Raw genomic sequence first — 71229 nt, forward strand, 5'->3', positions numbered from 1 at the left:
TGACTCTGAGCGTGGTGCTGTTGGCCTTCTGTTCACCTCTGATTTCAGAGTCTTCTGCCACTAAGTTCCTGACTCAGAATGACAAAGTCATGTCTGTCAGTGTTGGAGGGACTGTGAACATCAGAGCCACAGGGAGTTCAGATATTGATGATGATCTCAGTTGGTATCTTCAGAAACCTGGACAAGCTCCAAAGCTTCTTATATACTATACTTCAACTCTCGAGTCTGGAACTCCATCTCGATTCAGAGGCAGCAGATCTGGTTCTGACTATACTTTAACCATCAGTGGAGTTCAGGCTGAAGATGCTGGAGATTATTACTGTCTCGGTGAACATACCGGTTCCACGTCCACACAGTGATTTATGGTCGTATAAAAACCTCCCTCAGTTTGACTGCAGTGATGCTGCAGCTGCTGTGGTGAAGAGAACTGGTCCAGTAAACACAAGAGTCATCAAGCACAAACACAGTCAATCTCAATACAAAGTGAAATAGACCTCATTCCATATAAACCTTCAAACACGTGAAGGTTTATAAACTGACCTTTGAACTAAAGGTGAATGAAATGAAATGAAAGGTTTTGCTTAAAAATCTGGTCAAATTCTTGTGTCTCATTGTTTCATATTTCCTTCACTAAATGAAATGACAACGACGAACCTACATTTCTTTATTTATATTATTGTTTTATTGTTTGTGCCTCATTAACATATGGACACATGAATAAATAAATAAATACATTAATAAATAAATGTAGGTGAACAGAAATGTAGAAATAAATATAAAGCATTTATTCCTTTGTTTATGTTTTCCTGTATTTATGTATTTATTCCTGTATTTATTTACGCATTTATTTATTCATGTATTTATTTATCCCTGTGTTTATTTATTTATGCACTTATTTATTTATGTATTCCTGTATTTATTTATACATGCATTTATTTATGCATTTAGTTATTTATTTATTCCTGTATTTATTTATGCATTTATTTATTTATTTATTTATTAATTCCTGTATTTATTTATTTATTCATGTGTTTATTTATTCCTGTATTTATTTATTTAAGCATTTATTTATTTATTTATTCATTCATTTATTTATTTATTCATGTGTTTATTTATTTATGCATTTATTTAATTATGCATTTATTTATTTATTTATGTATGCATTTATTTATTTGTTTATTGCTGTATTTATTTATCTATTTATGCATTTAGTTATAAATGTATTCCTGTGTTTATTTATTTATTATTACATCAGCTTTGGTCCTCCATATGTTCTTAGGTCTATGAGGTCACACTTGTGTTTTATTTATTAATCTCTGATGTACAGCACATTGTTGCAGCTGCTGTTGTTTTTTAAAGGGCTTTAGAATTTTAGATTTATTTATTCAAATTAAATGTGTGAGAATGGAAACACAGACGCACAAAGACAGTGACTTGTTGCAAAGACGCCGTTTATTTTTTTTATTTTATTTTACAATCAAAATCATTTGAACGTGAGTTAAAAATGAAAGAAAACAGAATGTGCAGCTCCGCCGTGACCTCTGACCTCCCCAGTGCTGCTGAAGCTCTTAGTCTTGGCAGAGGTCGGGGTCCAGGCTCTGAGTGACAGGACTCTGTCCACTCAGACTGGCCTCACAGGTCACTGAGCTGCTCTTCCTCCACTGGTCTGGGGTCAGTCTCAGGGCGCTGCTCCAGCTGTAGAGGCCGCCGCCGCCCTGCGTACGGCCCTGTGTCTCCGCAGAGTAGCTGCTGCTGCTGCTGCCGCCGCCCCCCACCCTCCAGCCCAGGCTCCAGGACGAAGGGAAGCCCCCGCTGGCCACGCACAGCAGCGTGGCACGGCCCTGCTCCAGCTCTTCACTGGAGGGCCGGAGGACGCTCACTGTGGGCCGCACCACGCCCACTGCAGGGGGGGGGAAGGAAAAACACATCATCGTCAGCATCATCATCATCATCATCATCATCATCGTCATCATCATGTGACGACTGCTTTGATATAGTTTCAAAAATATAGAAAGAAACTCAAACAATGTGTGTCACGTTTAAAGCTAATGTGGCTAAGTGTCACATGACAGGACTGACAATAAAAACGCATTATTTACGTTTAATGTGTAACTTAACGTTTAAAGTTTTCACACACACTCACACACACACACACACACACACACACACACACACACACACACACACACACACACACACACACACACACACACACACACACACACACACACACACACACACACTAAATAAATAAATACATACATACATACATAAATAAGTAAGTAAATAAATACATAAATAAGTAAGTAAGTAAATAAATACATACATACATAAATAAGTAAGTAAGTAAATAAATACATAAATAAGTAAGTAAGTAAATAAATACATACATACATAAATAAGTAAGTAAGTAAATAAATACATAAATAAGTAAGTAAATAAATAAGTACATACATACATACATAAATAAGTAAGTAAATAAATACATACATACATAAATAAGTAAGTAAGTAAATAAATAAATAAATAAATACATACATACATACATACATAAGTAAGTAAATAAATAAATAAGTAAATAATTATCCCTTTAAGGTACGACTCATTGTCATGATGGTTATTATAAGGAAAAAAAATGAAATGATAGAAAATGCAAAGAAATAATTTTCCTTTGCTTTTTTCTTGATGTGTACCTTAAAGGGTTAAATAAGTAAATAAATAAATAAGTAAATACATAAATAAATACATACATAAATAAATAAATCAACTTTTCATAGTGTAAAATATGTAAAATATAAATCGTATAAATGTAAAGTTACTTACAGTCAATGTCCAGTTTGGTTCCTCCACCAAAAGTGAACCACAGTGACTCAAAGTCATGAAGAGCTCATACAAAAACCTGCTGCTCACTCAGCTGTTCACTCTGTTATTCACACACACACACACACACACACACACACACACACACACACACACACACACACACACACACACACACACACACACACACACACACACACTTCACACTGTAGTGACTCAGAATCTCTCAAAACATGACTATCATTTAAATAGTTAACAATAAATGACAGTTAAGTGAGTAACTTGCAGCAAAAACATAAAATAATCCAAATTATAAACGATGAAAATCCTTTAACGTTATATTCTGACACGTTTTCCTGTTCCTAATCCAGTGAACCGTGTGTCTCCTGTTCCAGACCTTCACGATCATTTCCATAGAGGAGGAGGAGGAGGAGGAGGAGGAGGAGGAGGAGGCTCTTCCTCCTCTGGACTGAGGAGCTTTAAAGTGGTCCACAGCCTCTCAGATCAGTCACAGACCACAGACACCATGACTCTAGCCGCCGTCGTGCTCGTGTGGACCCTGACCTGCTGCTGCTGCTTCTTCACAGGTTCCTTCACGCTGTTTTCAACACCGTGTTCTGATCAATGATGATGATGATGATGATGATGATGATGATGTTGTGTGTGTGTGTGTGTCAGGATGCAGAGGTCAGGTGACTGTGACTCAGCCTCCTGTGGTGACCACGACTCCGGGATCCAGCGTCACTCTCACCTGTAAAACCAGCTCTGATGTTGGCACCTACAAAGATGGTAGTCCAGCCTTGTCCTGGTACCAGCAGAAACCTGGACTCACTCCAAAGGTTCTCGTCTACAAAGCATCAACTGTGCACTCAGGAACACCAGCTCGGTTCAGTGGCAGTGGAAGCAAATCTGACTTCTCCCTGAGCATCAGTGGAGTTCAGGCTGAAGACACTGCAGTTTACTACTGTTTCAGTGATCATGGTAATGGAGTCTACACACGGTGATTTATGGTCGTACAAAAACCTCCCTCAGTTTGACTGCAGTGAAAATAACTGGTCCACTGAACACAAGAGTCATCAAGCACAAACACAGTCAATCTGATCAATCAGTCCGATGCTCTCAGGCCTTGTTTTTCACTCTCACTGTGTTTTGTGTCTTAATTAAGATGAGAATAAAAATCATGGTTCAGATTAAATTGAACTCATTTTGAGCCAGAGACAAAAAAAAAAACTCTGTAAAGACACAAACAGAGGAGCTCTAATCTGCTCTTAATCCCACCTCGCCCTCTCTCTCACTTTCACACACACAGAGCAGGTGCATCATCCAAATGTGTGTTTGCATGACTTTTCTGCACGGCTGCTCCAACACTTTAAGTTCTCCTGTCACACACACAGTGAATAATATATGTTTCTGTCATTTTTCAGCTTCTTAAATGTGAATATTTTCGCATTTCTGTCATTTTTCAGCTTCTTAAATGTGAATATTTTCATGTTTCTGTCATTTTTCAGCTTCTTAAATGTGAATATTTTAATGTTTCTTTGATTTTTCAGCTTCTTAAATGTGAATATTTTCGCGTTTCTGTAATTTTTCAGCTTCTTAAATGTGAATATTTTCGTGTTTCTGTCATTTTTCAGCTTCTTAAATGTGAATATTTTCGTGTTTCTCTAATTTTTCAGCTTCTTAAATGTGAATATTTTCACGTTCGTGTCATTTTTCAGATTCTTAAATGTGAATATTTTCACGTTTCTGACATTTTTCAGCTTTTTAAATGTGAATATTTTCACGTTTCTGTCATTTTTCAGCTCCTTAAATGTGAATATTTTCACGTTTCTGTCATTTTTCAGCTTCTTAAATGTGAATATTTTCACGTTTCTGTCATTTTTCAGCTTCTTAAATGTGAATATTTTCTTCTCTGAGCAGGGACTTCCTCTCTCCCATGTCCAGACCTTCACAATCATTTCCATAGAGAGGAGGAGGAGGAGGAGGAGGAGGAGGAGGAGGAGGAGGAGGAGGAGGCTCTTCCTCCTCTGGACTGAGGAGCTTTAAAGTGGTCCACAGCCTCTCAGATCAGTCACAGACCACAGACACCATGACTCTAGCCGCCGTCGTGCTCGTGTGGACCCTGACCTGCTGCTGCTGCTGCTTCTTCACAGGTTCCTTCACGCTGTTTTCAACACTGTGTTCTGCCTCTTCTCTCTGATCAATGATGATGATGATGATGATGATGATGTTGTGTGTGTGTGTCAGGATGCAGAGGTCAGGTGACTGTGACTCAGCCTCCTGTGGTGACCACGACTCCGGGATCCAGCGTCACTCTCACCTGTAAAACCAGCTCTAATGTTGCGACCTGTGGTGGCAGCACTCAGTGCATGTTCTGGTACCAGCAGAAACCTGGACTCACTCCAAAGCTTCTCGTCTACAAAGCGTCAACGCTCCACTCAGGAACACCAGCTCGGTTCAGTGGCAGTGGAAGCAAATCTGACTTCTCCCTGAGCATCAGTGGAGTTCAGGCTGAAGACGCTGCAGTTTACTACTGCAAGAGCATCCACGTTATCAGCGGTGCTGATGTCGACACACAGTGATTTATGGTCGTACAAAAACCTCCCTCAGTTTGACTGCAGTGAAAATAACTGGTCCACTGAACACAAGAGTCATCAAGCACAAACACAGTCAATCTAGAGCGGAAATAAACTCGGAATAATTCACTGTTTTTGACATTTATATTCAGAAAAAAGAGAGAAAACAACACAAGCAGAAATAAAAAAAATAAAATATATATATATATATATATATATATATATATATATATATATATATATATATAATCCTCTGCTGTTAGAACATGTGTCTGATGCTCTCAGGCCTCGTTTTTCACTCTCACTGTGTTTTGTGTCTTAATTACGATGAGAATAAAAATCATATTCAGATTAAATTGAACTCATTTTGAGCCAGAGACAAAAAAAAAACTCTGTAAAGACACAAACAGAGGAGCTCTAATCTGCTCTTAATCCCACCTCGCCCTCTCTCTCACTTTCACACACACAGAGCAGGTGCATCATCCAAATGTGTGTTTGCATGACTTTTCTGCACGGCTGCTCCAACACTTTAAGTTCTCCTGTCACACACAGTGAATAATATATGTTTCTGTCATTTTTCAGCTTCTTAAATGTGAATATTTTCACGTTTCTGTCATTTTTCAGCTTCTTAAATGTGAATATTTTCACGTTTCTGTCATTTTTCAGCTTCTTAAATGTGAATATTTTCACATTTCTGTCATTTTTCAGCTTCTTAAATGTGAATATTTTCACGTTTCTGTCATTTTTCAGCTTCTTAAATGTGAATATTTTCTTCTCTGAGCAGGGACCTCCTCTCTCCCATGTCCAGACCTTCACAATCATTTCCATAGAGAGGAGGAGGAGGAGGAGGAGGCTCTTCCTCCTCTGGACTGAGGAGCTTTAAAGTGGTCCACAGCCTCTCAGATCAGTCACAGACCACAGACACCATGACTCTAGCCGCCGTCGTGCTCGTGTGGACCCTGACCTGCTGCTGCTGCTGCTTCACAGGTTCATTCACGCTGTTTTCAACACCGTGTTCTGATCAATGATGATGATGATGATGATGATGATGATGATGATGATGTTCTGTGTGTGTCAGGATGCAGAGGTCAGGTGACTGTGACTCAGCCTCCTGTTGTGACCACGACTCCGGGATCCAGCGTCACTCTCACCTGTAAAACCAGCTCTGATGTTGGCACCTACAAAGATGGTACTCAAGCCTTGTTCTGGTACCAGCAGAAACCTGGACTCACTCCAAAGGTTCTCGTCTACAAAGCGTCAACGCTCTATTCAGGAACACCAGCTCGGTTCAGTGGCAGCGGAAGCAAATCTGACTTCTCCCTGAGCATCAGTGGAGTTCAGGCTGAAGACGCTGCAGTTTACTACTGTTTCAGTGATCATGGTAATGGAGTCTACACACAGTGATTTATGGTCGTACAAAAACCTCCCTCAGTTTGACTGCAGTGAAAATAACTGGTCCACTGAACACAAGAGTCATCAAGCACAAACACAGTCAATCTAGAGCGGAAATAAACTCGGAATAATTCACTGTTTTTGACATTTATATTCAGAAAAAAAAGAGAGAAAACAACACAAGCAGAAATAAAAAAAAGTCTCCTTTGTGGTGTTGTTCAAATATCTAATCCTCTGCTGTTAGAAAACATGTGTCTGATGCTCTCAGGCCTCGTTTTTCACTCTCACTGTGTTTTGTGTCTTAATTAAGATGAGAATAAAAATCATATTCAGATTAAATTGAACTCATTTTGAGCCAGAGACAAAAAAAAACTCTGTAAAGACACAAACAGAGGAGCTCTAATCTGCTCTTAATCCCACCTCGCCCTCTCTCTCACTTTCACACACACAGAGCAGGTGCATCATCCAAATGTGTGTTTGCATGACTTTTCTGCACGGCTGCTCCAACACTTTAAGTTCTCCTGTCACACACAGTGAATAATATATGTTTCTGTCATTTTTCAGCTTCTTAAATGTGAATATTTTCACGTTTCTGTCATTTTTCAGCTTCTTAAATGTGAATATTTTCACGTTTCTGTCATTTTTCAGCTTCTTAAATGTGAATATTTTCACATTTCTGTCATTTTTCAGCTTCTTAAATGTGAATATTTTCACGTTTCTGTCATTTTTCAGCTTCTTAAATGTGAATATTTTCTTCTCTGAGCAGGGACCTCCTCTCTCCCATGTCCAGACCTTCACAATCATTTCCATAGAGAGGAGGAGGAGGAGGAGGAGGCTCTTCCTCCTCTGGACTGAGGAGCTTTAAAGTGGTCCACAGCCTCTCAGATCAGTCACAGACCACAGACACCATGACTCTAGCCGCCGTCGTGCTCGTGTGGACCCTGACCTGCTGCTGCTGCTGCTTCACAGGTTCATTCACGCTGTTTTCAACACCGTGTTCTGATCAATGATGATGATGATGATGATGATGATGATGATGATGATGTTCTGTGTGTGTCAGGATGCAGAGGTCAGGTGACTGTGACTCAGCCTCCTGTTGTGACCACGACTCCGGGATCCAGCGTCACTCTCACCTGTAAAACCAGCTCTGATGTTGGCACCTACAAAGATGGTACTCAAGCCTTGTTCTGGTACCAGCAGAAACCTGGACTCACTCCAAAGGTTCTCGTCTACAAAGCGTCAACGCTCTATTCAGGAACACCAGCTCGGTTCAGTGGCAGCGGAAGCAAATCTGACTTCTCCCTGAGCATCAGTGGAGTTCAGGCTGAAGACGCTGCAGTTTACTACTGTTTCAGTGATCATGGTAATGGAGTCTACACACAGTGATTTATGGTCGTACAAAAACCTCCCTCAGTTTGACTGCAGTGAAAATAACTGGTCCACTGAACACAAGAGTCATCAAGCACAAACACAGTCAATCTAGAGCGGAAATAAACTCGGAATAATTCACTGTTTTTGACATTTATATTCAGAAAAAAAAGAGAGAAAACAACACAAGCAGAAATAAAAAAAAGTCTCCTTTGTGGTGTTGTTCAAATATCTAATCCTCTGCTGTTAGAAAACATGTGTCTGATGCTCTCAGGCCTCGTTTTTCACTCTCACTGTGTTTTGTGTCTTAATTAAGATGAGAATAAAAATCATATTCAGATTAAATTGAACTCATTTTGAGCCAGAGACAAAAAAAAACTCTGTAAAGACACAAACAGAGGAGCTCTAATCTGCTCTTAATCCCACCTCGCCCTCTCTCTCACTTTCACACACACAGAGCAGGTGCATCATCCAAATGTGTGTTTGCATGACTTTTCTGCACGGCTGCTCCAACACTTTAAGTTCTCCTGTCACACACAGTGAATAATATATGTTTCTGTCATTTTTCAGCTTCTTAAATGTGAATATTTTCACGTTTCTGTCATTTTTCAGCTTCTTAAATGTGAATATTTTCACGTTTCTGTCATTTTTCAGCTTCTTAAATGTGAATATTTTCACATTTCTGTCATTTTTCAGCTTCTTAAATGTGAATATTTTCACGTTTCTGTCATTTTTCTGCCTCTTAAATGTGAATATTTTCATGTTTCTGTCATTTTTCAGCTTCTTAAATGTGAATATTTTCACGTTTCTGTCATTTTTCAGCCTCTTAAATGTGAATATTTTCACATTTCTGTCATTTTTCAGCTTCTTAAATGTGAATATTTTCATGTTTCTGTCATTTTTCAGCTTCTTAAATGTGAATATTTTCATGTTTCTGTCATTTTTCAGCTTCTTAAATGTGAATATTTTCACGTTTCTGTCATTTTTCAGCTTCTTAAATGTGAATATTTTCGTGTTTCTGTCATTTTTCAGCTTCTTAAATGTGAATATTTTCGTGTTTCTGTCATTTTTCAGCTTCTTAAATGTGAATATTTTCACGTTTCTGTCATTTTTCAGCTTCTTAAATGTGAATATTTTCACGTTTCTGTCATTTTTCAGCTTCTTAAATGTGAATATTTTCTTCTCTGAGCAGGGACCTCCTCTCTCCCATGTCCAGACCTTCACAATCATTTCCATAGAGAGGAGGAGGAGGAGGAGGAGGCTCTTCCTCCTCTGGACTGAGGAGCTTTAAAGTGGTCCACAGCCTCTCAGATCAGTCACAGACCACAGACACCATGACTCTAGCCGCCGTCGTGCTCGTGTGGACCCTGACCTGCTGCTGCTGCTGCTTCACAGGTTCATTCACGCTGTTTTCAACACCGTGTTCTGATCAATGATGATGATGATGATGATGATGATGATGATGATGATGATGATGTTCTGTGTGTGTCAGGATGCAGAGGTCAGGTGACTGTGACTCAGCCTCCTGTGGTGACCACGACTCCGGGATCCAGCGTCACTCTCACCTGTAAAACCAGCTCTAATGTTGCGACCTTCAAAGATGGTAGTCCAGCCTTGTCCTGGTACCAGCAGAAACCTGGACTCACTCCAAAGGTTCTCGTCTACAAAGCATCAACGCTCTATTCAGGAACACCAGCTCGGTTCAGTGGCAGCGGAAGCAAATCTGACTTCTCCCTGAGCATCAGTGGAGTTCAGGCTGAAGACGCTGCAGTTTACTACTGTTTCAGTGATCATGGTAATGGAGTACTCACACAGTGATTTATGCTCATACAAAAACCTCCCTCAGTTTGACTGCAGTGACAATAACTGGTCCACTGAACACAAGAGTCATCAAGCACAAACACAGTCAATCTGATCAATCAGTCCGATGCTCTCAGGCCTCGTTTTTCACTCTCACTGTGTTTTGTGTCTTAATTAAGATGAGAATAAAAATCATATTCAGATTAAATTGAACTCATTTTGAGCCAGAGACAAAACAAAAAACTCTGTAAAGACACAAACAGAGGAGCTCTAATCTGCTCTTAATCCCACCTCGCCCTCTCTCTCACTTTCACACACACAGAGCAGGTGCATCATCCAAATGTGTGTTTGCATGACTTTTCTGCACGGCTGCTCCAACACTTTAAGTTCTCCTGTCACACACACAGTGAATAATATATGTTTCTGTCATTTTTCAGCTTCTTAAATGTGAATATTTTCACGTTTCTGTCATTTTTCAGCCCTTACCCTAACCCTAACCCTTAGGGGTTAGGGTAAGGGGTAGGGTCCTATGTTCCCCACTTTGTGGAAGCCTGGGTGTAGAGCTCCAGGGTAAAGGGTTGGGGTTAGGGGTTAGGGGTTAGGGGTTAGGGGTTAGGGTAAGGGTAAGGGGTAGGGTCCTATGTTCCCCGGGTCCTTATGGGTGAACAGCGGGGAACAGAGAACCCTTTTTTAGAGAAAGGGTCCTATGTTCTTGGTTTGTGGAAGCCTGGGTGTAGAGCTCCAGGGTAAAGGGTTAGGGTTAGGGTTAGGGTAGGGTAGGGTAGGGTAGGGTAGGGTAGGGTAGGGTTAGGGGTTAAGGGTTAGGGGTTAGGGGTTAGGGGTTAGGGTAAGCCTGTGGTTAGGGTTAGGGTTAGGGTTAGGGTTAGGGTTAGGGTTAGGGTTAACCCTAACCTAACCCCAAGCCTGTGGATCCAGATCCTTTCCGCCCTCTTTCTCTGCCCACATGTCCAGTGGTCGTCATGCTCTAAGCCGGAGATGATGAGATGAGCGGGGGAATGTAATTGGAAGTGTTGGACCAAGGGTGTCTGGAGCCTGCCCTCCCCGATGTTGTAGAGGTGTTGGGTTAGACGGGTGAGTATAGAATGTTTTGTTTCTCCGATGTAATGTTTCTTGCAGGTTTGACAGGTGATGATATATACTATGTTCGTGAAGTTGTATGAGAAAGTGCCTAGTGTTGGGTATGATGTGTTGGTGTATGAGTTGTGTATGAATTTCCTGTTTATGTAGTGTTGTGTGTGTTTTATGTGTGGTTGGGGTGTATGATCTGAAAAGCGTGACTGTGTGAGTAGACTTTGGAGGTTCCGGTTTTTCCTGTAGGCTGAGATGGGTCGATGGTTCAAAAATGCTGGCTGATGTTGTAAAAGGTGCTTGAAGTTCTGTTTTATGCTGTGATGAAGTCCAAGGGTCTTGTGGGAGAAGGTAGCTATAAACGGGATTAGTCGGGGTGAGTCCGTCAGGGTGTTGTCAGTCCTTGATGTCTGGTCCAGAGGGGTAGGACTGCCTCCAGGTCCTGTGTGGGTAGGGTAAGGATGAGGAAAAGGTAAGGGGGTAGGTTTGGGGAGAGGTGTGGGGGTAGGTTTAGGTAAGAGTGTATGGGTAGGTTTAGGTAAAGGTATAGGGGTAGGCTTAGGAAAGGGTAGGGGGGTAGGTTTAGGGAAGGGTAAGGGGGTAGGATTAGGGGCGGGGTGGGGGAGAGGGTCGGGAACAATACCCCCCTCCCCCACTTCCGTCCCAGGATCCAGGTGAGGGTAAGGGTGGGGGAGGGGGTTGGGAAACAAACCCCCCTCCCCACCCCCGCGCCAGGGTCAGAAGGACCCTGGTCAGCGTGGGGGGTAGGTAGGTTGGGGTCAGGTCGTGTAGGAGGAGGCAGTCCGGGGTGGATGACCTGGGGTGGGTGGATTGAGCGAGCAGGAGCGAGACTGGCCAAGGTAGAGGTCTTGATGGAGTGGAGGAATCGTTTTGAATAACCTCTACGCCGGAGACTGTGAAAGAGTGTACTGGTAGCTTGGTGGAGGTCTGTGGGGTTGGAACAGATGCAGATTATTTGTGATTTGATTATACCTTTAACCCTAACCCTTTAACCCTAACCCTAGCGGGGAACATAGAACCCTTTTTTAGAGAAAGGGTCCTATGTTCCCCACTTTGTGGAAGCCTGGCTGTAGAGCTCCAGGGTAAAGGGTTAGGGTAAGGGTAAGGGTAAGGGTTAGGGGTTAGGGGTTAGGGGTTAGGGTAGGGGTTAGGGGTTAGGGTAGGGGTTAGGGGTTAGGGTAAGGGTTAGGGGTTAGGGGTTAGGGTAAGGGTTAGGGTAAGGGTTAGGGGTTAGGGGTAGGGTTAGGGTAAGGGGTAGGGTCCTATGTTCCCCGTGTCCTTTTTGGTGAACAGCGGAGAACATAGAACCCTTTTTTAGAGAAAGGGTCCTATGTTCCCCGGGTCCTATGTTCACCGATCGGGGAGCATCTGACCTTTTTTTTTTTAAAAAAAGGGTCCTATGTTCCCCACTTTGTGGAACCTGGGTGTAGAGCTCCAGGGTAAAGGGTAAGGGTAAGGGTAAGGGGTAAGGTGTTAGGGGTAGGGTCCTATGTTCCCCGGGTCCTATGTTCCCCGATCGGAGAGCATCGGACCTTTTTTTAAAAAAAAGGGTCCTGTTCCCCACTTTGTGGAACCTGGGTGTAGAGCTCCAGGGCAAAGGGTTAGGGGTTAGGGGTTAGGGGTTAGGGTAAGGGGTAGGGTCCTATGTTCCCCGGGTCGTATGTTCCCCGGGTCCTATGTTCCCCGATCGGGGAGCAACGGACCTTTTTTTAAAAAAAAAAAAAGGGTCCTATATATAGATATATACATATACACATATATATATATATATATATACATACATATATATATATATACATATATACATATGTATATATATATGTATATATATATATGTATATGTATATATGTATATGTATATTAGGGAATAGTTCCTAAAGAAAAAAAAAAGTTTGTATTTTAATGACCACATTAAAAGTGCAGAATTAATTATTTATTTATATATATATAAACTATATAACTATTTCCCTAATCTATTCATTCTGTTTGTTTGGTCCAGAAAATGTTGCTCAGTGTTCCCTAAACTTAGAAAAGCTCATCCTCAAATGTCTTTTGTCCACAAACCAAAATGTATTTTTAAATTTGTCACAAGGAGCAAAAAAACCAGGAAATACACACTTAAGAAGCTGCAAAATAAGACCTTGTTTTAATTCTAAGTGATTTAGGATGCAAAACTCAGAATTGAAGGTGGTGAACTTAAATGTAGTTTATAAATATATTTCAGCACAATCTAATAGTAACAAAATGGACTCTAACTCGTACTACAGAGTGAAGGAGTCTTTATGAGCAGAGGTGGAAAGTAATGAATTACATTTACTCATGTTACTGTAGGTTTTTTGTGTTACTACTGAAGTATTTGTACTGTGCTTTGCTATGTGAAGTTTCATCTGTTACTGAGTAAATTTTTGGCATAAAAATTAAATAATGTACAGTAACAATAAGCTCTCTGAAATGTTACACCGTAGGTTTGTGCTGTGTAAGGCTACATTTAAAGAAACACTAACGCACCATAAGGTTAAATTAAATGTGAATTATTTTTTATTACATTTTTTAAATAAAAAAAAAAATCTCAATCTGGAGTATTGGGGCCACATTGAGGAAAACTTTTTATTTAAAAAAAAAAAAACAGACTGAGAATTTGTCTTAATTTACGAGTCTATAAAGTTCGAAAACTAACCAACAGTAGGCGGCAGCAGTACGCCGTTACGTCTACCTTTTTAAAAACCTCACAAAGAAGAATTCTCTGACGTGCTTGGAACATCCATGGTCACCACCCGGTGCATACTTGGTAAAATGGGCGGAGCGAGAACACTTCCGGGTATGAGAACCGTGCTCGCGTTCTTGAGAATTGGAACAGAACTTGGACTGAGGCTGATGACGTTTTTAACAAGTACGCACAAGCTGGAGGCGCCGTGGACGCTGGAGGCGCCCTGTGGACGCTGGAGGAGGCGCCCTGTGGACGCTGGAGGAGGCGCCCTGTGGACGCTGGAGGCGCGCTGGAGGAGGAGGTGCCCCTGGACGCTGTCTTGCAGTGCCGGACAAAATATTCCTTTCTCACAATGACTTTTGTGCGAAAGCCACAGTGATAATGACTGCTTTGCACACAGCCAAGGTGGCATTTGTAGACACTGTACCCTAAAAGACAAAAGTGATTCAGAAGTTTCAAGAAACAAAACAATCTATACATTTTTTTTAATCTGTCTGAGAGGTTCAAAGAACAATCATTATCACATTAACCCATTAAGGCCTGAAGCGCCTGGAAAAAATGCCTCTAAAACCCAAGGTTCAATGCTGACTGAATGAGTGATTTCTCTGCCTCTGGAGCAGATACAGGAACACATTTCAAAAGCTATTTGAGAACTCACACCTGTGGCTTTCCTGTGAAATCTAGTTTTAGATACAAAAATTTAAAATTAAAGTGAATAACTATTTTCAATTAAAAAAACAGTAAGAAAATAAAGTAATATCAACTTGTGTCAGCGCCTTTATTTAGTCCTGTATTATTACATTACTGTATTTTGCCCTGGGACGACAATACAAGACTTCCATAGATGTTGATCCATTTGAGAGAGGTAAGTTTGATTTGTATTCCAGATGAGCTGTCATGATCCAGTTTACATACTATACATCCATGTCATGTCTGTCTTGACTGCGGATGATGGCGACCTCTGCTGGTGACATCAGATGCTAACTTATTTCGGCAGGGTAAACGTTATCTACAATATCCATTCACACACTCAGCTAAAATAATAATTATAGCCTAAAACAACCAGCTGTTATAGTTTCACCTTTCACAAAAATAAATGTACTACATTACAGTGTATAAAGAGAATGGTTATATAATCTGTATGAAAATAAATTGGCACGCTTTTATTTTGAAGTGTTTACACTTCACTTCCGCTTCCGGTCTGTCAGTCGGTCCAATTGCAGTTGTAAAACACACTTTTTTTTTCAAAACACTACACAATTCTCTGCATTTGGCACACTTTTCATGAAGAAAATAAAGGAAAACACTGTCGTTCCACATTCTAAAGTTAATTTCCCTACTGTGCAATGTGACTCATCACATGGGAAAACACCTGTCACACAGGTTTACAATCTGCAATCACTGTAATCCCTCTTATTCTTCTCTTTCTTTATTTCCGTCTCTCTTTCTTCACCTGGTCACGCGCCAAACGCCTCACGGACGCGTTTCCGCGTTCTTTTCTCTGTTTTGCAATTGCGGAAAAAGCAGCATCGACTCGCACTGCGGCAGTGTTGACGTTTATAGATTATATTTGAAGGGGGAAAAAGTTCAAACTCTGAACTCTGCGTCTGTCTGTCTGTGCGCGTGAGCGTGTTTCTGACAGCGCCTCGCGCACATCTCTGTGCTCGCGCGACAATGAGCGACCAGAGGAGGAGAAACGCGCGCAAAACCGCGCTGCAGATGTTCAGTCAGCTGCTGTGGGTGAGTGACACTTCATCATCATCATCATCATCATCATAGTCTATAAACGATCATTATTTAAAAAACTGTCTATTTTACATGTTTGTGCCAAACGTCACGCAACAATAATGTAAACACAGATTATTATTATAATATACAGGTATTAGATAGTTTTATGTTATTATATTATTCTACAGGTTACATGTTTATGACGGATTTAAAGTCATATGACCTCCATGGCGCAACTGTGCACGTGAGCGCACTTTGCTTTTTAACAGGAAGTGAAGTTGTCGAGCCATGAGTCATGGAAATAAAAAGCACAACTGCATGCCTTAAGATTTATTTGTTTGCTTGAATGTTTTATTTATTTATTCATTAAAATCAGCGTCAGATTTGGACGCAGCTAATCCTAATCCTAATCCCCCTGCATGGGGTCTACCTGCTGGAAAACAAACATTAGACTTAATCTGAAAAAATCAATGATACAAAAAGGTTATTTTTATAATAATAATAATAATGATGATGATGATGATAAACAAAATCACAAGCTTCTATTTAAAGTACCTTTAAAGTGATACTTTAAAAGTACAAATATTCTAGAGAAAGTGACTGAAGTAAAAGTCTTAAAGTATATAACATAAAAACAAAGTTGCCGTTAGCTTAGGCCTTTTTAAAGGACAGGAAACGAAGGGCCTTGCTTTACAGAGGCAGCCATTTTGTGTCCTCAGTACAGCAGACCTGTAGATGTTAGTGTGTGTCTCTGAAGTGTCACTGTGTCACAACTGTGTGTTTTCTTCACAGCTGATGGGCTTGGTGGTGGGACTGGGCGGAGTCTATCTGCTGATGAAATACAGTCACAGCGGTTTGTTTTTCTCAAACGCTTACATCACGATGCCGGCCGCGCTCGCGCTCGCCAGCGCCGCCCTGCTGCTGGTCGACGGAGTCCTGGGTTCGTGGCTGAGCGTCAGGGATTCCACGTTCCTGCAGGGCCTGGTACGGTGGTCTACGGTGGCCCTGAGGTGCAAAACACAAAATGCAAAAAGCAGAAAACACAAAAACATAAGCTAAGTTTGTGTTTTGTAATTTGCGTTTGTGTTTTGTTTTTTGTTTGTGTTTTTTGATTTGTGTTTGTTTTGTGATTTGTGTTTGTTTTGTGATTTGTGTTTGTTTTGTGTTTTGCGTTTGTGATTTATGTTTTTGCGTTTTTTGACTTGCGATTGTGCTTTTTTGCGTTTTTTGTTTTACGTTTGTGTTTTTGTTTTGACTTTTGTTTGTGTTTTGTGATTTGCATTTGTGTTTTTTGTTTTGACTTTTGTTTGTGTTTTGTGTTTTGCATTTGTGTTTTGCGTTTGTGAATTGCATTTTTTGTTTAGTGTTTTTTGTTTTGTGTTAGTGATTTACATTTGTGTTTTGTGTTTGTGAATTGCATTTTTTGTTTTGTGTTAGTGATTTACACTTGTGTTTTGCATTTGTGTTTTGCGTTTGTGTTTTTTGTTTTGCGTTTGTGCTTTTTGTTTTGCGTTTTTTGATTTGTGTTTTTTGTTTTGTGTTTGTGTTTGTGTTTTTTGTTTTGACTTTTGTTTGTGTTTTGTGATTTGCATGTGTGTTTTGCGTTTGTTTTGTGATTTGCGTTTGTGAATTGCATTTTTTGTTTGCTGTGTGTGTGATTTACTTTTTTGTTTTGCATTTGTGTTTTTTGTTTTGTGTTTGTATTTTGTGATTTGCATTTGTGTTTTGCACCTCAGGGCCACCATAGTTGTCACAGTGAAAGTTGTTGTGTGTGTGTGTAGCTGAGTGTGAACTGTCCATAACGATGTGTGTTAACTCCGCTCCAGTTTGTTTATCTTCTCGTCGTGGTCTTTTGTCTGCAAAGCTCGGCTTCAGCGTTGGCTTATTTCCACTCTGTGAAGGTAGACGAATCAAGCAGACCCCTGTACTTATATACACATACAGTATCCAGAAAATGCATGTTAAACATTGTGCATGCTGTCTTTTTGATCAGCTGGACTCGGAGATGGCGCCCCTCAGTGGACTGTTTCATAATTACACCGACAGGAACCAGGACCGGGCCTCTAAAGCTGTGGATGCGACTCAACGGGAGGTTTGTGATCGTTCATCGCTGAAATACAACTCTATTTTATTTATAGAGCACATTTAAACACAAACAATGAGATAAAAAATAAATAAATAACTAAAAATATTAAAAATATTAAAAATAGACATTTAAAAGCATGAAAGGAGTCAAAAATATTACACATTATGAGCAGCAGGGACAAGATATTCATGATGTTAATTTGACAATCCTTCAAAGTAAAAGCTTGTTTTTGATATGGAACACTCTGTAAATAATGATGGATAAGTAAGTAAAATTAACCCAGTGTTAATATATGTAATTTTATGTTGAGTGTAACAACTGCATGTCTGATGATTACCATTAGTACTATAAATGATTGTTTTGCATTTGTGATTTACCTTTGTGTTTTGCGTTTGCGATTTGTGTTTGTGATTTGCGTTTGTCTTTTGCGTTTGTGCGCTTGTGCGTTTGTGTTTGTGAGTTGCGTTTGCGTGTTTGCATTTGTGATTTACGTTTTTGTTTGTGATTTGCGATTTACGTTTGTGTTTTACATTTGTGATATGCGTTTGTGATTTGCGTTAGTTTTTTGCGTTTGTGATTTGCATTTGTGTTTGTTTTGCGTTTTTTGTTTTGCACTTGTGTTTTGCGTTTGTGTTTTACGTTTGTGTTTTGCGTTTGTGATTTGCGTTTGCGATTTACGTTTGTGCGTTAGTGTTTTGCATTTGTGTTTTGTGATTTGCGTTTGTGTGTTTGCGTTTGTGCTTTTTGTTTGTGATTTACGTTTTGTGTTTTGCGTTTGTGTTTGTGAGTTGCATGTTTGCATTTGGGATTTACGTTTTTGTTTGTGATATGCGATTTACGTTTGTGTTTTACATTTGTGATATGCGTTTGTGATTTGTGATTTGTGTTTTGTGTTTTGCGTTTGTGATTTGCGTTTGTTTTTGGCGTTTGTGATTTGCGTTTGTGTGTTTGTGTTTTGCGTTTGTGTGTTTGTGTTATGCGTTTGTGTTTGCGTTTGTGACAATAAAAACACATTTATGATGCACAAAAACTGAGAAATAAATAGAACACTTTGTAAATAATGATGATGATAAGGTTAATTAACCCAGTGTAAATAAATGTCATTTCATGTTGAGTGTAACAACTGCATGTCTGATAACTTCTATTATTACTATAAATGATACTACATAATATGAATGTCTATACATACTGACAGTGACTGCACCGTTTGTGTTTGGATCCCTGTTGTAGTCGCAGTGTTGTGGCGTCCAGAACTACACCGACTGGCACCAAACGCCGTGGTTTAACCGCACCGGAGGACGCTATGTGCCGATCAGCTGCTGCAACTCTGCAACGTTCCCTCACTGCAACGGCTCCGTGGAGCGACCGTGGCAGCTTTACAATCAGGTAGACCGACACATTCAAGACGTCAAATCCACTTCTGACTAAAACTGCAGGAATTGGTACAGTCTGAGTTGATCCCCGCTGTTTCGTAAATGTTCCCAGGGCTGCCAGGCGAGGCTGGAGACATCGTTCCAGTTTGTGCTGAGTTTTATCTTCTGGTGCGGCCCGGTCCTTTTCCTGGTGGAGGTACAAAAAACGAAATATTCGCATATCTCTTAAGGAATAATCTTTTTTTGAATTTTTGAAAATCAGGAAATTATCCATTTGCCCTGATGCACTTTGACAGTGAGCTGACTTTTTTCAAAAAAACAAAAAGTATCTTGGAATGACTTGAAATTTACCATCATAATAGTCGGCATCGCCCTGAACAAGGATCCGTTGGAAATATTCACATATCTCTTAAGGAATAATTTTAATTAATTTTTGAAAATCATGAAATAATCCATTTGCCCGGATACACTTTGACAGTGAGCTGACTGTTTTCAAAAAAAACAAAAAGTAAGAAACAGACATTTCAGATCGTAGTTTCCATTAAATTCAGCCGTAAAAACAAGCCTCATTTTTCTTTCTTTCCTCCCGTAGGTCTTTAACTTGGTGGCGGTGGCTCAGCTGATGAAGGACCCTCCATTTGTGGAATATCACATGCTATACAAACACTGACAGATGCTTGAATTACGACGTATTTTCCCACCGGCCACTGATTGGTCAGAGCGGCGTCACGGGAAGAGACGTCCGACACCAGCCGAACAAAGCCGAACTGTAGATCAGTTAAAAACACTTAACAATCCTTAAAAAACCTGGTTCAATCTCCAACAATAACCAGAGAAATGTCTAAAATCTCAACATTTAACACAGGAGTCTGGTGTTTTTCGCTGATCGCGACCTCGAGTCGAGGCGAGCTGGGACTCTACTTGGAAAAGGGGCTTTATTACAGCTTTATATCCCATTATATTGTGTAAACATCGCATCATGATCGTGAGTGTTGTTTGTTTGAATGACTGTCACTGAGCTGCAGTTCTGCTTCTTGCTAATGCACGCACGTTTACGTCATATACCCGCACATAAGCGGCAAATCAATTGTCTCATTGATTATTGGGAAATTTGTGATTATTGAGCACATTATTGAGCTTTATGATATGCACTAAGTCTGGGACTTTGGGGAACTCTGTGGGTTTTGTGGAAAGTATTTTTTTCTGCACGTCTTCTACTTGACTTTATTGACTTTTGAATAAATCCAAATGTATTCTCACTGTTTACTCCCATTCAGATTGTATTAATTGATTACTAAATTAATCGTCAACTATTTTGATAATTGATTATGATCAGTTTGAATGTTTAGAAGGGATTAAAACAAGTTTTCAGATTTTTTTTTTAGCTAAATGTCAATATTTTCTGGTTTCTTTGCTCCGTATCACAAAGAAATAATTTCGGTTAATTGAGGAAATAGTCGACAGATTATGAAAATAATCGTTACCACTAGAGGGCCCCCAAGAGCAATTTACAAAAAAATTATAATTTTGGATAGCTGTAGTTTATTTAGAATTTTCCCCCCATTTTTACCAAAGCTTTTTCAGTTTTTACATAGTTGTCAGATGGGATGATTTAAATTTATATTTAATTTATAAACTAATAATTTTCATTATCTTGTCCCGGGTGCTAGTATTTGTAGTAGTATTTGTTTGATATTTATTTGTTTATTTTATTTAATGCTGTGTTTTTTTAAATTAAATAAAAAAGTCAAATATTTGTATTACAGGAGTGATAGTGTTAGTTAGAGTGTTAATACATACACGCATACATAAACTGTTTGGGTTTATTTATTGATTCTCTGTGTAGCCAGTAGGGGGAGTTGCTGATTTTGCCAGATATTAATTGAAAGATTTTTCTGTAAGTTTGCAAACCTGGTGTCAAACAAAACGTTCTCACATTTAGTTTTACAAGTGTATTCGTATTTGTGACAGAATAGAATAAGTAGAATAGCTTTAGTACAGTAGGTGTGTGAATGATCAATACTCATTATCATTATTGGCAGTAACAGAGGGCCCCAAAATCTAATTTTGCTTAGGGCCCCATGGAGGCTTGGGCCGGCCGTGGTTAGTCACAAACACAAACATTACGGCGTGGCCGTGTCTGAGTGGGCGTCGAATTCACCACGTACGTTACGTTACGTACGTATCTCCTTCCGCTTGTACTTCTCTGCGTGAGGTTGACTTGGAGGGAAGTGTGTGTGCACGTCGACAAGAATAACACAGAAATAAACACGGCGGAAGAAGGCAGACACATCAGCCGACACATAAAAGCTGGTAAGATTTAAAAAAAAATGCTCATAAATGTTTTATACACCGACGTGTGTGCGTTTATTGAGGCTTTTACGCTTGTGCGGGCCCCGTAGCGCTAGCTTAGCGTTAGCCTCCGTGGCCTGGTTAGCAGGCCGCGGCTGCGGTTTAAGCGCGGGGACATGGACGCAATTCTGCGACGCTCGCTCCAAACTAGGGCCACGGTGCTTTACGTTAGCTAGCCGGTAAAGAGAGCGCCACGTATCGCACCGCGTCCACAGACTGTGAGTGAGTGCATATGTCCACATGTGTATATATATATGTGTGTGTTTTATAACGATTCAGACGTGAACAGTGACCGTGGTTCTGTTTTAAACCGCGGTGGATTTAAACGTTTTTCTTTTATAAGCCGAGAAGAGCGAGCGTGCGGCATCTAGCCTGCTATGCTAATGCTAGCAGCGGTAGTCGGGGCCCGTACACGTTTGCGAGATGTTTATTGGTACATACACGAACAACACAAACGTCTTATAAATGTAGCGTGAATCATTAAAGCGGGCTGTTTTTGTTTGTATTGCCGTTTTTCTTCTAAAATTATCAATGTTGTGATGCTAACGTGGAAGCTTCGTGTTTATATTACACTGTGTAGTGATGATGGTACAGTAATAGAATGTATTGTGTGTGTGTGCGTGGATATAGCGACAGCTCATGACTATTTTTTACCATCGATTAATCTGTCAATTGTTTTCACGATTAATCGAGTAATCGTTTGGTCCAGAACTTGTCAAAAAAAAGCTGTTTGTCAAACCTGGAAATGATGATGTTCTCAAATGTCTCGTTTTGTCCACAAACCAAAATGATTAAGTTTTAATGATTTCTTTATTATATGGAGCAAATAATCTGGAACATATTCACATTTGAGAAGCTTAAACTTTCATAAATCTTGCTGTAATCATGAAAAAAGCTTAATCGTTTATCAAAAATAGTCGACGATGAATTTAGTAGTCGAGTAATTGTTTCAGCTCTAATTGTATAACAAAAAATACCAATTGTCTACATTTTATTTTTATATGCGGTTTAGATTCTGATATATTTAAAGACTCATTTAGCATCAAGAATATGTTCTTGTTATCAAAACAAACACTTTTACGCTTGTACCCCAAATATTTTTTTATTGCAATTATTATATTTGGATCATGATTTTAACGTTATTATAGTCCCCAGCTTGTGTGCACCACTTTGTTTATGTGGCGTTTTCAGTGATACGCGTATGTCGTCTTATTCCCATGCAGCCTCAGGAGCAGTGAAGTGTCTTCATGGCAGTTCGTCGTGGACACATTAAGTACTTGAAAGTGAGTATGACGTCCGAGCTTCCACACGGAGACACAACTGCACCTGTACGCTTGTCTTTGTCGTGTTTTTTTGCTTCATACTCCAGAATTGAGCAGATAAATCTGTATAAAGGTGGGGGGTGAGATGCTCCTCCCACGCGGCTCATTCATCCTCTCGGAGTATCTTACCCACCAGAACACACAATCGCAGCCCTTCTCCGTCATGAATGGACCTCTGTCAGCTTCAGACCGCTTCCCACCGGCGAACGTTGAACTAATCTCGTTTGTTATCGTGCCGTAAAGACCGACCTGAGCGTAAAATGGCCACTTAGCATAATTTGCCAACATAAACCTTTTGTGTGCAGCCTTTTTTTTTTTTTAAACGATGCATTCCTTCATTCAAAGTGGGTTTGGTGTAAAGCACTAACGTTGACCACTTTTATTCTGTGTTGAACACACAAAACCTGGATTAATATTATCCCAGTTAGTAATTAATGCACCAGCATAAGGAAATAATTTAGAATACCATAGATTAAGTGTTTGTTTGGATGTAAAATGTAAATTAATAAGATGTACAGAGGACAACACATAGTTTGTAGGAGGATGAAGGAAACAAAGCATAACTTTATTGACATGAATAAATGACAAACGAGGGCTTTTCCTCTTAATATCAACAACATTTCCTGATGTTTTGAATGAAGCAGCACTCGGCACACAACTAAATTTAGCCCCTGCTTCTTCCTGTCGTCTGATAAATTAGTTTTGTTATTGTATTGTGGCGTTGTCTCCCCTGTTGTGCTGCCCACTGTGCTCAGGCTTTTGTGACTCTCTGTGATGTAACCGGGTTATTTGAGGTAGCAGAGGGTAGAGGCGAGGTCAGCGAAGCCCCAGAGAATAAATGATGGGCCATATATGGGACGGTGGCTCCGGTCTGACTGCTGATGGCAAATCGGATTAGTTTTTGTATTGATTTTTCCCCTTTTTCTCATTGTCGGCGTAAGCTTTTCTATTCGGCTCTCGTGAAAGCATGCTTACCTCGCTCTCCGTCTTTTTTCCCCGCCCACCTGGCCGACTTGCAGGAGGTGTACGACATGTCGAACGGTTACGAAGACCACATGGGCGGCGACGAGGCCAAGGACGCCCAGACCAACCTGATCGTCAACTACCTGCCGCAGAGCATGACGCAGGACGAGCTGCGGAGCCTCTTCAGCAGCATCGGCGAGGTGGAGTCGGCCAAGCTCATCCGGGACAAAGTGGCAGGTACGCTGCGCTCTGAAGCGATCGGCCCTGTGACAGAGTAGACCGGCGATTGCCGCTGATTGTTTTAACATTTTAAATGGCAGACGATTCCTGTTACAGACGTGGCAGAAAAAGACCCAACACCCTCTGAATACACTTTCCAAAAGACTTTTCTGGCTCCTCTGTTCTCAGGGATTTCGTCATGGAACATTTTATTGGAAAAATGTCCCACATTTATTTTCCTGCTTGTGTCGGGAACGTAGTTCTCTTTCAGTTTTATTTATTTATTTATTTACTCCCCGACGCTCTTTTAACTGGTTTGTTTGTTTGTTTGTTTGGACGTAGCATGCAATGTTAAGATTTGCTTTTGTTTTTAAAAATATTTATTTGTTTGCAGCTTTTTTTACAACGTTTTTTTTGTTTTATTTTATTTGTTTTCCTTTTTTTTTTCTCTAGGCCACAGTTTAGGGTACGGATTTGTTAACTATCTTAACCCTAATGATGCAGAAAGAGCTATCAGTACACTGAATGGACTAAGGCTACAGTCCAAAACTATCAAGGTAACGTGCAATAAGGTGTTCTACAATTGTCAAACCAAAGATGTCATGTCATATAACTCTCCTGTGGCTCCTGTGCTCTCCACTAACTAGCTAGTAAACGCCGGCCGGAGACGGCGATACTGCTTTTACAGCTCACTTTCTGTCATGTCTGTTGAGTTTGACGTTAATTTTACTGATTTTATTGAGCGTATCTTGTCCAAAAAAAAGTACCATTTCAGTTTGATTCCATTGTTTTTGTGAACGTAGTTTCCCATAATGCTTCTGAGGCGTGATATCTTCCACCTCAGACCATGTTATACAACCATTTCGTTCGGCGTTTTTTAAACGAAAAGACGAGACGACCGGATGCTTGTAACTTTTTAAATGTCCAGAGACGGTCGTTAAATTTTAACACATGGATAGATTTAAGTGCTACGTTTGTGTTGAGGTTTGTCGTCATGGTTGTTGCTTCTCGTCGCCAGGTTTCGTTCGCACGGCCCAGCTCTGACATGATTAAAGACGCCAATCTGTACATCAGCGGCCTGCCAAAGTCCATGAACCAGAAAGACGTGGAGGACATGTTTTCACATTACGGACGCATCATTAACTCTCGGGTACTTGTCGATCAGGGTACAGGTGCAACAGGTAAATGACTTCTTTGCTTTTCAAACATTTTATTCGTCCAAGGTGGCGATACTCGTTCTGCAGCGCAGTTCATTTGCAATCAACCAGCTTCTCGCTCTCTCGTATCCAGGTGCGTCCCGCGGCGTGGCGTTCATCCGCTTCGACAAGCGCTCCGAGGCGGAGGAGGCCGTCAAGAACCTGAACGGCCAAAAGCCGCCGGGCTCCGCCGAGCCCATCACGGTGAAGTTCGCCGCCAACCCGAACCAGGTGAAGAACACGCAGATCATTTCTCAGCTCTACCACAACCAAACCCGACGCATCGGAGGGCCGTTGCATCACCAGGCGCAGAGGTTCAGGTGAGGGACCATGTCAACATTTACCCTTCTTCTTTGTGGAACCTTAGATCGCTCAGTTACTTTCATATTTTAAATGAGACATCAGACAGCAAGTGTTGTAACTAGTGATATCGTCTACGGATCACGCCCAACATTTAATCACTTGTTCCTGGTTCCATTGCGGACATTTCCTGGAAATTTCAGCCAAATCCGTCCGTGACTTTGAGTTATTTTGCTAACAGACGGACAGACAAACAAAGAAAGTCTTAGAATTAGAATTACTCTTAGCCAAACTGAGACGGACTAAAATAGAATTTAATAGAACTTTTGAAAGTCAGACCAACACGGAGATGAAAGTGCAATGGTTGTCGAATTTAGGGCTGCAACAACGAATCGATTATTAAAATAGTTGGCAACTAATTTACATCTACGTACAGTTGCTTCCCCCCAATGTGGGGCAGTTAGCATCATTTAAGCTAGCTGGACGCCGTTAAAGAAGAAGAGAACACAGCAGAGAGAAAAATGAACGACCAACGTCGTCAAAAGTATCATCGATAAACCAGATCGATTATTTAAAAAAAAAAATAGTTTGCAACTAATTTACGTCTACGTACAGTTGCTTCCCCGCTAATGTGGGGCAGTAAGCTAACCAAAGGTGTGGCACTTAGCATCATTTAAGCTAGCTGGACGCCATAAAAGAAGAAGAGAACACAGGCGGACACGGCAGAGAGAAAAATGTACGACCGTCGTCAAAAGTACGCGAGAGCCCGAAGAAGGAAGTGCGTAAGAGCGACAGGTGAAGGAGAGTCACGCTAGCAAGCTTGTCGTAAGGTAATTTATCACTTATCCATCAACACAAGTGGTGAAAACAGAGGGTGTTTATTTATGTCCGTTACAAATTTGCCGGAAAAGTTAGCTACATTTGACGACAAGGAGCTGAATAACGGTGTATAATGTGTCGTATCCTGTAATAATCGAAAACATAATCGACAGTTACTAATATTTTAAGTCGATAGAATGTCATCGATAAACCAGATCGATTATAAAAAATATTTGGCAACTAATTTACGTCTACGTACAGTTGCTTCCCCGCTAATGTGGGGCAGTAAGCTAACCAAAGCCGTGGCAGTTAGCATCATTTAAGCTAGCTGGACGCCGTTAAAGAAGAAGAGAACACAGGCGGACACGGCAGAGAGAAAAATGTACGATCAACGTCGTCAAAAGTACGTGAGCGCCTGAAGAAGGAAGTGCGTCAGAGCGACGGGTGAAGAAGATTCATGCTAGCAAGCTCGTCGTAAGGTAATTTATCACTTATCCATCAACACAAGTGGTGAAAACGGAGGGTATTTATTTATGTCCGTTACAAATTTGCCGGGAAAGTTAGCTACATTTGACGATAATGAGCCGGATAAAGGTGTATAATGTGACATTTTTTATCCAATTAAAGTGGACATAGGTTCTAAACAAACCGTTCAGCCACTGCTGAGAACGCTGTGTTTTATTGTAATCTCTGGCTCAGCGAGATCTCTGAAAAAACCCGGTCCGGTTACGTAAACAGCGGTTCTCCTGAACCGTCCTGAAATCGTCCTGCTCCGGGCACGTCCGGTTGCGTACATAGAACCGCAGAAGAAGAATAACGTCCGTTGTGGAGGTGTTTCACGAGCGTCAGTGTCTTCTGACTCTGACTCCGGGTCAAAGGTCGTCAAAGGGACTGCGGCGGGGAGTCGTGAAGAAGCTATTTTTAAACACTGTTAAAACAATGTTTTGATAATGAGGAGAAGTGCATCCACCGTTCCAGAGGGGGGAGCTGCGCTTCTGAGAGCAGGTGTGCTGAATAGGTCACTTCTGGGTACTGACCAATCACAAGACTCTGTCTTCTGGGTGAGAGAGTTGAGTCTCAAATCTCGCGGCTGGGAAACACAGTCAGAAAAGACAGATTTCTATCGGCTTTACAGCAACTAGGAGGTTTTTGACCATAAAACAAGTTAATGTATGTAAATACACCTCCATAACTAACATATATGTGCAACTGGACCACTCTATGTGAGCTTTAATAATCGATTAATCGTCAGCTGCGGGCCTAATATTTTAAGTCAATAGAATGTCATAGATAAATGCTATCAAGTATAAAATTGACCTATCGTTCTTGGCTTCATTCAAAAGAAAACCAAACCTCTCTTTCCTCTAGGTTTTCCCCCATGAGCGTGGACCACATGAGCGGGGGCGGTGGCATGGGCGGAGTCAGCGTCCCCAGCAGCTCCACCTCCGGCTGGTGCATCTTCATCTACAACCTGGGCCAGGAGGCCGACGAGAGCATCCTGTGGCAGATGTTCGGGCCGTTTGGCGCCGTCACCAACGTCAAGGTGATCCGAGACTTCAACACAAACAAGTGCAAGGGCTTCGGCTTCGTCACCATGACCAACTACGAGGAGGCGGCCATGGCCATCGCCAGCCTCAACGGCTACCGCCTGGGAGACAAGATGCTGCAAGTGTCCTTCAAGACCAGCAAGGGACACAAGTAGATGGCGAGAGAGAGAGAGAGAGAGGTGGACTATGTGGGCGTAGACGGGGATGTGGTTGCACCAGGCTTTGTTTTGTGGGGGCGGGTGGGAGGGGCTAATTTAGGAGTTTGCTAAGTCTGGTTTAAGTGTATTCAGAGTTAAAGTAAGATGTTCGTTCACTCTGCACCTTTGTTACTTTTTCTAAGACTGATTTGTTTTCATGTTTTCATTCATGGCTTGAGGACACTCTGGGTTGTTGTTGTTGTTTTTGTTAATTTTTAAAGGAGAAGACGATGACGAGTGCAAAAAAAGCTCCAGGTGAATTTAAAATTGATCTTAAAAAGCCGAGATGCTGTCTGTGTTTTGTCGCATGTGTGTAACTCGGAGAGAGACGCAGGTAAACAACAGCGTTCTCCGCTGTCGACATTTTTACTGGTTCATTCTAATGAAAGTGGCAGAAAAACAACAGTTTACTGTTGTTGTTATGAAGTAGAACTTAAGAGGCCTTAAATGATCGGACAGAAACCACTCACCACATTGATTAATCTAAAACGAAGCACTTTTAACCAATGTGTTTTAGGTTACTAAGAATATCAGCCTTTTCTTGTTTTTTTTTCTTTGTTTGGTTTAAGCTCCGGCTTCTGTTCATCCTCTGACCAGATTAACGGTTTTAAAACATCCAGCCCTGAAGGGAATCTTTTGTTTTGTCGTTGTTGTTATTATTGGACGTCGTCTCTGTGTGAATTTTATTCTAAATTGTTGTGCATGAGAAAGAAAAAGATCCCCAGTCAAAAAAAAAAAAGTAGAGAATTGAATACGGACCAAAGACGGGGAGAGATTTGATCCTAGAAGCCCAGAGCAGATTAGCGAGGTAAATTACATATATATATATATCTATATTATTATTATTTGTTGTTTTTGAGGCGGTACTAAGATATATCTAACACTGACTGAGACCATCATTTATGCTCAGTTTGACCTTTTTATTTCTTTCATTTTGAGTTCTTTTCTTTTACTTTGTAGAGATTTTAATTTTTACAAACCTGTTTTAATGAGTGTTCATCATCTCGAGATCGGAGAGAGAGCGAGAGATTCATGGCCTTTTGTTATTGATTTAAGTTTAGATTTGTTTTCTTTCTTTCTTTTGTTTTTGGTTGTTTCAGTTTGAACATAAACCATTAAATTTTATTTCCTTTTGCTGAACGTTTTGTTTGGTTTGTTTCTTTACTGTTTTTTAGACTTTGGTTTTGTTCTTTTCTAATTAAGTCAGACTTAATTATTATTATACTTCTTATTACTAACATGTGGACCAACAGTGAGTGTAGATGAGTATTTTATTATTTAAACTGTGCAAAGACACTTGAAGGAAAACGATTATCCAACATTTCTGAGGATTACGAATCACTACAGTCGTCGTTTACTTTAGGTCCGTTTATTTATCGCAGTGAAGTGGCTAAAAATGTATTTTATTGTTGTTGTTTTTGTGTCATGTGACGCAGTAAATCTGCTCTGATCTCTGGCTCTTTTTGGCAGGATGGTGTCACTGCAAGATCCTTCATTTTCAAGCTTTTATTTTGATCCAAACCCAGATTTTTGCTTTTTTTGATCGAGTAAAACTCGCTCGTATTGTCCTTGAACTTCGCTCTTTTTCTGGACGCGGTACCTGCAATTCTACGTGACACTAAATTAAAATACCCGTCTATATAATGTATATATATTCCGTTAAAGGATTGTTTCAGCTGATTCAGTATTCATTCATTTTTTGTGCAATACTTTGGTGAACCTGCTCAAAGCAGGAGATAGAAACGTGTTGTAGTAGAAGTTGAATTGTCTTATTATGATTTTTTTTTTTACTGATGTTTTTGTCGTCGCTCAGTTTTTCCTCAGATTTGCGGGGAAAGACGCGAGCGACGCTGTCCGAAGAAACTGCGTTCGGCCTTAATTTATCGGTGTAACCTTGTTTTGTTTTTACGTCGGGGAGGAAGCGCGCGGTCGTTGACCCGTGACTTTTAACGATTTCTGTGGTTTCCTGTTTTCTTTTTTTGTTTTTGAGTTTTTGAACGGACACGGAAAAGTTTGACGTCCGTTAAATGTCTTCTAACATTGGATCATTTCAATAAAAAAAGAAACATGGTGCAATAGTATTTGAAAGATTTACCTATGTTATTAAATACTGGGAACATTCGACAGCCAATTTATTAGGGACACAGGAAAGTGACATAATGACCTCGAAGAAAAACCATATACTTGAGGTTTTATTACATAGGTTTTTATTACAAAAGGAATAATGTCATGTATAAAAAAAACAAACAAACAAACTGGTAATAATACTCTCAGTGTGACCTCTTTGTCGTACAGTGCTGTAAATATTGCTTTTGTGAACGCTGCTTTAAAATGATGTATCCAGAATTTCTTCTGTTATCGAGTTCTGTTCTGTTTTCCTTTCAAGTCTCTCAGGTTCTTGTTTTTTGGACAGCTTGAGATCAGGTTTATTAAGGCAACTCAAAACCTGTACACGCCAAAAACCGGTGTCTGCAGTTCAGTGTGCATGCATACCATAACCGTTTCACGGCACAGGCAAAAACCCACCAAAGCCGCTTTAATCCCAACATGGACGTTGGACGCCGTTCACTGTCCGTTCGTCTGTCTGGTGTAAGAAAGTGTCTCAGACGTGGCAGAGGTTGTAGCAGGCCATGGGCTTCTCCAGCACGATGTCTCCGTCCACCTCGTACACGCAGTCGCACCGCTGTGCGATCAGAGGCGTGTCGGACAATGCCACGCTCTGGTTGCCAAAGGAGATCACGGTGTCTCTCTGTGTGTGCGGGAGGAGACGCAGCGTTAGCGAACGAGAACGGATCGAGGCTTTAAAAACACCCAAAAAATAATAGCCTAACTGAAAGTCGAGCATTTTTATATTTTAAAATGAGTGCCGGGCACGTCGACGGTTAACAACGTTAGCGCATGATGACTGACCGTAAATGTGACGTCATGTTTACGTGCCGCGGCATTGTTACCAGTTAGCTCCTTTAGCGCCGTTAGCATGCGTACTACAGTCAATCTGGAGTCATTTTAACAATCGGGAGCAAGGTAAACATGACGTCGCACGCATCTTTTATGGTCTGTCGTCATGCGCTAATGTTGAAGCAGTTAGCGCGCTAACGTGCCAGCACTATTTAAAATACATGTTATTCACATTTTACTACACATGCGGCGAAAATGCCATATGGGCATCGTTCCCCGATCTGTGCGTTGCTCAAGTGCTCTACGGCGCCCCCACAAGATGAAAACAAGAGGTCAAATTCACCCAGTTACACCGAATTGCCCGAAAATTACCAAGAAGGACAAAAAAAGTCGACCGTAAACTGTGGCCTCAACTCAACAGGAAGTCGGCCATTTTGAATTTAGGCGATTTGCACCATATGTAAAAATTGAGGTTGTTGGCCGGATTATTTCAGTAATACTTTCATGTAATGGATGAAATGAACTTTTAGCTTAAAAAAACCCGCATTACATCATAATGCTAACCCAACCCTAACCCAATATAGATCCTCCTCCTCACCCGTTTGGGACCTCCTCCGTTATCGGCAGCCGTGGTGCTGGTGTTGGTGTTGGTGGTGTTAGTGGTAGCAGCTGCGGCGGCGGCAGCAGCTGCTTTCTCAAAATCTTCCTTGCAAAGGTGAGCCATAATCCCGGCGGCTAAAGCGTCGCCGAGGACGTTGATCATGGTCCGGAAACGGTCGCTGTGGGGAAGGGAGGGAGATCAATAACGTTATACCACATTTGTAAAGTAATGTGTACATTAAGCTGTAACTTTATGACTTTATGATAATACTCCAGAGGAACTCACAGAACCCAATCGATGGCCACGATCAGTGAAATGTCAGCAGGCGGCAACCCCACAGAGGTCAGGACAATCACCATGGTAACCAAACCCGCTTGAGGGATCCCGGCGGCGCCGATGCTAGCCGCTGTCGCTGTGATGCTGACGAGGACAAGAGTGGAGAGAGACGTTAGCGGCGAAGAGACATCGGTTTAACGCAAAGAGCGAGAGAGAGCGTGAGAGTTGAGAGTGCGCTCTCACCTGATGGTGACCAGCTGGCCAAAATCCAAGTCGTACTCGTTGACCTGCGCGATGAAGATGGCCGCCACGGCCTCGTACAGCGCAGTGCCGTCCATGTTGATGGTGGCGCCCACCGGCAGCACGAAGCGAGCGATCTGCCGGTCCACGCCGCAGTTCTCCAGGAGACACTTCATGGTGATGGGCAACGTGGCCGAGCTGAGGAAGAGGACACAACGTCATGTGGAAGGACTGGACTGGACTGGACTCAGTCTCACCCCTACGGTCAATTTAGAGCGTCCAATTCACCTAATCCCCAAATCTGCATGTTTTTGGACCGTGGGAGGAAGCTGGAGAACCCGTAGGAACACCCAGAGCGCAAACCTCTACCCCAAACGTGGCCTTCATCCAAATCTCAAACGACATCGATACCGTTGTCCAAAAAAAAGTTCTTTATTGTCATATTTGATGAAAGTCAGCCACGGTGGATCACACAAAGATGAATGTAGTTTGAGATTTGGATGAAGGTTGGATGAGATTGGATGCGCAGAAGTTTGCATGTTCTCCCCATACCATTATCCCAAGATGAGATATCATCAACAAATGAATAAATAAACGAATAGGACAACTCTTCTCCTTTGAAAATGAAGCGTGGGGGCAGATGAAAGGCAGACGAGGCAGATCGCGCACAGATAAAAGTCGCTTACTGATTACCCAACGTTCACTCCACGTTAATAATGAAAACCTCTCAGACGTCATCCTGGAAAAAAGCCATCGATCCTCAGCCATAAAACCAAAATAAATCCACGCTGTCTCGTTATCGCGATGCTTTAAAGACGGTAAAGCTAAGATTACGCTTGGAGCGGGTTTGACTGGACAGCGACGATGCTGCTGATGGACGAGCTCACGCTGTACTCGGCCGTCTTCGTGGTCGTCCTGTTGGCCACCCGCAGCCTGGTGCAGCCCGCCGTCTTCGCCGCCGCCCTCTACCTGTTCCTGGCGCTGCTGCAGTTGCCCCGGGTGCCGCTCGGCCAGGCCCAGCGCGTGCTGCACCCCACCAAGGTGTCGGTGGTGGCTCACCGCGGCGGCGGCCACGACGCCCCGGAGAACACCATCGCCGCCATACGCCAGGCCAGCAAGAACGGGGCCACGGGCGTGGAGCTGGACGTGGAGTTCTCGGCGGACGGCGTCCCCATACTGATGCACGACAAGACCGTGGACCGGACCACGGACGGATCGGGAGCACTCAGCCAGATGAGGTTCTCCGACCTGCGTCGGCTGGACGCCGTCGCGAAACACCGACTCCGCGACAAGTTTGTCGGAGAGAAGATTCCCACGCTGGAGGAGGCGGTGAAGGAGTGCATCAGGCTGCACCTCACTATCTACTTCGATGTCAAAGGTCACCCGGACCAGGCCATCGCAGCCTTCAAAGAGCTGTACAGGAAACATCCGGTCCTCTACAACAGCAGCATCGTCTGCTCCTTCGAGCCCAAACTCCTCTACTGGATCAGACAGAGCGACCCCAACGTGGTCACGGCGCTCATCCACAGGCCGTGGCGTCTGAGTCAGAGCCTGGACGTGGCGCAGTATTTGGACTCGATGCGGAAATACCGCTTCATGACGCTCGTCATGGACATGGTCCTGGACCTGGCGCCGCAGTCCGTGCTGTGGAAGCTCTGCGGCATCTCGGCGTTCCTCATCCAGAAGGACTTCGTGTCGCAGAACTTTGTGCAGCACTGGGCCGAGCGAGGCGTGGAGGTGGTGGTGTGGACCGTCAACACCAACGTGGAGAAGCACTTTTACCGGGAGGTGCTGCAGGTCAACTACATCACGGACAGCCTGGTGGAGGACTGTGGTCCCACAGACTGCGCTTAGAAAACGCTGAAGAACATCTGAGACTGTGTAGAACTCCTAGAGTACGGTGTTCATTTTAGGACATCCTCAGACTCAGGTGTCAGACTCGTTTTTCAGACTCAAGTTTTTCTGACTTTGACACAAGTTTTTCTAACTCTGACAGTTTTTTCTGACTCTGACTCACGTTTTTCTGATTCTGACAGGTTTTTCTGACTGGCAAGTTTTTTTTTAACTCTGACCAAGATTTTCTGACTCGTTTTTCGGACTCTGATAGGTTTTTTGGACTTTGACACAGGTTTTTCTGATTCTGACACAAGTTTTTCTGACCCTAACACAAGTTTTTTGGACTCTGACAACTTTTCTGACTCTGACTCAAGTTTTTCTGATTCTGACAGGTTTTTCTGACTGACAAGTTGTTGTTTTTTTTAACTCTGACTCAAGTTTTTCCGATTCTGACAGGTTTTTCTGACTCTGACACAAGTTTTTCTGACTGAAACAAGTTTTTCTTATTCTGACACAACTTTTTCTGACTCTGGAAAAACTTTTTCTGACTCTGACACAACTTTTTCTGACTCGTTTTTTGGACTGACAGGTTTTTCTGACTCTGACTCAAGTTTTTCTGATTCTGACAGGTTTTTCTGACTCGGACACAAGTTTTTCTAACTCTGACTCAAGTTTTTCTGATTCTGACAGAAGTTTTTCTGACTCTGACACTAGTTTTTCTGATTCTGACAGAAGTTTTTCTGACTCTGACTCAAGTTTTTCTGACCCTAACACAAGTTTTTTGGACTCTGACAACTTTTTCTGACTCTGACTCAAGTTTTTCTGATTCTGACAGGTTTTTCTGACTGACAAGTTGTTTTTTTTTTAACTCTGACTCAAGTTTTTCCGATTCTGACAGGTTTTTCTGACTCTGACACAAGTTTTTCTGACTGAAACAAGTTTTTCTTATTCTGACACAACTTTTTCTGACTCTGGAAAAACTTTTTCTGACTCTGACACAACTTTTTCTGACTCGTTTTTTGGACTGACAGGTTTTTCTGACTCTGACTCAAGTTTTTCTGATTCTGACAGGTTTTTCTGACTCGGACACAAGTTTTTCTAACTCTGACTCAAGTTTTTCTGATTCTGACAGAAGTTTTTCTGACTCTGACACTAGTTTTTCTGATTCTGACAGAAGTTTTTCTGACTCTGACTCAAGTTTTTCTGACTCTGACACAAGTTTTTCTGACTCTGACACAAGTTTTTTTGACTCTGAGGCAATTTTGTCTGAGTCTGAGGAAAATGAACGCCGTACCTGAGGCTCCATAAACATCTAATAATGACAACGATAACGTCCACATCTCACCTGGAGGACGTGGCCAACGCGATGACCAGAGCCTGCAGCAGCCCTCTGATGTACGTGAAGGGGTTCTTGCGCGTGAAGAAGTAGAAGAAGAGCGGCAGCAGGATGAGGCCGTGCACAAACAGGCCCGACAGCACCGTGATGAAGTACATGCCCAGCTTCTCCCCCAGGTGAGCCGGGTCGTGCATGTCCAGAACTTTGCCGGCCACGAGGAACACGATGCCGAAGGGGAAGTACCTGAGGAGAGTCGAGGAGATTGCGTTTGTGTCTTTCATCTTCACTCGCAAAGTTTGTTTTTTACTTTATTACTGAGCAAAGCTCTTCTTCAGAACTCATGTGTGGACATCAAGGACGTTTTGTGTCTTCTCTAAAAGTAAAAAAATAACTCTTAGGACATCTTTTACAGTACTTTAAGTCCTGGTCTGATCGGGTGATTTATTTTAGGTCTTTATCAATTGGCAAAATAAAAATTCTCCATGTTCCAAAGCTAAGTTTTTGCCTTTTGTTCCATGTTCTTAACGTGATTCCACAGTTCCACATCTTCTCAGTATCACGTCTACAAATACATTTAAAGTACTTTTGCAGTCTGCTTTCCACCCTGTGTTTTTGTACATGCAGTACTTTAGGTAACGTTTGTTTTGCTTCACTCAGACAAACGTAATCCCAGATTTAAGCTGCCACGAGAAGCAGTGAAGACACTTTCCCCGCTCTGTTGTGAGAGACTTATTCGTAGCTCTAATCCAGCTCTGCTGTGGTGTTTTCCGTGAGTGCAGCTTTACCACATGGCCGCGTTGATGATCTTCATGACGCACTCGTTGATGCACTGACACACGTTGACCAGCGGGGCGCCACGCTCGCCCATCTTCCCCAACAGCAGACCTGCGTGAGAACACTTGTGGTCAATAAGATGCGGAAATGAATGATAAGTCGGTGCAGAATTACAGTTTATAGTCAATTATTTTCCATTAAAGGTGATTTAAAGTTTGCTTTCACCACAACCGGCCTAGGCACATGGCTGCACATCTTTGAGTCTCTTAGAGTGCTTGCTCATTGTGTGAATTGTGAGTTGGGTTTCTCTGTTTTGTCCTTTCAGGCTACTGTAGAAACACGGCAGCTTCTGTTGAGCAAGGCACTAACCTCATTTATAATATAACAGGTTCATTTTAAGGCCATGGGAATCTAAGAAGTTTTATTATATTCAGTTACTGCCACGAAAACCTCCTATATGTTACATACTTGATCTTTAAAAAACTGCCTTTTTAACATGTATAAAGTACTATAAAGTAGTATAAAGGAAACTTGAGTAAAAGTATGTTTTTAATAATATTACTGAAGTAAAAGTCTGCTGTATTTAAGTAGCAGAACTCGTTTTCTTATATGAAATGTAGTTTTTAATTTGAAGTTTTAGAAGTAAAAGTATATTTAAAAAGTTATGTTAAGATTGAGCCTTCATCTGCAAGGTTGTGGGTTCAATTCCTGCCTCTGCTTGCCTCTAATGTATAGCACAACAATGTCCTAATGTATAAATACAGACCATAATACCAATCATTGGCGCGTTTAGCAAAGTGTTGGATGCGTTCTTACCCATGGTGGCCGAGAAGATGACAATGCCCAGCACGTTCATGCCTTTGCTCGTGCTCGGCACGATCTTGTACTTGACGTCCGGCGCCGGCGTGATCTCCAGGAAGACGGGGTGGCCCAGGCGGGGGTTGTGGTAGTCGGGCATGACGTACACGTAGTTGACCTGGGACTCTGTGAAGTCGGCGTTTTGCACGATAGGAACCAAGTCTGTGCGGTACTGGGATGAAGGAGGGAGAGAATCGTTGTTATGGTTATTGTTGAGTGTCCATCGCTCACGACGAGAGACATTTTTTACAGCGTCAAACTCACCTGCTGAAACGTCGCTTCGATGAGATTTGACGGGATCATGTTTCTGTGAAGAAATAAGTTATATATGTTAACACTTAACTTATGATTTACAACTTAACGTTGTAATAATACTTATTAGTATAGTTAGTATTAGTTATTATGCAAGACACGCCCTCCCACTGTTTACACGCCCTTTCACTGCCTAGACATGTCCTTTCACTGTCCAGACACGCCCCTTTGCTGCCTAGACACGCCCTTTCACTGTCCAGACACACCCTTTCACTGTCCAGACACGCCCTTCCGCTGTCCAGTCACGCCCTTTCGCTGTCCAGACACACCCTTTTGCTGTCTAGACACAAACTTTCACTGTCCAGACACGCCCTTCCGCTGTCCAGTCACGCCCTTTCGCTGTCCAGACACACCCTTTTGCTGTCTAGACACAAACTTTCACTGTCCAGACACGCCCTTCCGCTGTCCAGTCACGCCCTTTCGCTGTCCAGACACACCCTTTTGCTGTCTAGACACAAACTTTCACTGTCCAGACACGCCCTTTCGCTGTCTAGACACGCCCTTTTGCTGCCTAGACGCGCCATTCACTCTCCAGACACGCCCTTTCAATGTTGAGACACGCCTTCACTGTCTAGACGTGCCCTTCCACTGTCCAGATACGCCCTTTCGCTGTCCAGACACACCCTTTCACCGTCTACTTTTAAAACTAAATCTAAAAAACCCAGTATGAGATGATGATTTTAACTTTTTTTTAAATTGTTTTTATTCTACGACTTACATAAATACTTTCTGCAGTGTTTTATTGTTTGTGATTTAGGTCTTATGTTATGTTATATTTTCTTTGTTTTATTAAAAAAATAAAAAATCTGATTTACAGCACTTTGTTTCAGCTTTAGCGTTGGATTGGATTGGGTTATATTATAAATATTGTCATCGACACCTCACTTTTATGTGTCAGGTGGTTTCAGCGGCGATATGATAAAGTTGTATCATATAGCAAATAAATAAATTAATGAATAAATAACATCCTTTATGGGTTTTTACGAAGTCCAGCGTAGTTAAATGATGGCTTTGCGAAATGGAAGGGTTTATTGTGTCACTTAAACCTGCATACTGGACCTTTAAATCAGCTCCACGTTGAAGAGATAGAATAAAATGCTGCTCTTATGCAACGCGACACATGCACCTTCTGAGAAAGTACAGGATTAACGGATCAACCGTTAAGTGTTTAATTAACCTCCCTATTCTTAGCTGATCCGCTGCAATGACAAGCACCTTTTTCACCCTGTTTATGATTCAACAACAAGGCCAAAAACATCAGATTATAATTACTGGAGTCCTTGTTTGTTCACTTTATTGGTCATTACCAATAATGATTTCATAGCCTTTATGTTGTTGTAAGCCCAGCACTGAGGATCAAACTCATCCCTTAGAGATTTTGTGATTAGGGAGCTTCCTATGCCCAGAGGATGCGTCGCTGTCAACTGAATCGGCTCTTGACTTAATTGGTCTGCACTGGTTTACCGCGGACACTAGCGGGTGTTATCGCTGTTAATCCTAATCCTGAAATAACAACTAAAAGAAGACGGGGCGAGGGAAATCTGACCCTGTGTGACCCTTCAAAGATGCTCTCGTTAGAAGCTGAGCGGGCAGAAAGATGCTTTAAAGCTGCAGTACGTAACATTTGTTAATGTTAGCTTTATGACAGCAACATTAGCTTTGTTGTGGTTAGCTTAGCTACACAACTTGCCAACCAATGTTAGCTGTATGACAGCAATATTAGCTTTGTTGTGGTTAGCTTAGCTACACAACTTGGCAACCGATGTTAGCTGTATGACAGACAGCAACATTAGTTTTGTTGCGGTTAGCTTAGCTACACAACTTGTCTACCGATGTTAGCTGTATGACAGCAACATTAGCTTTTTTGCGGTTAGATTAGCCACACAACTTACCAATTGCAGTTAGCTGTATGACAGCAACATTAGCTTTGTTGCGGTTAGATTAGCTGCACAACTTACCAACTGAAGTTAGCTGTATGACAGCAACATTAGCTTTCGTTTCGGTTAGCTTAGCTACACAACTTTCCAACCTGTGTTTAATGTATGCCAACAACATTAGTTTTGTTGTGGTTAGATTAGCTGCACAACTTGTCAATCGATGATAGCTGTATGACAGCAATATTAATTTTGTTGCTGTTAGCATAGCGACACAACTTTTCAAACTATGTTAACTGTATGACAACAACATTAGTTTTGTTTAGGTTGGCTTAGCCACACAACTTACTAACTGAAGTTAGCCGTATGTCAGCAACATTAGCTTTGTTGTGGTTAGCTTAGCCACACACCTTGCAACCAATGTTAGCTGTATAACAGGAACATTAGCTTTTTTGTGGTTAGATTAGCTACATAACTTGCCAACGGATGTGAGCTGTATGACAGCAACATTATTTTTGTCGCAGTTAGCTTAGCTACACAACTTTTTACAATTTTTACACGCTCCTCACCTGATGAGGTCCAGCAGGGCGTCGGCAGAAGTCATGACGGGCCCCGAGCTCACGAGGTGACCCTCCTTCTCCGAGCCCGTGCCCGGGTGGACGATGAGCACCAGCACGATGCCGACGATGACCGCGATGAAGGTCGTCCACAGGTAGTAGGTGATGGTCAGGATGCCCAGGCGGCCGCTCGCCTTTGTGTCCATGGCGGACAAGCCGGACATAAGACTATGGATGGAACAAACAGTGTTTGGTTTGTCTTTGGGACAGAACACAGCTGTTTAAAGAGCAGAACGACCACCTTGAGAAGGTCTAACAGATGAGGACACTTGTCTTACCTTGACGTGATGAGCGGCAGAATCAACATTTTTAACATCCTCATCAGCAGCTCGCCGGGAAAGGAGAAGTAGATCTTGGCCTGAGGGTGAGAGAGAAACACCGGACACAAAACCATTAAAGCCATTTCCCGAGGAAAGCTGTACTGTATGTGCAGACTCGTCCGTCATACCTGTGTGGACAGGTTGAGTGACCTCAGGGTAAATCCCAGCACGCAGCCCGTCACCACAGCAATGACGGACAGCGTCAGGAGGCCGTTCCTCTTGCAGTAGTCCGTCACATACGCCCTGATCTTCACCGACACCATGCTCTTCATGCACTTCTTCAACCGCTCCATCCCGGGTTCAGGATCCGGTCAGCGTCCCTTCCCTGTCGAGCCCCTCCACCCCACGCAGGTCAACGTGGATACCAGGGATATGGCCACGAAAAAACACCAGGATTCTGTCCCACAAGACCCGAGGTGGAGGACACCCAGAGAATCTGGATCGGCTGTCTCACACTGAGGAGCTCGCCCTGTGATTCCTGGTGTGGTGCTGTCTAAATGGATTATCCCGATCCAATGGTAAGAGCGTCTTGTTCATGGCGACTCAGGCTCACTAATGAGGCTAAAGAAAGGACTTTAGCACAGATTAGCTCCTCCATTCATAGACCAGTATGACTTAATCATCTGCCTCCGACTCATTCCTTTCATAACACGTCTGTTATAGTCAACATAAACATGCTGAGTAAGGCTCGTTTTCAGCCCGTGCAAGTTGAAATTGAGTTACGATGAGTGATCGTGGTTCAAATGTACCTGTACGAAATGGAACGCTCCTTCAAGAACATGACTTATGCAACTCAAAACACATCTGTTAGCTAAACAACTTGCCAAACAATGTTAGCTATATGACAGCAACATTAGTTTTGTTGTGGTTAGCTTAGCTACACCACTTACCAACCAATGTTAGCTGTTTGACAGTAACATTATTTTTGTCGCAGTTAGCTTAGCTACACAACTTGGCAACCTATGTTAGCTGTATGACAGCAAAATATGTTTTTGTTATGGTTAGCTTAACGACACAACTTGCCAACTGATGTTAGCTGTATGACAGCAACGTTTGTTTGGTTGCAGTTAGCTTAGCTACACAACTTGGCAACCGATGTTAGCTGTATGACAGCAACGTTTGTTTGGTTGCAGTTAGCTTAGCTACACAACTTGGCAACCGATGTTAGCTGTATGACAGCAACGTTAGTTTTGTTGCAGTTAGCTTAGCTACACAACTTGGCAACCGATGTTAGCTGTATGACAGCAACGTTAGTTTTGTTGCGGATAGCTTAGTTACACAACTTGCCAACCGATGTTAGCTGTATGACAGCAATATTAGTTTTGTTGCGGGTAGCTTAGCTACACAACTTGGCAACCGATGTTAGCTGTATGAAAGCAACATTAGTTTTGTTGCGGGTAGCTTAGCTACACAACTTGCCAACCGATGTTAGCTGTATGTCGGCAAAATTATTTTTTGTTGTAGTTAGCTTAGCTACACAACTTTCCAACTGAGGTTAGCTGTATGAAAGCAAAGTTAGTTTTGTATTGGTTAGCTTAGCCACACAACTTGCCAACCAATGTTAGCTGTATGACAGCAACATTAGTTATGTTGCAGTTAGCTCAGCCACACAACTTGTCAAACAATGTTAGCTATATGGCAGCAACGTTAGTATTGTTGTGGTTAGCTTAGCCACACAACTTGCCAACCGATGCTAGCTGTATGACATATGTCATATGTGTGACATCCCCATGTTGCACACAGGAAGTGCTAATAACCATTGTTTATTTTGGGAAAATTTGACTCAATGTTGAGTTTCTATCCCAAGCAATGTACTACAACATTAAAAGGAGTCAAATAAGTCAAATAGAACCTGGTAATAGTTTAAAAGAATATAGTTATATAGTAGAAACTGTGAGGATGTTGTTAAAGTAGTTTGTCCATCGCTGTCGACCTTCTAACTAGCCTTGTGTGTTGTCCTGTGTTGTTCGTGTGACCTGTTAATTCTCCGGTCAACCCTGTGTCCTGCTGATGTCACAGAGTCCACTGACCTGGGAACAGATCCAAACCCTGACTCTGTCTCCTGTGTCTGAGTCTGCGTCACAGCTGTGGCTAATCCAATAACACTTAATCCTCGTGTTGAACAAAGTGCTCAGTGGAGATCAACGGTGGAGGAGGACGAGGACACATGTGGAGAAGAGCACATGTTTGTGATGAACTTGTTTCAGCTCTAGATTGACTGTGTTTGTGTGGCAGTCTTACGAGGAGAAACTCCCTTTTCAGATATCTTCAGTCCAATTGTTACTAGTCATAATAACATTTACGGTAACTGCAAAGAATCCGCGCTGAAGTGACGTCATTTGTCCTCGGAAGAATGACACTGTGGATAGGAAGAATGACATTGTGGATAGGAATAATGTCATTGTGGATAGGAATAATGTCATTGTGGATAGGAATAATGTCATTGTGGATAGGAATAATGTCATTGTGGATAGTAAGAATGACACTGTGGATAGGAAGAATGACATTGTGGATAGGAATAATGTCATTGTGGATAGGAATAATGTCATTGTGGATAGGAATAATGTCATTGTGGATAGTAAGAATGACACTGTGGATAGGAAGAATGACATTGTGGATAGGAAGAATGTCATTATGGATAGGAAGAATGTCATTGTGGATAGGAAGAATGCCATTGTGGATAGGAAGAATGACATTTTGGATAGGAAGAATGTCATTATGGATAGGAAGAATGGCATTGTGGATAGGAAGAATGACATTTTGGATAGGAATAATGACATTGTGGATAGGAAGAATGATATTGTGGATAAGAATAATGTCATTGTGGATAGGAGAAAGTCATTGTGGATAGGAATAATGTCATTGTGGATAGGAATAATGTCATTGTGGATAGGAATAATGTCATTGTGGATGGGAAGAATGACATTGTGGATAGGAAGAATGATATTGTGGATAAGAATAATGTCATTGTGGATAGGAGAAAGTCATTGTGGATAGGAATAATGTCATTGTGGATAGGAATAATGTCATTGTGGATAGGAATAATGTCATTGTGGATGGGAAGAATGACATTGTGGATAGGAATAATGTCATTGTGGATAGGAAGAATGACACTGTGGATAGGAAGAATGCCATTGTGGATAGGAATAATGTTATTGTGGATAGGAGAAAGTCATTGTGGATAGGAATAATGTCATTGTGGAAAGGAAGAATGTCATTGTGGATAGGAAGAATGTCATTGTGGATAGGAGAAAGTCATCGTGGTTAGGAATAATGTCATTGTGGATAGGAATAATGTCATTGTGGATAGGAATAATGTCATTGTGGATAGGAAGAATGACATTGTGGATAGGAAGAATGACATTGTGGATAGGAATAATGTCATTGTGGATAGGAATAATGTCATTGTGGATAGGAAGAATGACACTGTGGATAGGAAGAATGCCATTGTGGATAGGAAGAATATCATTGTGGATAGGAGAAAGTCATTGTGGATAGAAATAATGTCATTGTGGATAGGAATAATGTCATTGTGGATAGGAAGAATGACACTGTGGATAGGAAGAATGACATTGTGGATAGGAATAATGTCATTGTGGATAGGAATAATGTCATTGTGGATAGGAATAATGTCATTGTGGATAGGAATAATATCATTGTGGATAGGAATAATTTCATTGTGGATAAGAAGAATGTCATTGTGGATAGGAATAATTTCATTGTGGATAAGAAGAATGTCATTGTGTATAGGAAGAATGTCATTGTGGATAGGAAGAATGTAATTGTGGATAGGAGAAAGTCATTGTGGATAGGAATAATGTCATTGTTGATAGGAAGAATGACATTGTGGATAGGAAGAATGTCATTGTGGATAGGAAGAATGTCATTGTGGATAGGAATAATTTCATTGTGGATAAGAAGAATGTCATTGTGTATAGGAAGAATGTCATTGTGGATAGGAAGAATGTAATTGTGGATAGGAGAAAGTCATTGTGGATAGGAATAATGTCATTGTTGATAGGAAGAATGACATTGTGGATAGGAAGAATGTCATTGTGGATAGGAAGAATAACATTTTGGATAGGAAGAATTGAAATACAGATATCTGTAATACATATCCAGTCCAGAAAGTAGAAAATATTCACATTTAAGAAGCTGAAAATGACAGAAACATGAAAATATTCACATTTTAGAAGCTGAAAATGACAGAAACATGAAAATATTCACATTTAAGAAGCTGAAAATGACAGAAACATGAAAATATTCACATTTTAGAAGCTGAAAATGACAGAAACATGAAAATATTCACATTTAAGAAGCTGAAAAATGACATGAAATGTTTTTAACAATACGAACCTGATAAAAAAATATATACACAAATAACAGGAGATGCTTTCAGTTGTGTTTGGATTGATGTCATTGATAGTGAATTATTCAGTTAATTTGACTGTGTTTGTGCTTGATGACTCTTGTGTTCACTGGACCAGTTCTCTTCACCACAGCAGCTGCAGCATCACTGCAGTCAAACTGAGGGAGGTTTTTGTACGACCATAAATCACTGTGTGGACGTGCCACCAGTATGTGCACCGAGACAGTAATAATCTCCAGCATCTTCAGCCTGAACTCCACTGATGGTTAAAGTATAGTCAGAACCAGATCTGCTGCCTCTGAATCGAGATGGAGTTCCAGAGTAGAGAGTTGAAGTATAGTATATAAGAAGCTTTGGAGCTTGTCCAGGTTTCTGAAGATACCAACTGAGATCAGCATCAATATCTGAACTCCCTGTGGCTCTGATGTTCACAGTCCCTCCAACACTGACAGACATGACTTTGTCATTCTGAGTCAGGAACTTAGTGGCAGAAGACCCTGAAATCAGAGATTACATTAACTCTGTTAAAATAATCTGAGAAAAGAAGAGTAAAAAGACACTTTCAAGCCTCACAAACTCTCTCTCACCTCGACTCAGAAAACCCAGCAGCAGAAGCAAAGTGAGCGGCGACATCTTTGTGCAGCAGTTTTCAGTGTGAGACTGTGTGTGTGACAGGAGAACTTAAAGTGTTGGAGCAGCCGTGCAGAAAAGTCATGCAAACACACATTTGGATGATGCACCTGCTCTGTGTGTGTGAAAGTGAGAGAGAGGGCGAGGTGGGATTAAGAGCAGATTAGAGCTCCTCGTGTGGAACAAACATCTGTTTGTCTGTGGCACAAAATGAGTTTGATTTAATCTGAACCATGATTTTTATTCTCATCTTATTTAAGACACAAAACGCACTGTTTTGGCAACACAATGATTTAAATGATCCTCATATTTTTGAGAGATTATAATCCACACTGAGTCAAATCTACAGTGTGAAGTGTGTGTGGGGGAATAACAGAGTGAACGGCTGAGTGAGCAGCAGGTTTTTGTACGAGCTCTTCATGACTTTGTGTCACTGTGGTTCACTTTTGGTGGAGGAACCAAACTCATCGTCTCCTGTGAGTACGACAACTTTCTACTTTTACACATCTATAAACAAGTAAATATATGAAATATCAGTTATTTTTATTGATATAAAGTCTGTCTGATTTCATAATTCAGCCTCATGCTCTTTTAATTTTCTGTTATGGGTGTACTAATATAATATAATCTAATATATTCATGACATCAGTCGTGAACTTCTTAAATTTTCACGTTTCTGTCATTTTTCAGCTTCTTAAATGTGAATATTTTCGACTTTCTGCCATTTTTTAGCTTTTAAATGTGAATATTTTCTCGTTTCTGTCATTTTTCAGCTTCTTAAATGTGAATATTTTCATGTTTCTGTCATTTTTCATCTTCTTAAATGTGAATATTTTCTACTTTCTGTCATTTTTCAGCTTCTTAAATGTGAATATTTTCACGTTTCTGTCATTTTTCAGCTTCTTGAATGTGAATATTTTTACGTTTCTGTCATTTTTCAGCTTCTTAAATGTGAATATTTTTACGTTTCTGTCATTTTTCAGCTTCTTAAATGTGAATATTTTCACGTTTCTGTCATTTTTCAGCTTCTTAAATGTGAATATTTTCTACTTTCTGTCATTTTTCAGCTTCTTAAATGTGAATATTTTCATGTTTCTGTCATTTTTCATCTTCTTAAATGTGAATATTTTCTACTTTCTGTCATTTTTCAGCTTCTTAAATGTGAATATTTTCATGTTTCTGTCATTTTTCAGCTTCTTAAATGTGAATATTTTCATGTTTCTGTCATTTTTCAGCTTCTTAAATGTAAATATTTTTTCGTTTCTGTCATTTTTTAGCTTTTAAATGTGAATATTTACACGTTTCTGTCATTTTTCAGCTTCTTAAATGTGAATATTTTCACGTTTCTGTCATTTTTCAGCTTCTTAAATGTGAATATTTTCATGTTTCTGTCATTTTTCAGCTTCTTAAATGTGAATATTTTCTACTTTCTGTCTTAGACTTGACTTCAAACTTTAATGAGCATGTTTTAGTGTTGACTTTTTGTGCAGAAACACAAATTAAACCCAGACTCATAATCACATGTTGTCTGTGCTCTGTGTTGCAGCCGGTGCCATGGTCAGGCCCTCGGTCACTCTGCTTCCCCCGTCCCCTGAGCAGATCTCCGGGGGCTCGGCCACGCTGTCCTGCCTGCTGAGCGGCTACTCTCCTCAGGGAGCCGTGGTGAGCTGGGAGGTGGACGGCGCGGCGGTGACAGACGGCGTCCTGAGCAGTTTAGAGCAGGAGAAGAGCGGCAGATACAGCAGCAGCAGCAGCCTGAGTCTGAGCGCTCAGCAGTGGCTCAGAGGAGACGAGTACAGCTGTAAGGTGGTTCATCAAGACCACAGCCAGAGAACCAGTCTGCACAGGAGCCAGTGTCAGGCTTAGAGGACGGAAGCCTGGAAGCCTGGAGACGGGGAGATCAAATTAAAGCTTTGAGTTTGTGCTGTGAGTGTCAATAAATGTTTTTGCCAATAAATGTTGCAGTGATACAAAATACGATAAAGTCTCTCTGTGGTTTTTGTTGTTGAATCCAGTCCAACTTTATTTATAAAGCACTTCCAAGTGCTGTTCGTCATGATTCAGGTTTTTAATGATTTATGTGTTTAATATGTAGCAAAGAAATTAAAATATTCATATTAAAGAAGCTGAAAAATCAAAGACACATGAAAATATTCACATTTAAGAAGCTGAAAAATGACAGAAACATGAAAATATTCACATTTAAGAAGGTGAAAATTACAAATAGAAAGAATTCACATTTAAGAAGCTGAAAAATGACAGAAACACGTAAATATTCACATTTAAGAAGCTGAAAAATGACAGAAACGTGAAAATATTCACATTTAAGAAGCTGAAAAATGACAGAAACAGAAAATATTCACATTTAAGAAGCTGAAAAATGACAGAAACATGAAAATATTCACATTTAAGAAGCTGAAGAAGCTGACTGTGTTTGTGCTTGATGACTCTTGTGTTCACTGGACCAGTTCTCTTCACCACAGCAGCTGCAGCATCACTGCAGTCAAACTGAGGGAGGTTTTTGTACGACCATAAATCACCGTGTGAACACTCCACCACCATGTGCACCGAGACAGTAATAATCTCCAGCATCTTCAGCCTGAACTCCACTGATGGTTAAATTATAGTCAGAACCAGATCTGCTGCCTCTGAATCGAGATGGAGTTCCAGAATAGAGAGTTGATGCTCTGTATATAAGAAGCTTTGGAGCTTGTCCAGGTTTCTGAAGATACCAACTGAGATCAGCACCAATATCTGAACTCCCTGTGGCTCTGATGTTCACAGTCCCTCCAACACTGACAGACATGACTTTGTCATTCTGAGTCAGGAACTTAGTGGCAGAAGACTCTGAAATCAGAGATTACATTGATTTTGTTAAAATAATCTGAGAAAAGAAGAGTAAAAAGACACTTTTAAGCCTCACAAACTCTCTCTCACCTCGACTCAGAAAACCCAGCAGCAGAAGCAAAGTGAGCGGCGACATCTTTGTGCAGCAGTTTTCAGTGTGAGACTGTGTGTGTGACAGGAGAACTTAAAGTGTTGGAGCAGCCGTGCAGAAAAGTCATGCAAACACACATTTGGATGATGCACCTGCTCTGTGTGTGTGAAAGTGAGAGAGAGGGCGAGGTGGGATTAAGATCTCTGTTCCTCATCCTGCTGCTGAGCGTCTTTCTGTTCATCAGGAGACGCTCACTGCCCTCTGCTGGCGGTTATGGTGGATTACACATAATCCCACAGGATGCCCGTTTGATTTATCAGTGGTAAAAGTGAATCATTCTGAGGATAAATAATGTTGTAACTTTATGAACTCGCATGAGTCATCATTTTGAAATAGTATCTCGTTATTACGACACAGCATCCCATAATTGTGAGGTTAGGGTTAGTCTCAAAATGATGACTGAGCGTCTCATAAGTAATTGTAAAAAAAAAAAAAAAAAAAAAAAGATTTTTAAGTCATAACGAATACTTAACTTAAAATTAAAGAAAACATTTAATTAATTATTTAATTAAGTAATTAAAAAATAATTGTGAGATCTCAAAATGATGACTGAGCGTCTCATGAGTAATTGTAAAAAAAACAAAAAAACTTTGATTTTTAAGTCATAACAATGACTTAACATTGTATAAATATGAGAAAATAAGAAATTAAAATAAAAAAATATTCAATTAATAATGTAATTAATAATTTAATTAAGTAACAATAATTGTGAGATCTCAAAATGATGACTGAGCATCTCATGAGTAATTGTAAAATAAATTAATAGATTTTAAGTCATAACGATGACCTAAATATCTCATAAATATGAGAAACTAAGTCATTATGTTGAAATAGTATCTTATTACCATGACATCCCATAATTGCGAGATACCATCTCAAAATTATAACCGAGCATCTCATAAGTAATTGTAAAATAAATAAATAAATACATTGAGTTCAAGTCATAATGTTGACATAACATCTCGTAAATAAGAGAAAATAAGTCAGAATTTTGAAATAGTATCTTATTACCATGACATCCCATATTGTGAGAGACTTATAGTGTCCAGTATGGTGGACGAAACCTGACCTAATAATAAATAAATAAGTTACTAAATAAGTACAGGAATAAATAAATAAATACATAAATGTAGGTGGACAGAAATATAGAAATAAATGTAACGCATTTATTTAATTATTCATTTATGCATTTATTTATTCATGTATTTATTAATTAATTAATTAATTAATTAATTAATTAATGTATTTATTCATTCATTCATTCATTTATTTATTTATTAATTATTACGTCAGGTTTCGTCCTCCATAGCTCCTGTACCATTGTATGGGGCCACACCAGACCGTTTTTTCAATCACCTGCTGCAGGAAACGTTACTCCGCGGAGCTCTCTGATTGGTCAGCGCGACATTGGCAAACTCCTCCCCCTCCGCTCCTGTTGCTGTCACCGCAACCCGGCGGAGTGACGGAGCAGCGTCAGCAGGAGCAGCGGATAGCGGGGCAGCGAGCAAAGGGGTGCCGCTAAGTTGTCACGACAAGGTGAGTAAAACAAACCAGCCCACTCTGTGTGACCCACTTCTTCTTCTTCTGTCTTTGACGTTAGCTCCGTGTGTGTGTGTGTGTGTGTGCTTGTTGTCTCGCGCAGGGTAAAGAAAATGAGCCAGTTCAAGGAGCGCTTCGTGACTCTGCTCCACGAGAAGAACTTTGTCACGGAGCAGCTAGCGAAGCTGGAGCAGAAGACGGGCGTGAAGAGGGAGTATATCACCCTGGGTATGTGACCAGCTCCGTGAAAAAACACTTTAATTTGAATTTAAAACTGTTTTCGTCTACTTTTTAAAAAGTTTAACACGTCTTTCTCCGCACTCCGCCCCTCCCCGCACCGCCCCCCTCAAACACTGCTTTGTTCGTGTTAAGCTAGCGGAGCCCTGAAGCCCGGAGAGCACAATGACAGACATCTAACTCGTTTTATGACTTTATATCAGGCTATAACAGCAAATGCTATCATAAATGATGTTATAGATACTGTTGAATGAAGTGGCCTCTAATATAACACCACACCCACACCCCTCAGCTCCCTAAGGGTATTTTTATCTCGTCCTCAAATATCCAATGGTGGTGATTCAACAGGCAGCAGGATGTGTTCTCAGTTAGCTTCACGGGGAATGAATGACCTCTGACCCCCGGTGTTTAAACATAGGTGTCCCGGTGTAACACAACCTGAATATATGTATAATATATATAATGTTTTCATTTAAGAAGCTGAAAAATGACAGAAAGTAGTAAATATTTACATTCAAGAAGCTGAAAAATGACATAAACTACCAAATATTCACATTAAGAAGCTGAAAATGACAAAAAGTAGAAAATATTCACATTTAAGAAGCTGAAAAATGAAAGAAACATGAAAGTATTCACATTTAAGAAGTTGAAAAATGACAGAAACACGAAAATATTCACATTTAAGAAGCTGAAAAATGACAGAAACATGAAAATATTCACATTTAAGAAGCTGAAAAATGACAGAAACATGAAAATATTCACATTTAAGAAGCTGAAAATGACAGAAACATGAAAATATTCATATTTAAGAAGCTGAAAAATGACAGAAACATGAAAATATTCATATTTAAGAAGCTGAAAAATGACAGAAACATGAAAATATTCACATTGAAGAAGCTGAAAAATGACAGAAAAATGAAAATATTCACATTGAAGAAGCTGAAAAATGACAGAAACATGAAAATATTAATATTTAAGAAGCTGAATAATGACAGAAACACGAAAATATTCACATTGAAGAAGCTGAAAAATGACAGAAACATGAAAATATTCACATTGAAGAAGCTGAAAAATGACAGAAACGTGAAAATATTCACATTTAAGAAGCTGAAAAATGACAGAAACGTGAAAATATTCACATTTAAGAAGCTGAAAAATGACAGAAACGTGAAAATATTCACATTGAAGAAGCTGAAAAATGACAGAAACATGAAAATATTCACATTTAAGAAGCTGAAAAATGACAGAAACATAGAAATATTCACATTTAAGAAGCTGAAAAATGACAGAAACATGAAAATATTCACATTTAAGAAGCTGAAAAATGACAGAAACTAGAAAATATTCAAATTTTTAGAAGCTGAAAAATGACAGAAACACGAAAATATTCACATTTAAGAAGCTGAAAAATGACAGAAACGAGAAAATATTCACATTTAAGAAGCTGAAAAATGACAGAAACATGAAAATATTCACATTTAAGAAGCTGAAAAATCACAGAAACTAATTAAGTAATTGTTTCAGCTCTCGTGTCTTTTTAATAATCTCTAATAAATATTCTCTGATTTTGCAGCTTCTTGAATTTGGATCTATACTATTTCATTTTTATATATATTTGTGGACAAAACAAGACACTTGGAACATAATCTTTCAGTTTTTTTGGACATTTTATGGGCATGAACATAAACGTGACTAATTTTGTGTTTCACTTATATTTCATGGCATGGCCAAAAATATAAAATAAAAATTAATAATCATATATTGGTTGCCCTGACAGGAAAACCTGTATGAGTCGACCCTGACCTCTGATTTCAGTCGTATGAAGCCCAGTCTCAGTCTTAATTGGATTATATTAAAGTCCTGTTTGAGTTTTCGCCGCCGTGTGCACTAACATGTGCGTAAACACCACAATCAAAACTTAGAGAAGGTACACAGAGAACACAAGCCTCTGCCAAAGCTGCTCAACCTCCCACTGAGTCAATAAACTCCCTGTCTCACACGATTAATCATTGTTTTTGAAATTCATAACTCGCTGAAACACTATCTCCTTTGAGGTGCAAATTTTGTGGGTATAAAAACTTAGTTCTTACAGTTAATAAATCTCTTATTCCGTCTTGTTTATTGTCTACTTATTCAATGTTGTTAATCTTTCATATATTTATGCACACCGTTGTTTTAGCACTGTGTTTGAGATGGTTTTCCGATCTTTCACGAAAATCAACCAATGTAGTGCGCGATGTTAGCTAAGCGTGATTATTCTCTCCACGGTATCTCAAATTTTCACCCCCTAAAGGTGTGTGGAAGAGTACGAAAAATTGCTTCGCAAACCAGAACTTTTTAGTGAAAAGTTCTATAAAATAATGGAAGCGCGAAAAACCAATGCAATATGGCTCAGTGGCGCCCCCGCAGGTCAATCGCCTATGGAGCGGGCCGAAATTTAGTTGTGCGCAATTTCACAAAATTTGGTGGGAACATTGTCTCACCCAAGACGAACAAAAAATCCTCTTGAGACCGGGACCTCGACTTAACAGGAAGTCGGCCATCTTGGCGTTTCGCAACTTTCGTAACTGAACTTGCTAGTCTGAGCGCGTTTTATCCTTGGAACACGAAAAAACGGGTCAAATTGTACTAGACAAGATCAAAAGTTATCTGAAACTTTCGCAGATTCAAAGGGGCGTGGCCACGACAGCCATCGGAATTTTGGCAAAAACCATGAAAAACTCCATAGATTAAGACTAAGATCGGAAAACTCACGTCTTAAGCCGATTATTACATTTTTTTCATGTTTTTCATGCCTTATTCCGATTAAAGTAGTGTATTAGGCTGACTATTGTCTTAAATTTGGGTTGATATGGAAAACAAGCTGCTGCTCACGTTGTTCACAGTCGATGAAACTACCTCAGGCCACGTTGGCATCATTTTGTTCTGCTTTGCCACTCAAAAGTGTGCCACAAAAAAAGGAAATGAGTGAGATGCGGTGACCTACATTCAAACCCACTGTCCTCATCCAGGAAATGTGTCTGTTGGCAGCCAGCGACGGCAGTTTGCACATTTGCATTTAAACAGCCGACCTCAGCGTCACAATGGGTTAGTTTTTGGATGCTGTTTTTCAAATATTCCGTGGACAACTGCCCTGAATATGAACATTTAAGACATTCAAAGGTGACGTTTGTTTTATAAACACCACAAAGTCGAATGGTGAGCGTCAACAGCAGAAAATATCTGACCTTTGCACTCCAACCTGTCAATCCACTGTGCAGGTGAAAACATCCAAAGCCCTGGACGTTATGACAAAACAAAATGTCTGCTGGCTAAATATTCAAAGGTCCAGTGTGTAAGATTTAATGACATCTAATGGTGAGACTGCAAACTGCAACAAATAGAGAATTCTCTCATGACTACGCGATCCAGTTGCAAAGTCGGGAGTCGCCGTTAATGCGTCTTGGGCTAGCCACTCTAAGTGGGATACACGGATACAAAATGAAACATTACTATGTGTACGACATTTATTTTCGATACAAATAAGACATAAGTGTGATTTTAAAACAGTAAAAGTAGGAAATTCCGACTTCTGACTACAACTGGAATGCACCACAAGATGGCCGCCTCCATAAATCAAGAATAATCAAGCCTTACATATAAAAGGCTTAGTTTAAGGCTAAGAAAACCAAACAAATTTTATTTTAAAGCGATTTCACTCTCATGAAAACATATTAAGAGATCGTATTTACAATTTATGCAAATAAAAACGTTACACACTGGTCCTTTAACAAACACAGGCACTGTATAATATCTACTCATTTATATGTTCATTTATAAGATTCAGTCGTTAATTGAAGCTTACGTTGATCAGTTCATCCATTTCTAAATGACTCTGTGCAACATTTTGGATTACTAAGGGTTTTTTTTTTTAATTTGTACACCAAACAAGACATAATTTTTCATTATTTTTGGACATTGTATGGCCCAATCATTTGCTGCAGCTCTATTCAAATCCACTTATTGGGGGGTGGTGTGGTGGTGATGTGACACCTCACCAAACCGGCTCGCAAAGCAAACACAGCGATATATTCAAATGCAAATAACCGCTGTGTTCATCTGCTCCACTGCAGTTAGCAGAAGGTACAGCCCCACAGAGCACAGGTACATCAGTGATACTGTGGCGTTGTACCTGCAGCTGCCATAAAGATAGATGCAAAGATACGTTTCGTGCACGCTGATAGCGGCTAACGCTCACTGTGTGGTCACGGTGTACTTTGCCTCCGAAGCAGCCGCAGTTACAAAAGCGTCATCTGTTAAGCTGAGAAACTTCTCAAGTTCATGCTGACTCTTGGGACACACACACTCTCTCACTGTGGGTGTGTGTGTGTGTGTGAAGAGTTATCTGCTGACTGTAGAAGACAGAGCGCTCTCTCGGCTACACTTGGTCACGTAGCAGCTTAAACGAGTGGTTGTAGTCATACGACAGCCTTTGCGATTGCTTTTTGAAAGCTGTGTCACATGGAATGCTTTCATTTCTGTGCAGAACCACATTTCACCCTCAAGCCGGCTCTCATTTTTAATGATTTATCACTCGTCCCGTGTTGATGATTTGCCTATGCAAAGCACAACTAGATAAACAGTGTTTCCAGTTTGCTTCAGAAACAGAGAGCTGGACAGACGCTGGACAATTAGAGAATTAGATGTGAAGTGTGCTTTTAGTGCTTTGGATGACCTGTGTGTTTGAATTTGCACGTTTATTGCAGTTGAAAGTCGAGTTTTGCATCTATGCAAATCACGTATGGCGTGTATATGATCCTGCTTTTACAGCTACTGCGAGTCCAAGAAGGTCATTGTCATAGAGGCCTGTGACTGCTGTGAAGAGAATGTGAAAAAATCACCATTATGTGAAGAAAATGTTCACATGGAGAAATCAATCACTAATGTAATAAATGTATAGGATGATTTAAAAAAATAAATAAATGCAGTGTATTTACTGTGAATGTGGCTGCTTGCTTCTTGCTGCCAGCTCACCAGCAGGCCATTAATCCTCCCAGGGATTAAAGTAAGAAACGCTATGCTTCAGAGTAAGCTCTATTTTGTGTGTGTGAGTGTGTGTGAGAGAGAGACACTGTAAAACGGCATTTTCTGCCTTTTTTTAAAGTTCAAAATGTATATTTACATATAAAAATGTACATTAAGTCAGGTTATATTGGTTTATTATTCTTGACTGAGTGAAACTAGGGATTAAACCATTTCTTTTTCCATCTAAAACACCAACGACATGACAAAGAAGAAGAAAAGCCTCCAAACATAAACATGACCTCTGGATAGAAATTGAAACCTTTAAAAGACGTAGATTAAAATTGTCCGTTACGTTTGGCTCAAGCACAGTCACAAAGGCCAGGTTGTTAAATGTATTTTGTCTTGTGTTATTTGAAACCCACTGACATATTATTTTGGGAATCTTTCACCTGTGCTCGAAGTGAGTGATCCACACAGGAGTGTGATCTGTGAGCTGTATTTTTAAAAGTCCGCTCCTCCACACCAAGGATTTAAACACCAGTGTTTGACTTGACCCCTCCTAATCCTGACATCCTGGCGTTGACATTAGACGTTGTTTGTCAGGTCATGTTTAAGCCCCGCCCACCTCACCTCACCTCTCACCTCCTCCTCACCTGTCTCCCCCTGCAGGTGCTCTGAGTATCGTCGCCCTCTATCTGCTGTTTGGATACGGAGCCTCGCTGCTCTGCAACCTGATTGGCTTCATTTATCCCGCTTATTTCTCGTAAGTATGAAGTCACGTTTGAAACTCGTTAAAAATGTGCGAATTGTATGTACTGATGTTTTCATCTTCTCCTTTCGTTTAATGTTACTCTTAAATATGAGCATAGCGATTAACCAAAGCTGTCCTGTCGTCCACTCAGCATTAAGGCCATCGAGAGCACGGTGAAGGAGGACGACACACAATGGCTGACCTACTGGGTCGTTTATGGACTCTTCAGCCTCGTCGAGTCCTTCTCTGACATCTTCCTCTTCTGGTTTCCCTTTTACTACGCTGGCAAGGTAGGTCAATCTTTATTTATTTTAGCTTTGCTGCGGTGCAGCGTGTTTAAAGAGTAACTAAACCCCCTAATCCAGGTTAAAAATAGTGTATAAGGTTATCTAGTAATATTAGTCAGTGATCCAGGTCCAACTCTTGGTAATTTTGGTATAGCGTTGGGCATGTTAATGGCATTACCGTATGACGCATGGCCGATGTCATGTTTACATGACTACGGATTGTTAAAATGAGTCTCTAAAGTAACGCTAAACTTTAAAAACAGAGGCACACATACGCAGTACACAGGTTTGCTAATTATTTGTCGTGCTACCTGCTCCAGTTCCACTCCAGGTGCGCTAACGCCGCTAAAGGAGCTAACTGGTAAACAGTGCCTGGATTCCGAAAAACTGTTATTTTAGAGACTCATTTTAACAATCGGGAGTCATGTCAACATGGCGTCATGTGTGTCTTTTTCCGGTCAGTCGTCATGGGAACGCATCATGTTTACGTGACTCTCGTTTGTTAAAATGAGTCTCTAAAGTAACGCTAACCTTTAAAAACAGAGGCACACATACATGGTACACAGGTACCGCTGGTTATTTGTTATCGCTGCTCTTTTTTCTTTTAATAAACAGACCGCTCCAGTTCGACTAGGCCCACTAACGGTGCTAAAGGTGCTAACGGAGCTAACTGGTAAATGGGGCCTCGTCTCTGGTTCTGCAGCGCGTAAACCTGACGTTACGCGCGTCTTTTTCCGGTCATTCGTCATGGAACGCGTCATGCGTTAACGTCGACGCCTGACCGCGCGTGACGTCATGTTTACGCGACTCCCGATTTGTTAACATGAGGCTCTAAAATAACGCTAAACTTTAAAAAGAGACGTATACAGGGACGCTTGTTATTTGTAGCGTTGCTCTTTTTCGTTTAATAAACGGACCGCTCCAGTTCCACTGTAGGCGTGCTAGTGGTGCTAAAGGAGCTAATGCAGCTAACGGAGCCAACTGCTAAACGGCGCCTGGACTCTGGTGCCATGGCACGAAAAACTATATATTTTAACAATCGTAAAACATGACGTCTAACGTGGTATTTCACGTTACTGCATCGCAGAGAGAGTCCTCGCAAGCTCAGCGTGCTCCTGTTTTATTCGTGTATAAACACTGCTCCATTTGTTGTGTTTACAACATTCACAGTGTATTTCTGTCCGATAACTCCATGCCCACTTTTTGTAGATTTTTCAAAATCAGGCTATGGGGCAGAGTTAGCCTCAGACCAGGGCTTTAGTTACTCTTTAAACTTTAGTCTGCTGCTCACACTGTGAAACCACACGCTGTGTTGACTCACACGAGGTTTTTGACGTGTACAGGCCTCTCTCTCCTCACCAACCACAGACGTTTTCGGACAAGTTACGTAACGTTTAAAAATAAAGAAAACATCCTTAATGTGACTCACGAGGCACACTTCTTTTTCTTCGACTATAGGCATGTCTGTATGACGTTCAAAGAACTTAAATGAACAGAAACATGAACAACGTATTATGTGGCGTGTCATGTGGAAGAAGTACATTCAGTACATTTACAGTACAGTGCCTTGTAAAGCCTGCAAATCCTATTGATTATAAAGTATAAATAACTGTGGTTTGGTCATAAAGCTCTACATTAGTTCGGGAAATTAGTTTCTTATAATAAAGTGAATGAAGATTAGACCACAATATGAGACTCACTGACCTCCTACATCAGGAAGTTCTGGATCATTTATTGAAATTCACCTCATTTTCCGTTTCCCTCTCCGTGTCCAGTGTGTGTTCCTGATCTGGTGCATGGCTCCGGTGACGTGGAACGGCTCGGAGATCCTGTACAAGCGCGCAATCCGGCCGTTCTTCCTGAAACACCAGGCGACGATGGACAACATGGTCCACGACCTGAGCGCCAAAGCCAAGACTATAACTGACGCTGTTACAAAGGAGGGTGAGGCATCATTCACAGTCATTCAAATGTAGCCCGCAGGAACACATGTATTTTTATACCCTGAACACATATTCAATTGTATATTTTTTTTTTATTCTTTTCTACATAAAATATCCTGTATTTTTTTGTTTTCTCTGTTCAGCGATTAACCAAGTCCTCAAGGACAAGGAGCAATGAGACACATTGGAAGGCTTTGTGTTGTTTGTGTGCATGCATGCGTTCGTGTCGTAAGTGAAGAGTCGAAAGAGAGGCTGACTGTATGTGTTTGTTTGTTTGTTTGTTTATCCTCCCTCTTCCATGACGAATGACCATCATCGGCCGCGCTGTCATGAGGTGAAATGAAGCTTCACGGTCATTTTTGTGCGTCCACATAAGACAATCGGTGAAACTGTGACATTTTTATTGAGATCTTATTCTCTCTCTTTGTCTCTGTCTCTGTCTCTCTCTCTCACTTGAAGTAATTTTACAGAAGGAGGTTGCCTTATACTCTAACATTCTTTAAAAAATAATGGTACTTTTACATCTCACACGCTTGATTCTCACATGTTGCCAAGCAGAGTTTAAAGTCTGCTCGAACCGCTGGTGTGGTGTGGTTTTGGGATGACTTGTGTCTTTTTTCTTTTTTTTTTTGATATATGTCTTAATTTATCATCTCCTGGTTATGAAACAGTAAAACTGGAATCCTGGTGACATTAAAAACGGTGTCTTTGTGTCTGACTTTAAACTCTGGCTCTCATTCCTCGCGTATTATTGGATTTTATTTGGTCCGATGTCAAAATGGTTTGTTTTTGCATCTTAAGATCACATTTTCTGTCCATGATGTAAATGCACTTGCAGGTGTTTTTTTTCTGTGTTATTTGTTTCAGACGGGACACAAAGACCATTCCGCAGCAGACTTCCTCCCCGTCCTCCACGTCGTCCACTTGATCTTTTAACCTGTCGCCCTCGAGTACATTTACTGGCTTTCAGTCGGCCTAACCAGGCGCGCTCTAATTTATGTTTGCCTTGGTATTCACGCTCCAGGGCCTCCGAATGGGAGAGTCTTTGTGTCGGTGCGCTGGGTGTAATGCTCGGGAAAACGCTGGACGGAGTCGGTGTGATGGTCACACACTGCCACAAGGAGAGAGGAGGGAGGGAGGAGAGAGGAGAGAGAGGAAGCACCCATGTGGAAACGTCTGCTGTGAAGTGAAGATGCTGGTGTCTGCTCTGGGTGTTTGCGTTTCCCCTGAGCCAGCAGTGGCCCCGGCGTTATCGATCCGCCTGAAATGGGACTCTGAAACCAATAATTGGATTGTGTTTCCGTGATCCATGACTTTCCATTAAGTCCATAATGAGCTGGAAGAGTTGAAGAAGAGCCGAGGAAAAAGACCCCCCCCCCCAAAAAAAGAAAAGAGGGAAAGAATGTTTGGGTTTAACTGAATCATCGGTTTTTAGGTTTTGCACAAACAACAGTGACTTTGCTGTTTGTCGCGTCTGCACCTCGAGGCGTTCAGAGTCGTCACTTATCACGTAAATATATGTCTAATAATGTCCGGACTAATATTCCTATAATATTCAATTATGACAAATGCTGTCTGTTTCTGATTGGACCTGCTAGCTTGTTCAGGCTGTAGGTCGTGAAATTTTATGCTAAATAACATTTTTAAAAAACATTTATTTTATGGCTTTGAATTTAAAGTGCATTAAGTATGTTGTTTTAATATCAAACCAACGTACACAGCGGAGTAATTATATGCCGTTTTTGAATCCAGGCAATGTCAATTCCAAACAGCTGTGTAGTTAATCTTCATGAAACTTGAAATAAGTACATTTTCTAACCCACAAATATATCAAAAAACATAACCCTCTTAGGTGAAAGTAACACAAATTAAAATTTTAATGTGGTGAACACACCAGATGTGCTGTTAGCCTGCCTTATTAGCAAATGTTAGCAACCAAATGCTATAATATTGTTCATAATGTAGCTGAAAGTAACGAATTCACATGTATAACCTGATTCTCACTGGCATTGTCAGTTGGTTATTTGCTAAAAAAAAAAACCCATTGGGGCTAATTTTTGTTTACGTTATAAACCACAGGCTATACAAACGTTGATTATTGGCATGCTAAAGCTACAATTTAGTATAAAGTTCCACATTCTTGGAGTGGGCTAGCGTTTTAATACTTATACATGCACATGCTACACATTAGCTATTTTTAAATTTCACACTGGGAAAGTTGATTTCAAACAATTTTGTTTTGCTCTAAAAATGCTAATGTTGCGAGGAGACAAGTGCAGATGTACAGCGTTACAGCATGGAAGGTAAGTTCTGCAAACGATGACGCTTAAATGCTCGATTATATACTATTTTCTATTTCATGTTCAATTTTTTAAAATTGACAATCTCTGCAACCCCTCTGTCTGCAGTTCTGCGGGCTCACCGACAGAGGGCGACAAACCCCAAGCTGTCTGAACGAAGACTTGGTGAGTCATACACTGAGACCATCACGTACAAACCACAGCTCAAAACAAGGCCTGGTCTGCCTCTCGACTGCAGTCCCTTCACTAGAAGCAGGGATGGGTTCATTCCCCCTTTACATTCGTCATATTTCCCCCCAAAAAAAACTAATATGAAAGGATTAATTTAGACCTTTTGTGATTCTGCTCTATTCCACGTCAAGTGTGACATTTAATTCCAATTTTCCCATCAACTGAATGTTTTATAATGGTCTGCTTATTATTGTCTGTATAGAGTAAATTTAGCCTTGACCGTGCATTAATTGCATTAAACAACTGGTCCCTCTGTCCATGGTGCTGAAACACAGGGTCGCTGTCCCAGGTGCTGATCCTGGATCGAAGGGATTTTTTTCTCTTTTAAACCTAAAAGACAACATATATATACATATATATGTATATGTATATATATGTGTGTGTATATATATACATATATGTATGTATATATATATATATATATATATATATATATATATATATATATATATATATATATATATATGCAGTTTCTCATGTTATAGAGAAACTGCATATCCTTTTATTGTCAACCAAATTGAGATATATACATATATACATATATATACACATACACCATGAAACATAACAAGTCTTAAAAGCTATAGGGAAGTTTCATGGAAACAGCACATGAGGGAAATCTAGACAAATCCGGTATTTGAATGAGGCTGAAATCGTTTTGTGGATTTAATTCCAGATTTCATCATGTTATTTGTCATTTTAATGTTCTTATGCTTCATGGATCACTCTCTCTGTGTTGCATCCACGCAGGACACAACAATAATTTTCTATTTTTAAGGAGGAAGTCTGTTTTTAAATAGTTTATTTGTGCTGCTGCCATCATCACCATCACCATCATCCATCCATCCATCCGTCCATCCAACCCGCTGCTATGACGTGTATGAAGTGAAAGAAAAGCAAGTGTGGAGAGAGCAGGGGAGAGAGGGCATAGCACCTCCCACGTCCTCTCTGACAGAGACACAGAGAGAGAGAGAGAGAGAGAGAGAGAGAGAGAGAGAGAGAGAGAGAGAGTCTGCTGTGCTGCTGTTAGGAATCATCGGACGACATGAGCTCGACATAGAAGCGCGTGAAAATGCTTTAGGACGCCGCGCGTTTTTTTTGGTTTTGTTCATCATCAGCTTCTCTCTCACACACTCAGACGAGGACGAGCCTGACGCGGAGCCGCTTTGATTCTTCACGAGCAGGTATGGAGATGATGATGATGATGATGATGATGATGATGCTCAGCCTCACACGGAGGTGGCGGGACGTTGGTATTCAGTGGCGTAACCGCGGTGTCTGTCTGTCTGTCTGCGTGTCGTGCGCACTGATCGCATCCGCATCTTCATCTTTTTGCGGAAAAGGCGCAGTTGACAGCGTCACTGTGTTGTGTGTGTGCATGTAGCACAGCCATGTTGGTGATCAGGCGCGAGGGTGTCGGGATTAGAGGGAGGAAGAGGTGTGGATGGATGGATGGATGATGGGGAGGATGGATGGATGGACGCATGGATGGATGGAGCTGCAAAATGATGGCACAGCTGTGAGATGGCGAACCTCCGCTATTTATGAATGAAGCAGAGCGGAGTATATGTGTGTGTGTGTGTGCGTGTGTGTGTGTGTGTGTGCGGTGCGCTGCGCTGCTCTGTAATGGCGCTGTCTGTGCCAACAGTATTATGCGGAGTACAGAACTCTCTCCAACCTCCATCTCTGAGCCACAGCCGAGGCGGGGACGCGCGTCAACAGCGGGACTATACTCCGGACTAAAATAATGACGCGTGCGTGACGCATAAAGCCACATGTTAATCCTCCATCTGGATGATGTGCATGTTCATGTGGCGCTGCTCCTCCTCCTCCTCCTCCTCCTCCTCCTCCTCCTCCTCCTCCTCCTCCTCTTCATCACTGATGTGTTGTTTGAGGAATATGACGCGCGCGATAGGAGTTGGAATTATTTAGGCCTTGCATATGTGTGTGTGTGTGTGACTCAACTTCCTGTATGCACTGAACACTGCCAGTCATGGGTGTGTGTGTGTGCGCGTGCATGTGTGTGAAAGAGGGGGGAAATGAAATGACAGTAAATCTGCTCTGATTAAGCTTTTAAAGCGCGTGGCTGAGAGCACGAGATGGGGACTGTGTTAAAACGTGCACGTGCCAGTGTCTGTGTGCGTGTGTGTGCGTGTGTCCATTTGTTGTGTACACGGTGCAGAAAAATGAAGAGAAATGACTCAGTTCTTTGGTAACAAGTGGAAAAACAACAGAAGACAGGAAAGAGGAGCTGCTGATGACGGTGGTGGTGGATATGTGTGTCTGTGTGTGTGTGTGTGTGTGTGTGTGTGTGTGTGTGTGTGTTTTGTGTTGCACTGAAAAGCCCATGTGAGGCAAGTGAAAGTCAGGATGTTTGAATGTGCGTCTGCTCAGGTCTTTATTGGATGTTTTATACAGAAAATAGACATTATTGGGTATTTATATATCAGAATATGGACCATTTAATCACATATACACATAATAAACACTTGTACAGTAGAGGAATGACTTATAGAAGGTTGACATTAGCATAACAAACAGCCTGAACACGTGAATCTGTGATGTTTCCTGTTTTTGAGTGGATTGAATCAGGTTCAATAGCGTGTTGTTAGTCTGCTGACCTTTGTTTGGAGCCAACTGTTTATTAATCGAATGACACAACTTAGTTTTCGGGGGTGATGCGGCGTCACGTTGGACTTGAAAGGTCGTAGAAAACAAACAGACGAGGAGTTAGAAGTGAGTTTAATCCCGACATTAAAGACGGTTATTGTGAAAGTGTTGTCCAGAAACTCCTAAGAAACAAAGCAGTTACAGAGGAATAAACGTTAAATAAGCTGTTGAAGTTCTCGTGTCTAGAGCTGGATATTCCCTCGCTGTCTTCTGTTTCCTTATCAGACCTGGAGCAGCTGCTCTTAGGAAGAAGGAACATAAAGAATGTGTGTCTGCTTGATCTCGTCTGTAGAAACTGATGGAGTCGATCCAAAGCCACCAAACCCTGTCACCATCTGTCACTGCAGGCGTTCTTCAGTCAGAGTCTGGGCCTTCACGGCTCAGGAAGAAGCTTTTCTCCAAAGAAATATAGACATCGTTGTGCTCTCTGTCACTCTAAATAATGTGCTTTAATCTCTAATCTCTAGTCCTGGTGTTATTATTAGCCACGTGTTTTTGCCAGATTGTCAGGTATTAGCAAAGTCTTACGGCGAGGCCAGACGGAGCATCACCAGGGTTCCCCCACACAGGTCATGTTATCACTTCATTAGGAGGGCATACAATCTGCCAGATTATCATCAAATAGTCGCATATTGCTGTAAATCACAGGAATTCATAACCACACACAGGATCTTGTTGTTTTTGTCGCTTGAGTTTTTATTGAAGGAAAAATGTACAGAACATCACAAAATAATCCGCTCGATGCATCATATTTATAAAGAAAACTAGTCTAGTCGTAAGTCTTAAACCCCCCTCACCGCACCTCAAACACACAAAATCACCCAGAAAATAACAACAAACAATACAGAAAATTAGTAAAAAACTCTGAAGACAGGAATCTATGTTATATTGCATATATTGTTACATTCTTTCCTTATATTTCAGCCATTTTCCCAGCCCATGTCAAACTTTTCTTCTTTAAACATAATCTGTAAGTCACTTTATCCATGATTGATACATGATTTTTTGCATTATTAAAACTCCCATAGACCAGAAGCTCCAATTAACACAGTTTTTTGGTATTTATATCTGCGCCTTTACCTCGTTTATGAAGGTAAAGGCTCTGAAAAAAACTAAAATCGCTAGACGGTTGTTCGCCAACACAGTCCGTCTTCTGGGGCTGATGAGAGATTTCTATCGGCTTGGAGGTTTTTGACCATAAAAACAAGTTCATGTACGTAAGTAGACGTCCATAACTCACATATATGAAGCCATAGGACCACTCTATGGGAGCTTTAGAAGAAGATTCTCATAGTCGGGGTCTAGACTTGTTTGTGCTAATTCTGTAATTGTCCCATATACAGAGATGTGACCCTGTTTCACGACAGTGGATCCAGGCCAAACTCTCCCTATAACTCTCTATCGGTGCAGGTGCTGCTGACACACACACACACACACACACACACACACACACACACACACACACACACACACACACACACACACACACACACACACACTCGAGCGAGGAGTCGTTTATTAATGCATTAAATGAGAATCAGAGGCTTATTAACACGTGCTAAAAAAAAAACCAGAGGCGCGAGTCGCTCCATCGATGCCGCCGCTCGTGCTAATGCTAACGCTTCGTCGTTGTTGTCGTCTTCTTCTCTTTCGCACTCTTTCTTTCTTTCTCGCTCGCTCTCACTTCTATTCTGGTGAAGTGGAACAAAACATGGAAAATATATATTACACAGAAGCTATTCGGTGTTAGCGCTCTTAGCCTTTCTAAAAACATGCAGTACATGGGGATAAATCGGTAAATTTGACACTCTAGATTGACCGTAGGTGTGAATGTGAGAGTGAGTGGTTGTTTGTGTCCATGTGTGTGACCCCTGTGACCCCACCATTCGCCCCGTGTTAGCTCAGACTGGTCAGAAAATGGCGGTTAGGACACAGTTGTTGTGTCTGAGATGCAGAGTCACGGCGATGTGTACGTGTTTGTGGAGTATCACAGGACTCCAGCGTGGATCTATCCGTCTTATCTCATGCAGTGGAACTCCGTCTTAAGTCCTGGGAATTGGGTCAATGCAGAGCAGGGCCCCCCCACCACCCCCCCTCAGCAGCACGGAGGAGGTTAAGCTCGATGATTAGCCGCTAAGCCCAGACCACAGCGATGCTGCAATCTCACCACACACACGTGCTATCACGCTATAGATTGACACTGATGAGACGGCGTTCAGTGTATATATGAGAGTATCTCATGCATACACACACATTTATGGGAATTTTCTTGTCCTTCCTTTGAAGCTGACACGCTTCCCCACACCGTTATGACCTGCAGCTAACAAGAAAACGTGGTTTTTAGTTGCACAGAAACCTTAAATGATGTTAGCATCAGAGCGTCATTCGAGGACTGTGACCTCATGACCTCTCAGATCCTCTGTTTGTATCCAAACCTAATCTAATCTAGTGTGAAGCCCGCACATATGGTGATAAATAAGAATGTTTACGTGCAATTTAACAACCGTACAACACAAGAAAAGAGTGGTTTAAACTCGGTGAAGAGAACCTTTACTCTCGTGGCTCAGGAACATATTTTATATCCGGCATTAAAGGCGCCATGTGTAAGAATGTGGCCAAAAACAGTTACTACATTCAAATTGAAAACACAGAGGTCTTTTAGGTTTCGTTTTTTTGACGTAAACTGGCAACCCGTGGTTGCTCGGCCGCTGAGACTCTACTGACTGCAATGATTGGTAGACGGCGGTAGGTGGCGCCACCTGACGCCAAAACATGATTTGCAGTCTGCAAAAAAAAATGTTTTAACGCAAATATTTTGTCTGTACTGTTGTTGTTGGTGAGTTCAGTTTGTTATATGAACATTATTCCTGAGTCTCTGTGACATATTAGGAGGATTTTACGGCTTTAGTTGCTTTAGATTTATTACGTAATGCACCTTTAAATGATAGCTTAAATAGCTGCGCATCCAAACACATTCCAGTGTCCAAACCCTTGTGTCCTGAAGACGCCATGCGGCTGCTTTGTGCGTCCGTCGTTTGTGTTTAATCGCGCTCTTGATCTTGTTTGATGTCGGTTAATGCTCGCCGCGTCGTTCCCTTTGTGCCTTCGCCGCCCGCCGCATAAGTGGCTCCTCTTGACGAGGTGGGGAATTATGTGCATGTTTTCACTAAAGGTGACATTTCCTGAGTGGAGAAGGCAGCGTTTGCATCTGATTGAGAGGAGGAAGGAGGAGGAGGAGGAGGAGGAGGAGGAGGAAGGAGAGGCCCTTGTTTGGTCTGTGCCAAAGCGATCTGCTAATGGAGTCTGGCCTCTGCGTTTATAGCATAGCATTAATTCATTAAGGAACTGCAGTCGTCTCTTTTCAAATGAAGGAGGAAGGAAGAGACGTTTGGGCCTAGTGTCAAGGACTTGTGTGTGTGTGTGGTTGCCACCTGTGTGTGCTGTTATAGCTGCTGACAGAAGGAGGGAGACGGCTAATTTTAGTCCAGGTGGAAGATGAAAGAAGGGAGGGAGGAAGGGAAGGTTCTGATGAGCAGCAGCAGCAGCAGCGTCGTCGTCGTTATCGTTGTTGTTGTCACAGAGCTGAGATTTCCGTCTCTAAAAACCTCCAGACTGACAGGGGCCCAGGCAGACGAGGCCCATCGATCAAAAACCACAGTGGCCTTAGTTTATCGATCGAACCCCGAGCAGAGACCTGAAGAGACAGAGGAGGGAACAGCGAGAGCAAACCTCAGGGAGCAGCTCACGGGAAACCAGGGAACACGGTTTCATGTCGGTGCATAGAGTACATGAAGAGAGCAGCACAACATGAGCACATATACGCTACTGTTCAAAGGTTTTTGGCGTGTTTTCCATTAAAAGTCAGACTTTTATTCATCAAAACAGTTGCAAAATGAATAGAAAACATTATAAATAATAATTTGCTTTCGTCAAAGAGCCAACAAAAATGTTTTCAGCTGTGCTAACATCATTAACACAAGGGTTTTCTAATCATCCAATAGCCTTTAGCTAACACCATTAGCAAACACAATTTACCATTAGAACACTGGAAATGGGCCTCTATACACATATGTACATATTCCATTAAAATCAGACGTTTGCAGTGAGAATAGTCGTTTACCACATTAATAATGTATAGTTAGTGTATTTATGATTCATTTAATGTTATATTCATTGGAATAAATAAATAAAAATAAGGACAGTTTGAACTATCTTTGTTATTATAACACTGAGTGTGAGGATCCAGTGCAGCTCACAGTTTACTTCCTGTCTTTAAACTGGACTAAATCTGCATGAAATTTTATTTTTCTCTTTAAACCTGCTTTAATCTGGCCCTGATGACATCATCAGCAGACTCAGACTTTTGCTTGTTACCCTGTTTTCTGAGTACATTTTTTGTACTTGTTGCTCCATTTTTGTTCTCCACCACCTCCTGATGGTTCGTTTGCTGCTAAATGCTGAAACTACTTGGAAACCGCTGCCTGTTGCTGTTCAAATGTTTTCATGTGAGAAAGTGAGAGAAGTTATCGGTGATAAAATTAAAACAATAAGCACTGAGAGTCACTTAAATCCTCTGTAGAGCTGAGATGGAGCCTGCAGACACTGGTGATCATTCTTGTTCTTCTTCTTATCTGTGAGGAGGAATTTCAGATGAGATAAGACTCACTATGTTTGGACGTACAGTAAATACAGAGGCTGTAAATACTCAAAATGTTTCAAAAAATCTGATTTAATTTGTGAAATACGTCACAGTTCAACGTTTTGTGACTTCTGCACAATTCTTGTTCCTTTATATCACAACTAAAAAAAACTGATATAAAATGAATCCTAACTTGGACTCAACAACATATGAAGAAAAACATGTGACCTATAAACACGATGTCCATATAAGGACAACACACAGTGAACACTTGTTTCTATACGTCACACTGACACTGAGGTCCAGGATCATTCTTTGTCATCAGATTTTATATTTAATATTACTTTTTATTATTTCTACTCAAATAATTTATAAAAATAAATCGAATTTGATTTGCGAAATATGTGAAACACGTCACTTTTATGAACAAAAAGAAAAGAAAAAAACGCTGATGTTGTGACTTCTGCACAATTATTGCTCCTTTATATCACAAAGATGATTCTCTAGCACCAGAAAGCCATGAAGAAACTTCTTATGCGTTATGCTTTGACTTATTATTGTTCGTCTTGGTCGATAATATCTTCCCACCAAATTAGGGTGAATTTGGTGGAACTCTACTGGAAAACGTACGCCGAAGTCACAGGGCACTTCCTGTTTCGTGACGAATGGTCTAAATTCCCCAAAACGAAGAGGGTTGCCGCGACTACGCCGTTTTTAATCTGCAAAACCTTTTGACAACTTTGCTCCTTTGATGTGTCTTGCACCAAGTTTGGGGTAATTCGGTGGCACTCAATTTTGCCTCCGTTTTCACCATAGGGGGCGCTATAGAGCCGTTGAGCAATGCACAGGTACAGGAATTATGCTAATATCACATTTTCACCAGACCTGATGCCAAGTTTCAAAAGTTTTTATGCACGTTAACCTCATTTACGGAGGGCTTAAAACGCCGAAATGGACACTAAAATTAAAAATGGCCGACTTCCTGTTGTGTTGAGGCCATGGTTACGGTCGACTTTTTTGTTCATCTTGGTCTATGACATCTTCCCACCAAGTTTGGGGTAATTCGGTGGAACAAAATTTTGACCTCCATGCCAAGTTTTTATGCACATTAACCTCATTTACATAGGGCGCAAAACGCCAAAATGGACACCAAAATCTTTGTGACTTGTGCACAATTATTGATCAAAAAGATGATTGTTTGGCACCGGGAAGCCATGAAGAAACTTTTTATGCTTCGTCAGTTGTTAGTTAGCAGTTTGTCAACAGACTGCAGGTGTGTGTGTGTGTGTGTGTGTGTGTGTGTGTGTGTGTGTGTGTGTGTGTGTGTGTGTGTGTGTGTGTGTGTGCAGCAGTGACATAAAACACTCTCCTACATCGCGGAACAGACGCGCGGCTATAGATCGACTGTAAAGCTGCAGCGCCGCTCCCCGAATCCCCATTTATTCTAAACTCCTTGACTGATATTATCTCCAACCTGGCGATGCAATTACAGCGCGGCCCCCGCCATCAATAGTGGGCTCCGGCAGTTCAAGCATGACAGAAATCCACTTATTCCATCTGGTATTGATGTCAATTTACTGTTTCATTACAGGAGGGCGAGCTTAGAGAGCGGCGCGCGATCACAGCTGAAGGAGCGTCTTATTATGGGACCTTAAAGCAAGTTTAGAACCACGGACCATGAATAATGCAGCAAAGACACAGACACACGAGTACAGATCAGCATTCGGACTTATTTTACTGCAAACTATCCTTATTTCGATTGTTTGTCCTATATTTCTGTTAGCGTCGTTTGTATTCCCGTGATCCTGAGCTAACACGTGTCCACCTGGACTGTTTCTCTGCTTATTTTAAACCACAAAAGGACCAGAAAATGTCCTGTGACCCATTTTTCCAGAATAACCTCCGATATCTGGCAGTTATTTACAGTTTACTGCATGTTAAAACACTGTTTTAACTATTTAAACACTGCAGTTCATGTATAAAACATCATTTTTATGGAGTATCTCAATGTTTCTTTGTCTCTCAGTGTTGCACAAACGGGCCATAAAAAGTAAAGTGGAAACTCTGTACAGTTGTTCTTCTTAACTCTCTCCTCTCTGGAGACAAAGACGCTGATTCGCCGGCTTCTTTGTATTTAATCCACAAGTCATTTAATCCAATGTTGATATGAATTAGAATTATTATTGATTAGACAGGATTTTGAAGTTTCAAATAATTAAAAATTACTTGTATATCATCATGTATGTATGTATATATATATATATGTATATGTATGTATACAATACATATACACATATGTATATGAGTATAAATACATATACATACAGTATATTTGTATACATATATGTGTATATATGTATGTATACGTATATATGTGTGCATATATTTGTCTACATGTGTGTGTATATATATATGTATATATGTGTACATATATTTGTATACATATGTGTATATATGTATGTATATTTATGTATACATGTGTATATATGTATGTATATGTATGTATACATATGTGTGTATATATATGTATACATATGTGTATATGTGTATACATATGTATACATATATGTATGATTGTGTATACATATGTATACATATATGTGTGTATATGTGTATATATACGTATGTATACATATATTTGTATATATGTGTACATATATTTGTATACATATATTTGTATATATGTATGTATACATATGTGTGTGTATGTGAGTATACATATATACACATGTATATGTGTATATATACGTATACATATATTTGTATACATTTATGTGTATATATATGTTTGTATACATATATGTGTATATATGTATATATATGTATACGTATATATGTGTGCATATATTTGTATACATGTGTGTATATATATGTATATATGTGTTCATATATTTGTATACATATGTGTATAAATGTATGTAAATGTATGTATACATATGTGTTTATATGTATGTATATGTATATGTATATATGTGTACATATATACATATATTTGTAGACATATATATTTGTATACATATGTGTGCGTATATATATATATTTCCATATATCTGTGAAGCTGTCCACCCTTGAAGGTCCTGAGGACTCTTTGTCCTCCAGGTTCTGCTGCAGCTGCTGAGGTTGATTAATGAGGAAGCGCTGCGATGCTTTGGGGGTTAGAAAATGAGAAAGTGTTTCTGTGTGAATGCCATTGATTAGGGAAATGTCTGCATCAGGTGAAAACACTCGCCAAATCCATCCCACTTGGTTTGCTGCTCTCTGCCTCGTCAAGTTCTTTTTCCCCCCCCGACTTGACCTGCGTCTTCTCTGCTCTTCAGGTGTAACACTGTCTTCAGCCTGAAGGGGGCAGAATGCCGGAACAGAGCAACGACTATCGCGTGGTGGTGTTCGGCGCCGGCGGCGTGGGGAAGAGCTCCCTGGTGTTGCGCTTCGTCAAAGGCACCTTCAGGGACACCTACATCCCCACGGTGGAGGACACCTACCGCCAGGTGATCAGCTGCGACAAGAGCGTGTGCACGCTGCAGATCACCGACACCACGGGGAGCCACCAGTTCCCCGCCATGCAGCGCCTGTCCATCTCCAAAGGCCACGCCTTCATCCTGGTCTACTCCATCACCAGCAAACAGTCGCTGGAGGAGCTCAAGCCCATTTACCAACAGGTAAATAAAGGATATTTGTTTATTTGATATTTGATACTTTGTCAAGTTTCAAAAAGTTTTTTATGTACGTTAACCTCATTTACGTATGGCGCAAAACGCCGAAATAGACACAAAAATTAAAAATGGCCGATTTCCTGTTGAGTTTAGGCCATGGT

The 71229-nt window shown here is 41.0% G+C and overlaps 6 protein-coding genes and 2 gene segments (V, D, J or C); 6 read left to right on the top strand and 2 right to left on the bottom strand.

The window, feature by feature from the left end:
• Window positions 1-1527: 1527 nt before the first annotated feature.
• On the bottom strand, window positions 1528-3229 carry LOC310929319 (Ig lambda-2 chain C region-like). The segment is given in 3 exons: window positions 3218-3229; window positions 2824-2869; window positions 1528-1900 (listed from the first exon to the last, which is right to left on the bottom strand).
• Window positions 3230-15447: 12218 nt separating this feature from the next.
• tspan37 (tetraspanin 37) lies at window positions 15448-19630 on the top strand (the record flags this gene model as incomplete). The annotated part of the gene is made up of 7 exons (XM_083892042.1): window positions 15448-15513; window positions 16294-16485; window positions 17328-17402; window positions 17495-17593; window positions 18818-18973; window positions 19073-19156; window positions 19553-19630. The coding sequence occupies 7 exons, from the start codon at window positions 15448-15450 to the stop codon at window positions 19628-19630; spliced, it is 750 nt and encodes a 249-aa protein (XP_083748168.1).
• A 1540-nt stretch (window positions 19631-21170) lies between these two features.
• elavl1a (ELAV like RNA binding protein 1a) lies at window positions 21171-27890 on the top strand. Of its 3 annotated transcripts, none has more exons than XM_083892183.1 (7): window positions 21171-21273; window positions 22536-22595; window positions 23642-23834; window positions 24270-24373; window positions 24835-24997; window positions 25107-25332; window positions 27500-27890. In XM_083892183.1, exons 2-7 carry the CDS (start codon window positions 22560-22562, stop codon window positions 27831-27833), a joined length of 1056 nt encoding a protein of 351 aa, XP_083748309.1. In that variant the 5' UTR covers window positions 21171-21273; window positions 22536-22559; the 3' UTR covers window positions 27834-27890. The 3 variants fall into 3 exon arrangements, with proteins under 3 accessions (XP_083748309.1, XP_083748310.1, XP_083748311.1); XM_083892184.1 differs by having other exon boundaries at window positions 23654-23834; XM_083892185.1 differs by lacking the exons at window positions 21171-21273; window positions 22536-22595; window positions 24270-24373 and having other exon boundaries at window positions 23727-23834.
• A 2587-nt stretch (window positions 27891-30477) lies between these two features.
• Window positions 30478-40110, bottom strand: slc1a8b (solute carrier family 1 member 8b; the record flags this gene model as incomplete). The annotated part of the gene is made up of 11 exons (XM_083892182.1): window positions 30478-30624; window positions 31372-31552; window positions 31660-31794; window positions 31894-32088; window positions 35072-35305; window positions 35848-35947; window positions 36653-36866; window positions 36959-37001; window positions 39450-39665; window positions 39776-39855; window positions 39946-40110. 11 exons carry the CDS (start codon window positions 40108-40110, stop codon window positions 30478-30480), a joined length of 1710 nt encoding a protein of 569 aa, XP_083748308.1.
• LOC310929720 (glycerophosphodiester phosphodiesterase 1-like) lies at window positions 32755-33744 on the top strand (the record flags this gene model as incomplete). Its single annotated transcript, XM_083892566.1, has 1 exon — window positions 32755-33744. The coding sequence occupies one exon, from the start codon at window positions 32755-32757 to the stop codon at window positions 33742-33744; it is 990 nt and encodes a 329-aa protein (XP_083748692.1).
• A 5105-nt stretch (window positions 40111-45215) lies between the features above and the next one.
• On the top strand, window positions 45216-46709 carry LOC310929426 (Ig lambda-3 chain C region-like). The segment is given in 2 exons: window positions 45216-45292; window positions 46363-46709.
• Window positions 46710-49253: 2544 nt separating this feature from the next.
• Window positions 49254-58282, top strand: LOC310929509 (receptor expression-enhancing protein 5). Its single transcript, XM_083892291.1, has 6 exons — window positions 49254-49350; window positions 49457-49581; window positions 55264-55357; window positions 55497-55635; window positions 57408-57576; window positions 57719-58282. The coding sequence occupies exons 2-6, from the start codon at window positions 49467-49469 to the stop codon at window positions 57751-57753; spliced, it is 552 nt and encodes a 183-aa protein (XP_083748417.1). The 5' UTR covers window positions 49254-49350; window positions 49457-49466; the 3' UTR covers window positions 57754-58282.
• Window positions 58283-70765: 12483 nt separating this feature from the next.
• diras1b (DIRAS family, GTP-binding RAS-like 1b) overlaps window positions 70766-71229 on the top strand; it is a gene marked incomplete at both ends in the record, with an annotated part of 1832 nt that continues 1368 nt past the window's right edge. The window contains one exon of the mRNA XM_083892367.1: window positions 70766-71074. Coding sequence (XP_083748493.1) covers window positions 70766-71074 — 309 coding nt within the window. The remainder of the gene's footprint in view (window positions 71075-71229) is intronic.

The sequence above is a fragment of the Microchirus variegatus genome (genome assembly GCF_963457635.1).
Source record: "Microchirus variegatus genome assembly, chromosome: 7".
Taxonomy (NCBI): domain Eukaryota; kingdom Metazoa; phylum Chordata; class Actinopteri; order Pleuronectiformes; family Soleidae; genus Microchirus; species Microchirus variegatus.

Bases quoted from the DNA above. Each gene is read 5' to 3' on its own strand.
- LOC310929509 (XM_083892291.1), top strand. From the start codon at position 49,467: ATGAGCCAGTTCAAGGAGCGCTTCGTGACTCTGCTCCACGAGAAGAAC. The intron at 49,582-55,263 runs GTATGTGACCAG...CTCCCCCTGCAG, and splicing joins GAGGGAGTATATCACCCTGG to GTGCTCTGAGTATCGTCGCC. The intron at 57,577-57,718 runs GTGAGGCATCAT...TTCTCTGTTCAG, and splicing joins TGACGCTGTTACAAAGGAGG to CGATTAACCAAGTCCTCAAG.
- elavl1a (XM_083892183.1), top strand. From the start codon at position 22,560: ATGGCAGTTCGTCGTGGACACATTAAGTACTTGAAA. The intron at 23,835-24,269 runs GTACGCTGCGCT...TTTTTTCTCTAG, and splicing joins CATCCGGGACAAAGTGGCAG to GCCACAGTTTAGGGTACGGA. The intron at 25,333-27,499 runs GTGAGGGACCAT...TCTTTCCTCTAG, and splicing joins CACCAGGCGCAGAGGTTCAG to GTTTTCCCCCATGAGCGTGG.